This window comes from Panthera leo, chromosome C1, assembly GCF_018350215.1.
Source record: "Panthera leo isolate Ple1 chromosome C1, P.leo_Ple1_pat1.1, whole genome shotgun sequence".
Taxonomy (NCBI): domain Eukaryota; kingdom Metazoa; phylum Chordata; class Mammalia; order Carnivora; family Felidae; genus Panthera; species Panthera leo.
Genome location: NC_056686.1, coordinates 89,036,737 through 89,108,825, shown reverse-complemented (window position 1 = coordinate 89,108,825; position 72,089 = coordinate 89,036,737). Strand labels below are relative to the sequence as shown.

At 33.8% G+C, this 72,089-nt stretch overlaps 1 long non-coding RNA gene across 3 annotated transcripts; it reads left to right on the top strand.

Annotated features, from left to right (window-relative positions):
• The first annotated feature begins 50,064 nt into the window (after positions 1-50,064).
• LOC122227401 lies at positions 50,065-71,275 on the top strand. 3 transcript variants are annotated; one of them, XR_006206006.1, is made up of 3 exons: positions 50,065-50,139; positions 70,647-70,713; positions 71,136-71,275. It is a non-coding gene; the product is annotated as an uncharacterized LOC122227401 (long non-coding RNA). The 3 variants fall into 3 exon arrangements; XR_006206005.1 differs by having other exon boundaries at positions 50,075-50,112; XR_006206007.1 differs by lacking the exon at positions 50,065-50,139 and adding an exon at positions 55,071-55,208.
• Positions 71,276-72,089: the final 814 nt, after the last annotated feature.

Here is a 72,089-nt window from a genome sequence, read left to right as displayed (position 1 = left end):
TGTGATGACATGGGGGAAAAAAAGTCAAGAGCATTGGCTTTCAGCCTACTTTTTTTTTTTTTACTAAACTTTAAACTTTGGATGGCTATTTAAATTGGCTTAGAATAACTTTTTACAATAGTACAACTGGGACATTGGACTCGATAATTTTTATAGTCCCTTTTAGCACTCATAATCAGCGAGACTCATTGTCACAAAGGGCAGATTTAACATGATATCTCCCTCCGGAATCATGATGTGAATCTGTTAAATACAAATGGTAACAACATATGTGCATCTATTTAAGAATCTTGTAACCAGCTGTTGCTGATCCATTGTCCTAGTACTTCCTAACTATGGCCAAATGTATGTTCCCAACTGAAAGTCCAAATCAGCTTTTCTGAAATTGAATCTTACTGCTTAAAAAGTGTAGATATTCTTTAGGCAGGCTCTGGTAAATTTTATGGTGATACTATCTTCTTGATGCTTGCAAATGTTTGTATTCACATGTTTCCTTATTGTTACAACTCCCCTACGATTGTTGTTCACTGTAGAGAGCAAGATGGAGTCACTCATGTCAAGCAGTGACTCATGTGGAGCAGTGATGTACCCAAGCAAGAGTGTTGCAGCTAAGTCCAGATATCGCCAAAAACAACACAGTCTGATAACACCCACAACTGATAGCAAGCAGAATGACAGGAGACCTGCAAAGGTCCAAGAAGGATTAAACCTCTTTAAAAAGGGAGAACTTTTGCAGCAAACTGTCAAAGTCTCCAGACACTGAACCTTTCACATCTGATGGCATCAAAAAGGCAAACGCCACAGAAGGCTCTGCCTGATTGATCTCTGAACAGAACAGAGATCCTCCCCTGCTGAAACATTAAAAAGCAGCATGGGCTGAGAGCTGACCCGGACCAGACTGAGTCTACATCTCAACTAACTCAAGAACTGACTTCACATTGGGTTCATTAACTTCTTACCCTTTGTTGTTTTTTGTTTGTTGTGTGACTGTTTTGTGCTTTGCTTTTGTGGCATGTATGAAGCCAGGTTAAACGCATAGTATAATGTCATTGAGCTTGGACTCCTGAACCTACCTTAACCTTGCTTTATGATTGAATAAAGCTGACACTGTGGAAAGACACAACTTAAGTGTGTGCCTTCATAGCATGCTTGCGGCACTCACTTGGCTTATGATTGCTTGTCTTAGATCTGGCAGTGTCCATTCCCTAAATTTCTCCTGTGGCTTCCTGATGCCAGTTTGTCACGTTAATGTTACCTACTGGTCTCTTGGACACGGATATTGCACTTGCCCTGCTCTTTGCTCGTCATTCCCGTCTTAGATTCTTGTAGTATGCTATGCCTTTTAATCGCATCCCCAGAAAAACTCAGTAAAAAGAAGTCATTTTGCAAAGGACCAACCAACTAAGAGCCACTTGATTTTTAGAAGAGTTGATATAAAATCAAAATGAGACTGTCAGAGACTCCATTTTGCAATTGAAGGAGAACAGATGCATCAGCCAAGGAAAATAGTGATGGAAATAATCAAGAAAATAAATGATCTGGCTTTGAGACACACAAATTAATCAGATTGTATGGTCTGATAGTGACTGAGTTTTGGCAATAATCAAAATTATAAAATTAAGTAAAGCAAGATTAATGAAACTTCATGTTCCTTTAAAGTAAATCATGTTAAATTTATACTGGTTTGTTTCCTTCAATTCATCATTCATCCTATCTACTAAATTTTCTCTTGAAATTATTTTTATGGAATCATACTTTGTTTTAAAGTATTTTCTTTGAGTTTTATCCCCTGCATCATTTGTGCTTCTCCTTTTGTTGGAAAGAATTTAGTTTGTGAATATAATGCTGGCTTGAAACACTCTTTTCAAATCCTAACCTTTCATTACAGCTTTTAATGAATATAATTTCATGCAAAGTTCAGTACATTTTTAGAACTTCTTATTGGTTAAGTTGAATGATTTGAAAAATTCTGCAGATATTTCTTGAAGGAATATTTCAAAAAGATTGGCACTTAGATGGAACACAATGTATTTCTAGAATATATCTTAAATTTGAAAAACACATCATTGTAGAAATCATAAAACTATCATATTTGATAAGCTTCCTATTGTATGTGGCTGTTAATTGTTGCAATATCTCATTACTTCATCTCAAATGGTAAAACAGCAAAGCCTTAGGAGACAATTTTTTTTCTGTATTTCCATATCTTTTAATGTTCGTTATTGTTAAAAGTTAGTAATTCTTTGTGGGATTTTCTCTTCACACTAAAATCTTGAGTTCAATAATCTCCTTTTTTTTTTTTTTTTTAACTACACTGGAATCCAAAAAGTTTATCTGGTATCATCTCCACTCTCCTTTCCACTCAGCATTAGGAGGAGATTCAGAATTTCACACTCAGTAGAAAAACTAAGCAATGTCTATTGGAATGGTGCCACACTTTATTCTTAAGTGTTGCCTGTCATACCGAAAATAAGCGAACAAGGCACTAATCTCCAAAGACATCTAAATATATTCATCATGTCACATTTGAAGATTTATGAATTGTGGTACCAAGTAATAAAAATCCAGGAACCAATCTTGCTAACTGTATGAAAGAAGTTTGACGTATTGATCTGATTTGGAGCTAATAGATATATATTCAAACAGGCTGAGGGTCCAAATAGCAAAATTCTAGATCAACTTGTGATGGAGAGAGGTGAGTGCATCTTTCTGCCACTGTAGGTGCTCAGAGCAAAGCAGCACCTGTGTTTTATTTTATTTGCTTGTTCCTTTTTTTTCTTTTTTTTTTTTTTTTTTTGCTTCCCTTACTAGCAGAGCAATTGGGGCAGCCAGGGCAGCAGATGAAATGGCATCTAGGGGTAGGGAAAAAGAGTTCTGTCATTATCATACTGTGATCAAATCTGTTTTTAAATTATGCTCAGATGCAGCATTTAAGTTTTATTCCACGGGTAACTTTTAGTAAACTGGTTATCATTTTTTCTCCAAATATTATCTTTCCCCAGATGGGCCTGCAGTAATCTTGGGGACTCTCACTTGTCGTGAGCCCTCTCAAACTTAACGATACAGTTGTCTTAGTTATACAGAATGGAAGGCCACACGCAGAGGAAACGCAAGCAATCTGACTACTTTGTGAGCTGTATCCATAGTCACTAAACATGCACACGTAAATTGCTCTACTTCTATTTGCCTTAATTTCCTCAACAGCATGGAGGAGGTAATAATAGTTTCAACTTTATAGAGTTGTTGAATAATTAAATGAACGATTGAGGTAAAGAGCCTAGCAGTGGACACATAGGAAATTACCCATGACTGCTATTTTGTGCTAACGGTTATCATCCTTAGTTATTGTATTAGTCACAATATGGTAATATTGATAGACGCTCAGGATATAACACTGAATAAGAATACTCTTGTCCCTTTGGAAATGCAGTCATGTAGGAGAGTTAGACGCAGTATTTTATGCAAAAGATGCTTATAGAGAAGGTTGAAAGAATGTGAATGAAGAAGTTAATCCTACCCAATGAAAACAAGCATACTTTTGAAAAGAAAGTGATATTTGGTATGTGATTCCAAAGTATGTAAAGCAAAGAGGAAATTAGGAGCAAAGTCTTGAGAGCACTAGAGTGTGTATTATTTGAGGGAATATTGAATAATTTAAAGTTCAGAGTGTAAGTTTTATGGAGTTGAATCTGGGGGTGCTGATTGATTTATAATTGAGCCATAAGGAAGCAATAATCTATTAAACATTCTTAAGTAATCATCAAACTGTTTACACTATTGTTAAAGACATCATGACTGGAATTTGTATGCACACTTTACAAATATTATTTTTAATCCTCAACAACCAAACAACACAACATGAGGTACATTATCTTTAACAATACCATAAATCATCTCTGTATAAAGAAAAGAAGAGAGGGGTGCCTGGATGGCTTAATTAGTTAAGCGTCTGACTCTTTTTTCAGTTCAGGTCATGATCTCACAGTTCGTGAGATCCACCTGGTATTGGATTGGGTTTATGAGCTCAAGACCATAGCTGGGCTCATGCTGACAGCGTGGATGGAGCCTGCTTGGAATTCTCTCTCTCTCTCTCTCTCTCTCTCTCTCTCTCTCTCTCCGCCTCTCCTTCTGTGCGCACTCTTTCAAAAGAAATAAATAAGCTTTAAAAAAAGAAGAAAAGAAAAGAAGAGAGATATTTGTCAGGAATGTAATTTAATTTTTTCCAAATTAAAGTAAAAGAGCTTTGCCGAGAGTGGATGACCCTTAAGGTGTCTTAATTAAGACACAGGATAAGACTATGTGGCAACTGTACATTTTATTATGAAAGGGAGCAGAATTTGCCACCCCAAAATATGCCTTTTTGGCATAAGGATTATCTTGAGCAGATTATTTTTAAGAAACAGATATAGGAAAAGCTCTGAAAACCTGATAGATGTTATCCGTTCCTTAGGAAACATTTACATTTATAAAGGAAATCTCCAATCGCAAGGGTGCCTCCTTCTCTGTACCAGGAAGAGAAGGATGACTAAATCTCCAGAAACTCTTATCAACGGAGAAAGCGCGAGGACTTAAATCTGCATAACAACCATACACTTGTTTACTCTACTTTGCCAGAAAGTCTCTCATAACTGGCACCACCAAACCCAAAATCTTGTCTTTTGCTAGTGATGGTATTTAAGGTGATGGCTTGGGCCATTTCAGAGAGTTACTCAGTTTTCCTGGTTATCTCCCATATATGCAGGAGTTATAAGTGTTGTTAGGTTTCTGTGGGTTTTTTTCCCCCTTCTATTAATGTCATGTATTATAAGAATGTCTCAGCCAAGAACTTAGAAGGGTAGAGAGAAAATTATTTTTCCTGTCCTACACTTACTCTTAAAATAGTATTTGAGACCTATTTTTAAAGTACTTGAAAATAATTATTTTCACTTCATAATACTGATTCTGTTTTTCTCAAGTTCACAAAAAAGTCTGTATCTAAAAAAACTCTAATATTGTGACTATAATTATTTCTATGTACAATGGTAAATGTTGAGTTTTAATTTAGAATTCCAGTTGTAAATGTCTCTTCTGCGACTGACAATGTTTTTTTCACCTAAGATGTTGCACGTGCCTCTCCCATTTATCCCAATTGCTCATGAAACTCTCTGAATCATGCACTGTTCTCATATTTTTTCCACTGACACTTCACCACCTTATTTCCATTCTCCTGTATCATGTTGGACTTACTGTGCCCCACTTAGATGATTTACATCCTCTTTGCTCCTACAAATACATATTTTATCACAGGTTTTTACTTTTTTCCTTTTGTTCTTTAATATTTATATGGTGACATTCATATGTCATTTGTAGTCAGGTTTTCATTTCTGTTCTTGTACAGATAAAAACTCAAATTTACCTGCTAGACTTGCTATTGTAAAGATAGAGTTTTATAGCTCTACAAGGTTCGTTGATACTTATTCGATGCATAAACATTTATTGTAGTTCCATTGACAAAAAATAAGTCACTTGACTATTGGGTATAAGCATGGTAGTGGTGAATTGAAAATTTAAACCATTTATTAACACGTAGTGATAAATAAATCACCTCTTATATCAGACTGTAAAAAGTACTTTATTATGAAATAACATCCAAAAATGCTACACACTTTAGCAGAAAATAACATGGAGACAACAAATAACAAGGACAACATATTTCTTGCCCTTGATATTTTGACAACTCACAAAAAAAATATATATGAATAGATATGTTACCATAAAAGTAAGAGTCCCTGCAAAAAATGACTTCATTGGGGAATAGCAGAGAGTTATAATCCAGGACAAGAATGCTATGGCAAAACTGTAGGCAAGTCTGGAGAACAAAGGACAAAAATGCTCTTTTACAGAGGAAAAGGGGGTTAGTTGGGAGGGTGGTTATACACAAAAAAAGCCATTGGAGTAAAAAGGGAGTTGAAAGTATAGTGGCTTTTCTTTGGATGAGTTATGAGCCTCTCATTCGTTGAGCTATTGGTGGGGGAAGAGGAAAATCATTTTTCTTTCTGCTGGTGTAGTAAAGTAGTATCTAAAGTAGTATAGATTTGCAAGGTGGGTCTCTTCTTTTCGGGGCTGCAGTTGATGACAGCTGGTAGGGCATGAGAGCTCCACCTGCTGGCCTCCGGATTCCATTCTAAATGTGGTTTCCTTTTTTTAGTTTTCACAGATAAATACATATATAAATTTTTATTGTTTAAAATCCTAAAATCTGTTTATACCACGATTATTACTAGTTCTAATGGCAGACACTTAACTCATTTAAATTTAGAGATCAACTTTTTCTACATTTCAGTGTTTTGTTTTTGTTTATTATATTTCAATTTTTTTATTTGTTAATACTTTTTCTCTCATTTCATCTTTTTCACACTGGAGGTTTATTTTAGAGAGTAAGTTTAAATGATACTAATGTAAAAATCTTGTTTAATCTAAGCATACCTTTTTTTCTTTTTGTTAATTTCAAATTTTTGGTTTTACCACTCCGTTGTATTCATAGGGCAATTTTTATGATTGTTAGTTTTCATCTAACTCCTTATTAGACTTGATACTGAAAGATAACAAATCTATGCATACAAATGGGCTCCTGATCTCTATCTCTATTTTTTTAATAATAAAGTATACTTTAAATTAAAAAAAATGTGCACAGACTGACAAATTCCAGATATTTGAGAAATTAATGACCCATAAAAGGAATCTACAAGTCTCAGCAGTAGAGATTAGAGGACAAATCATCAAGATTGAGAATGTTGTCTCACTAACTTTTCCCTTCTAACATTAGAAATAAAAATCTCCATTGGTTTGAGGTAGGAAGTCCAGAGTTTTTGAACCAGGTTGCCTCACTTAACTTATTGGTTGTCTTCATTCATACAATTTTCTTGAGGTCCCCCAGAATTGTTCATCTTTCAGTCTCCACTTAAGGTGTGATGCCACTTCCTGCTAATACCACCTTCTCTGGAATAACTTTAAAAAATTAAATAAAAACACTTTCATACAAGTATGAAATATATTTTATTATAGAGAGTAAATTAAAAGTACTAAAGAAAAATGAAAACAACATGATTAAGATTCAACCAGATTTTTTCCAATATTATTCATTACAGTCATTACAGTCAACTAGAAATATTTTTGGTATTCATCACTTAAGAATTCGTAGAACTATAATTTGAAATGAATATGAGCACAACTGCAGAAGCAAAAAATAGCACGATGTCTCAATTTAAAATATATTCTCTTTATTTCTTAAAATTTTCATGAATGTTTTCTACTAAATATCATTTTTAAAATGCTATAAATACTGGAAAAAAATAACCCATCCTGTTGTCCCTTTGCTAGTATTCTATACCAATACAATATGATCTCCATTATAATAACCTACTTTATGAAGATTAAATGCTTTTGCAATTCAAACATGGTAAAATTGGCTTAAAGCAAAATCAAACACTAGTTTGCTGGTTCAGAATTTGAATAGTGGAATGAGAAATCTCTCTTATATTGCTATTGTGCACTGGTCAGCTAAGAAGTAATTGCTTTTTATAAGGCAAATTTGCTTTTACTTTTCTAAGGTAATGAAATGAACCTGAAACATTTCCTTTGAAATCAAAGTCACTATCCCTGAAATGTCACCAGACAAATTCCATCATATAGTTTCAGCAAACACATAATGAGAAAGTTGGGCCTGGAGTTGATTGACAGAATTCTATTAGAAAGCCTTCTCATTCATTCTTCTATAATTATCTGTGTTGTAAATCAATACTGATTTCATTTCTTCATATTTGTGTGCTGCTGTGATGGAGGAAAACCCAAATCATACGTGTTTCTGGGAGACGTAGCTAACACAGACATGTTCTGATGGGTTAAGATGCCCCCAACTAGAATCCTGCCCTGTCTGTGATATAGTATATAAATGCAAAATGATCCAGTGTGACAAATAGTATTTTAAAAGCCCTTAACAACAACAACAACAACAACAACAACAAAAACAAAGCAAAACAAAAGCATATAATTATTAAATGTATAAGAGAAAAACAATTGTTTAGCAGTATTAATTTATATATAAAGCCAAAAATAGGAGCTTCTTTCTAAATGAAATACGATAGCTCACATTGGTCACATTCTTGACTTTTTAAAGATAAACTGTAATAGATAATACATCCATGTATGTGCTGAATATAAGTGTGTAAATTGCAGTATATTAAAGTGTTTAGTGGGATTAGGATTATCTATAATGTAAATTTAGCCATAACAGATGATGGGTAGGATTGAATAGTTCAAGATCAAATAAAAGATAATAGATCAGAATAGATAAACAAGAAATTTTTGGATATATTCTGTATTAAAATATTCATGTGAAGTGGTACCTAGACAATTCTTCATTTCATTTTCTGAAAAGTATATAGTTTATGATAGTTGTATTACACAGATTTGTTTCAAAAATGTAAACACCATAAGGATGCTTTAATTTATACAGCTTTTCAGCATATGATTTTGAAATAATTTCTTTACCTGAGAAGAAGTTACTACATATAATGATTAAATGGGCTGGTAAGCAATTTTCTCTTAGTTCTTTGTAATGTCTCAACCTTGGTGAACTATTTTGTAAAAGCATGACGTTAGTATCAAACATCTATGTGAATGGAATAGAAAAAGTTAGCATAATTGAAAAGATAGTAAAAAAAACACATAACATCAGGCAGTGCAAATACTTTTTAGCTAATGTCAAATCATTACTCCAGTCACATTTTATACACTTATTGAATTTTCTATTACCTAATGTTACACACAACTAAAGGCATATGGTAATGTAGACATCTCTGAATACTCAGTTAGCTACAAGGATTCAATCTCTATAAATTTCATATAATTTGGCCTGATCCCAGGACCTGTGGTAATGGAATGTTCTACTTTATTGATTTAATTCACACTTTGAGATATGAATTCTTCCTTTTCTTCCAGCTTAAAACTGAGCAAGACATACTTCTATTTCATACTTCCAAACATGATGTTTATAATCACATGATTTATAGCTGTAAACACTTTATATCAATAATTATTTTTAAGTTCTAAATGTATGCAGCCCCGTAGAAATAATCAAAGGATCATTTTCCCTAAGTAACTGCTCACTTATAGAAATTTCCTCAAAATGCATATGTACCTAATATACTATTATCTATAATACCAATTTTTTCTTCAAAGTGTGTATTTACATGGAATAAACACTGTAGTGTAAGGAAAGAGTCCTGGTAGGAAAACTGACATAGGACAGCATGACATTAACTGTGTGATGTAATATACATCTAGTTCATGTAACTTCACTGAATCAGTTTATTTATACTTAAAATATAATAATAAGATTAGCAATAGCCTCAATTCCTTTATTAATCTAAGTTGCCATCACTTTCATTTGATATGTATTCTCAGCTGATATGTTTAGGTGAATTTTTACATTTCCCAAAACAAATTATTCAGTTACCCTGTATCATCTTTCTAGTTACAAGTCTACACTGAAAAACTAATGTATATAATTGGAAAGGTCTGTGGCTACATAATGAAACAAATTAGCAAGGACATGGTTTGTACATGATCTATACAGACATTTTGAAGATCTGACTTCAAAACAACTTTTCAGCTTGAATGAGGCAATCAAACTTAGCCCTAAAAATTAATGAAAACATCCATTGTTCGGCCAATTTCTATTAATTGCTTATATAAAATACACATAAAATAATACCACCTGTCCCAGACTGCAATGTGCCTGAAAGTGTAAAATGCTTGATTTCAAATGTAATCTGAAATTTCATAGATGGGAAAGTGCTTAATATATTCTCGAATAAAATTAGATGCTTTTCTATGAGAAGCAAATTTCTAGACAGCTCAGTCATTTTTTTTCAGGTCAATTGTATTATTTAGCCGCTGATTCCCATTAACAAAAGGGACACTCACTCAGCATGTTGAGTGCTCTCTCTAAAAGGTCATTTTGTGATGACTATAAAAGTATCATCTATATATGCTCAGGTAAATTGTTGAAAGGAATAACACCACTTAAAACACTTGATTCTCAATTTTGTTTTCAAGTGAGATCAGTCGGTAAGATTTTCCAATATGTGATCTGAGCTCTGCTATGCTAAGTTGATATTTAAAAAACAAAGGTAGTTAGACTACCTGCATGGAAGAAAGCTAAAGTAAAAGTCGGTTTATTTCTAATTGCAATCTCTAATCTATTACACCTGCTTTCAGTGTATAAGGGGCTCTGCAAAGATCAATTAATTGCCATGAAGTCCTGATATAGCAGGGCCGGATTGACCCAGGAAAAAAAGCAAACATTAGCCTAAAGACTTTTTTGAGTGAAAAATTAGATTTCTGTAATCTGAGAGCACTTTCCACGGTCTTCATTAGATGTCTTCTCTGTAGAAAAGTTGTGTATTTTGACTCTAAGTCAGGGTGTTCAGGATTTTAATATTTATTTAAGAATCATAATTAGGTATTCAAAAGTATTTTTTAGCCCAATTCAGGTGAATATTCAAATAGTTTTAGAATTTGTACTTTGATTCTTTGCTAAGAGAAAAAATAATTTTTTCATATTAGAAATAGAAAAAAATGATAACTATACTTGCGGACATCTTCTTAATAAAATTTATTCAGAATACATTAAACAGATTTATCTCTCTGTGTATTTATGAATATAATAGATACCACTAGTGTATTTCTAGAGTGTAGTCAGCTTTATAATTGAGGTATCTATTTGAAATAAGATGTGTGAAATAAAATGCATAATAAGTGCTAAACTTGTTTAATTTATAGTTATAATAGTTTTTTTCTTTAGTGATGGATTGAAATTAATTATGCTAAATATGACTTTTGAGAATGATTCAAAACTTACTCCAAATGTAAATAAATTCATTGTGATTCAATATTAAATATATTTGTTGTGGCATTTGAATAAGTCAAATTTTTTTTATCATATTTTTATCACAAAAGATTTTGCAATAGTAAATAATTCAGTAAAAAATATGCATAAAGAATGAGGGCAAAACATTGTTGAGAAATAGATGGTTAAAATAATTTTTTACTTTGTTTATCAAAAAAATTTACCAGGAGCCACTGTTTAATTGGTTTGGATGGTTTGATAGTAGAAAAATTCCTTTTTATTTTACAATTTGTTTCAAAGAATGATTCTGTACATTAGGTATTTTTCCCATTTTTTCCTTTCAGAACAGAGTCTATCAAATAAAAACATTAATATCTGAAATTTTTTAATGCATTTACTGAAATTGTAAATGGCAGTAGTGAGAAAAGTGAGATAATAAAGCAATCACATTATGTGCACTACCCATTGCCCATCTTTAGGCTGCAGGGAACAGCTAGAGCAAAGAGCTCTCACACTGAATCCCTTAATAGTTATTCTGGGAAGTGACTGTTGAGCAGAACCTAGGTGCCAGAGCTGGATGCACTTATAAGCATTACTCCATTCCATGGCCCAGAAAAAGAGATGCTAGCTCCTACAGAGCCCACATGGGAGAGAAATATTGCCTCCATGCTGGAGGATGGTGGAGCCTACCCATGAGGGGATGACTGTAGATAAGTCTACAGATCTGTGAACGCTGAAGGGAGTCTGAGTTAGTATATATAAGTTTTTGAGGGCTACTGTAACAGAAGACCATAAATTTGGAGGCTTAAAACAACAGAAACATATTCACTCACAGTTTTGGAGGCTGGAAATCTGAAATCAAGGTGTGGGCAGGATTGGCTCTTTCTTTGGGGCTCAAAGGAGAATCTGTTTCATGCCTCTCTCCTAGTTGTGTTGGTTGCTAGACAACTTTGGCATTACTTGGTGTTGTGTGTGACTGGACCAGCCCTTGTAGTTCTTACTGTGATTGCAAGCTGCCTTCAGTAATCACCACCAGGAAACTTTGATAAAAAAAAAAATGTATATTACTTACAAGTCCTGGAAATTAAGTGGCACACCAGGGGCCACACAGCCAGGTTGCAGGATGAGACAGAGAGAGTAAGTGAGCACAGGCCTGGAGTTCTACACTTATTGGGGTCAAGGATGGGGTTCTAGGGTTTCATGGACTCACTCTGTATTGGTGAATTTAAAACATAAGAGTGGAAATTTAAAGCACAGGAAGAGAAAACAAATCAAGTGGCCCAAAAGGTGAGTTATCCAAATCAACCAAGAGCTTTAAAACAAAGAAGGCTGGTTGGGAGTGGGGTGGGGAAGGCTGGCTCTTTATCTGGTCCTTTGTTTGGCAATGTGTTTATACAATAGCGATCTCTGAAGTGCATGCCTTGCAATCAAAGTTTGAGTCAGGTACTTGCTTTACAAAAAAGAAAAACAAATCTCAGGGCTTACACTACACTTGATAGTGGCCACAAAACCCCTTGCTCTTCCTCTGTTGTCACATGTTCTCCCTGTGTGTCTGTTTCTGTGTCCAAATTTACCTCCTCTTGTAAAGAAAGTAGTCATTGGATTAGGGTCATCCTTAATCCCTAATGCAATATGACCTCAGTTTAACTTGATCCCATCCACAAAGACCCTATTTCCAAATAAGATCACATTCATGATTCTGGGGATTGGGGCTTCAGCATGTCTTTTGGGGATACAAAATTCAACTCATAATAGTCATCAAGGAGAAGATGGCCAGTGCTCTCCAGGGGCATTACATGAACGAAACAAAGAGCATTGTGTTCATAGCTACAGACTACAACATTAGAAACCAAAAGAGATTTCAGTAATGAGGCAGACAAGAAATGTGGCCTGGACCACACCATTTGAGGACAACAACACAGTCTAAGACCCAGAACAAAATATAGATCCAGGCAGGAGGTCCAATGCTTATTATAGCTAGGGGGTTCTTTTGAAGAAAAATAATACAAGATTGTGATTATAAGATTAGAAATAAATGCAAATATTTATTTAGAAAGAAAATTTCAAAATTACAGTAAATAATTTTCAAAAAGCTGAAAATACTACAAACATCACAGAATCCAGAAAGATAACATAACAGAAAACATACCTCTATAACATTTATCTGCATATTATAGCTTCATACTCCTTGATCTTCTATTAATAATCAATGTAAATATTTTATAGAAAGGATAAGATGGTAAGTTATCTTTTCTGTAGAAGAGGTAATCAAAATTTTACTTTTTATTTGTGATGATTTAGAAAATCATTGTGACAAGAATATTACTGATAATATCATTTCAATATTCAGAACTGCTATCAAATGTGAGAAACATTTCTTTCATATATGTACTATAGGAATTCAGAATATTGTCAAGTTATCTTTTTCTAGTAATTAAGTTTAAACACACTTGCGTTGGTTATAAATATCAGTCATTTTGGTTATTGTCACTATTGGTTACATGTCGCTATTCTATAGGGCGTGGTATAGAGGACACTAGATTTTTCTAGAAGCTTTTCCTACACAGAGATGCCTAACCGTACTTTAACTGCACACAGACTTGACAGAAGAGCAGATATAATTTGCTATATCTAAACAAAATGTATCTTCAATGTAACCTGCTCTTAGTGAATCCTCATTTTCTACAGCCCTTCCCAAAGAGATGTGTGATGTAAAGAAAGTTGGAGAATAAAAATTAAGCAGCCTTAACAAGTTGCAGCTAAAATATCTTACTTTTGAACATTTTATAAAACTGTATGTCCATGTGAATATGAATGCTCTAAGGCATATTGGAGGGCTTTAGAAGTGGTTCACACAGGGAATCTGAGACATAAGTTATATCAGTTCATGGTAAATCTGCCTCTGACAAAAGCTTCTTTTTCAAGATGTTAAATATGACATATGTGGTACACTGTCACATATTTTTAGTCTTAGGAAAGAGAGGACCTTTTAGAGAGTCTGAGCAATTTCAAATGGAACTGTTTAGATTCAGATGTAAGCTTTACAGAAGGTGGAAAAATTTAATACATTTTCTACTCTAGGCAAATCAGCTTTAGACAGTATAATATTACATCTCCTCTAGAAACACACAAAAAGTAACAGTTAAATAAATAAATAAATAAATAAATAAATAAATAAATATCTTATTGAAAAAAAGATCTGTTAATCTTACATAATGCAAAGGATATGATGTAAAAAAATGCTAAATAAAAATAATATAATCCAAGTATATAGTAACCAACCCAAAAAAGAACATGAAGGTAATGAGCTTCAAGAATAATTATTGAATGAGAAATTGAAGTATATTTCAGGTGTACCAAAAATATGGAGGCAAGTGTTCTTTATATCAATAAGAATATATTAAGTCCAGCTGATAATGTAAGAGGAAAAAGAAAACAAGGAAATTACAGCCCAAATATAAAACATAGTAAAAATAATGGGAGAATTAGAACAACTGGTAAATGATTAGAAAGAATCATACATACGGAAATATTATTTCACATACCACAAGAGTTGGGACATGATACTAAAGAAAAAAATAATAATGAAAACATTTAGGCTAGATAGCTAAAATGGTTTACATATTTAATATATATAAGATACTGTTCAATAGCTTACCAATTTTGGATACTGTATAGACAAAGCATAGGAATCTCAGTGTAATAAAAGAAAACAGAGATCACCATATTGAAAAAGCCTAAATAGAGAAGAAAATGTTATGGTGTAGGGAGGGGCAGAGTGACAGAGCATAAGGTAAGATAGTAAATCTTTTTTACTGCAAAGTAAATCATATTCATAAAATATTGACTAAGTTTTATAAAGCAATAACACATGTTTAAATTTATTATTTAAGGACACAAAAGTAACCAGAGAGAAACCAAAAATAAACTTGTGATTATATTTGCAGAAGGGTTTGGGAAAGAATGGTTAATAGGTGAGAGTGGTTGATAGGAAGGAGTAGGGCCCAGGAGATTTACATTTGCATTGTCTTATTTTGCTTTTCTAGAATCTTTATCTACAAGGATGAATGATTTTGGTAAATAAATGTGTATGCTCTCTGTGTGTATAACTTTGAAAACAAACTACAACATTTTGTAAGCATTGTTAACACAAAATGTACAAAATTATTAGAAATCAACTTTACCATTAGTTTCTGAAAGTGTTACAGTATTTAAAAATACAGTTTCAATTTTCAGTAGAATAAAAAAGGTTAATGAGCTTTAAAAATGACTAAGGCATAAAATATAATCTGAATTTTCCTTAAACTTCATTACTTGAAATTTCCCATAGTGATCCATGAATGGGGTGATTACTAGGGTTTTTTTGTTTGTTTTTGTTTTTGTTTTTTTAAATTCAAGTTAGTTAACATATAGTGGAGTATTGGCTTCAGGAGTAAAATTTAGTGATTCATCATTCACATATAACACCCAGTGCTCATCCCAGCGAGTGGCCTCCTTAATGCCCAACACCCATTAGCCCATCTCCCCACCCACCTCCCCTCCAATACCCCTCAGTTTGTTCTCTGTATTAAAGACTGTCTTATGGTTTGCCTTCTCTTCCCTTATACTCATCTATTTTGTGTCTTAAATTACACATATGAGTGAAATCATGATATTTATGAAATCATGATTTTCTCAGACTGATTTATTTCACTTAGCATAATACACTCTAGTTCCATCCACACTGTTGCAAATGGAAAGATTTCATTCTTTTTGATCACTGAGTAATATTCCATTGTTTATAGATACCACATCTTCTTTACCTTTTCATCACTCAGTGGACATTTGGGCTTTTCCAATAATTTGGCTATTGTTGATAGTGCTGCGATAAACATAGGGGTGCATGTGCCCCTTTGAATCACCATTTTTGTATCCTTTGGATAAATTTCAGTAGTGCAATTGCTGGGTCATAGGGTAGTTGATAGGGATTGCATTCAATGTGTAGATTGCTTTGGGCAGTAGAGATATTTTAACAATATTTGTTCTTCCAATCCCTGAGCATGGAGTGTTTTTTCCATTTCTTTGTGTCTTCAATTTCTTTCATACACTTTCTATAGTTTTCAGCACACAGATCTTTTAGCTCTTTGGTTCCTAGGTTTCCTATAGTTTTCAGTGCAATTGTAAATGGGATTGATTCCCTGAGTTCTCTTTCTGCTACTTTATTATTGGTGTATAGAAATGCAACCAGTTTCTGTACGTTGATTTTATATCCTGTGACTTTGCTCAATTCATGTATCAGTTTTAGCAGTTTTTTGGTGGAGACTTTTGGGTTTTCCATGTAGAGTATCATATTGTCTACAAAGAGTGAAAGTTTGACATCTTCTTTGCTCATTTGTATATCCAGGGCTTGGCACATTAGGAGGTGTTTGTGGAGTGTGTTGTGTGCACTCTGCTATTGGTATTTTGGCTGCTCTATCCCACTGGTAAGTCCTCTGCAAAGCTCCTCTTTGCTTATAGTGGTGGAGTGTTTAGACCTTCAACCAGGTGTGCTTTGATTTGTTCACTGAAGTAACTCTGGAAAAAAAAAGGAAAGGTTCAGAATTGGGGAGGCTGATACCATACCAGGAGATAAATGAAAGAGGAGAAAAGACCAAGCAGAGAGTTAAAAGAACTATAAAGCTTAATCCAGAGAAAGAGAAATGACAATAAAGAAGACAAAGATATAGAAAAGATGTAAAAAGTATACACCAAAAATGCCTGATTAAACAAACAAGATAGTAGCAAATTGAATTCAACAGTATATTAAAAAGAATTACTCACCATAATCAAGTGGGATTCATTCCTGGGCTCCAGGGCTGGTTCAATATTTGCAAATCAATCAATGTTATACATCACATTAATAAAAGAAAGAATAAGAACCATATGATCCTGTCAATAGATGTAGAAAAAGCATTTCACAAAATACAGCCTCCATTCTTAATAAAAACTCTCAAAGGGGCGCCTGAATGGCTAAGTCGGTTAACCGTCCGACTTTGGCTCAGGTCATGATCTCGCGGTTTGTGAGTGCGAGCGTCGCATCGGGCTCTGTGCTGACAGCTCAGAGCTTGGAGCCTGCTTTGGATTCTGTGTCTCCCTCTCTCTCTGCCCTTCCACTGCTCATGCTCTGTCTTTCTCTGTCTCAAAAATAAATAAAACATTTAAAATTTTTTTTTAAAAAAACCCTCAAGAAAGTCAGGATAAAAGGAGCATACCTTAACATCATAAAGCCATATTTGAAAGGCCCACAGCTGATATCATCCTTAATGGGGAAAAACAGAGAGCTTTCCTCCTCAGATCAAGAACATGACAGGGATGTCCACTCTCACCACTGTTGTTTAACATAGAGTTGGAAATCCTACCCTCAACAATCAGATATCAAAATGAAATAAAAGGCATCCAAATTGGCAAAGAAGAAGTCAAACTTTCATTCTTCACAGATGACATGATACTCTACATGGAAAACCCAAAGACTCCACCTGTATTTTCTAGAGTGGATACAGGAATTACGTGAAGTCACCGAATATAAAATCAATGTACAGAAATTGGTCGCATTTCTATACACAAATAATGAAGCAACAGAAAGAGATATTAGGGAATTGATCCAATTACAACTGTATCAGAAATTATAAAATGTCTAGGAATAAATCCAATCAAAGATGTAAATATCTGTACCCTGAAAACTATAAAAAGCTTATGAAAGAAATTGAAGAAGACACAAAGAAATGGAAAAACATCCCATGCTCATGGACTGGAAGAACAAATATTGTTAAAGTATCTAAGGGTGCCTTGATGGCTCAGTCAGTTGAGCATCTGATTTTGGCTCAGGTCATGATCTCACGGTTCTTGGATTTGAGCCCTGCATCAGGCTCTGTGCTGACAACTTAGAGCCTGGAGCTTGCTTTGCATTCTGTGTCCGCCCCCCCCCCCCCGCCCCTGCCCAGCTTGTGCTTTCTCTCTCTCTCTCTCTCTCTCAAAAATAAATAAACCTAATTTTTTTTAAATACAAATAAATAAAATGTCAATAGTACCTAAAGCAATCTACACAGTCAGTGCAATCCCAATTAAAATAGCACCAGCATTCTTCACAGAACTAGAGCAAACAATCCTAAAATTTGTATGGAACCACAAAAGACCCTGAATAACCAATGTAATGTTGAAAAAGAAAACGAAAGCTGGAGCCATCACAAACCCAGACTTTAACCTGTATTACAAAGCTATAATCATCAAGTAAGTATTGTTTTGGCACAAAAACAGACACATAGATCAATGGAAAGGAATAGGGAGCACAGAAATGGACCCACAAATATATGGCCAACTAATTTTGACAGAGCAGCAAAAAGTATCCAATGGAAAAAAGACAGTCTCTTTAGCAAATCGTGCTGAAAGAACTGGACAGAAACATGCAAAAGAATGAAACTGGACCACTTTCTTACACCATACACAGAAATAAATTCAAAATGGTTAAAAGATCTAAATGTGAGACAGGAAACCATCAAAACCCTAGAGGAGAAAACAGGTGGTAACCTCTTTGACCTTGGTCACAGCAACTTCTTACTTGACATATCTCTGAAGTAAAGGGAAATAAAATAAAAAATGAACTATTTGGACCTTATCAAGATAAAGTCTTCTGCAAAGCAAAGGAAACAATCAACCAAACTAAAAGGCAACCAGCAGAATGGGGGGAAATATTTACAAATGACAAATCAGATAAAGGGTTAGTATCCATAATCTATAAAGAACTTACCAAATTCAACACCCGTACAACAAAAAATCCAGTAAAGAAAATCTATGGGCAGAAGACATGAATAGACACTTTTCCAAAGAAGACATCCAAATGGCCAACAGACACATGAAAAGATGATCAACATCGCTCACTTAATTGAGATATAATTGACATAATAGTTTCAGTTGTAAAACATAATTGATATATGGATATTTGCAGAATGATCACTACAATAAATCTAGTTAATATCCATGTAGTTATTTTTAAGTTATTAATTTACACTGTGGCCAGAGAATATACCTTTAATTCTTTCAATCATGTCATAATAGCTGAGGTTTGATTTATGAAGAATAAAGTTATATATATTATATTCATATTGTATACCATAAATATATATGATATAATAATATATAGTTATTCCTTGTGTACTTGATAGATGAGGCTTCTGTTAGTTTATATATTTTAATCATGTCATGTATTATTCACATTTTTATATACCTACTGATTTTCCTGTTTTTAGAATAATTAAGAGACATTTTAATTTCTTTTCTATGATTATGGACTTATGTAGCTTCATTTTTTTAATTTTGGCAATTTTGCTTCATATCTGTTGATACCTAATTTTTGTATGCATATGAGTTCAATTTGTATATTCCTGTTGCATTGGACCTTCATTGTACTAACACATTTTCCAGGTTTTGTCTAGCCATGCTAGCCTCTAAATCTACTTTGTCTAACATGACTCTAGCTACAGCAGCTTTCTTTTGGATACTACTAGCATGCTTAATATTTTTCTGTATTTCTACAGTCTTTCTCTTACCTTAATTTTCAGTTAAGCCCCTTGAGAACAGCATACATTAGGTTTTATGTACTTAGCTTTTTAGTTACATTTTAAAATTTTATATATTTAAAAAAATTTAATGTTTATTTTTTTATTTTTGAGAGAGAGAGAGAGCGACAGAGACAAAGTGTGAGCAAGGGAGGGGCAGAGAGAGAGAGAGAGAGACAAAGCAGGCTCCAGGCTCTGAGCTGTCAGCACAGAGCCTGAAGTGGGACTTGAACCTATGGACAGCAAGCGAGATCATGACCTGAGCTGAAGTCAGATGCTTAACTGACTGAGCCACCCAGGTGCCTCCAAATTTTATATATATATAATTATCATTACTGATTTGAGTTGACAAGTTTCCTTTTTTTTTGTTTTCTATTTCACACCTTCTACCTTAATATCACTTTTTCTTTCCTTTTTAAGCTTCTTTTGAATTAGTTGAATAATTATCTATATATTCCTTTATCAACTTACTATGTGTACATGTTTTTACTTTCTTTTTGGTATTTATTCTACAAATCATAAGAAGGATGCTTAATTTTTTTGGGGGGGTCAGGAATAGAATTTAGTGATTCATCACTTACATATAACACGCCATGCTCTTCCCAGCAAGTGTCCTCCTTAATGTCCATCACCCATTTAGCCCATCCCCCCACCCAATACCCCACCAGCAACCCTCTGTTTGTTGTCTGTATTTAAGAGTCTCTTATGGTTTGTCTCCCTCTCTGTTTTTATATTATTTTTGCTTCCCTTCCCTTATGTTCATCTGTTTTGTATCTTAAATTCCACATATGAGTGAAATCATGTGATATTTGTCTTTCTCTGACTGACGTATTTCACTTAATATAATACACCCTAGTTCCAGTCACATTGTTTCAAATGACAAGATTTCATTCTTTTTGATCACCAAGTAATATTACAGTGTGTGTGTTTATATATATATATATATATATATATATATATATATATATATATCACATCTTCTTTATCCATTCATCAGTCGATCGACATATTTGGGCTTTTTCCATACTCTGGCTATTGTTGATAGTATTGTTGGGGTACATGTGCCCCTTTGAAACAGCACACCTGTATCCCTTGGATAAATACCTAGTAGTGCAATTGCTGGGTCATAAGCCAGTTCTATTTTTAATTTTTTGAGGAAACTCCATACTGTTTTCCAGAGTGGCTGCACCACTTTGCATTCCCACCAGCAGTGCAAAAAAGATCCTCTTTCTCTACATCCTAGTCAACATCTGTTGTTGCCTGAGTTGTTAATGTTAGCCATTCTGACAGGTGTGAGGTGGTATTTATTGTGGTTTTGATTTGTATTTCCCTGATGATGAGTGATGTTGAGCATTTTCTTATGTGTCTGTTAGCCATCTGGATGTCTTCTTTGGAGAAGTGTCTCTTCATGTCTTTGGCCAATTTCTTCACTGGATTATTTGTTTTTTGGGTGTTGAGTTTGATAAGTTCTTCATAGATTTTGGATACTAACCCTTCATCTGATATATGTCATTTGCAATCTTCTCCCATTCTGCCCGTTGCCTTTTAGCTTTGCCAGTATCCTTTTAGTTTTCCTTCGCTGTGAAGAAGCTTTTTATCTTGATGAGGTCCCAAAAGTTCATTTTTGTTTTTGTTTCCCTTGCCTCTGGAGACATGTCAAGTAAGAAGTCGCTCTGGCCGAGGTCAAAGAAGTTCTTGCCTGTTTCCTCCTCTAGGATTTTGATGGCTTCCTGTTTTAAATTCAGGTCTTTCATCCATTTTGAATTTATATTTGTGTATAGTGTAAAAAATGGCCCAGTTTCATTCTTCTGCATGTTGCTGTCCAGTTTTCCCAATACCATTTGCTGAAAAGACTTTTTTCCATTGGATATTCTTAAGAAGCATTCTTAATTTATAACATCTACTATATATTATAACTTCAACATTTCTAACACCTAAACATAGCCTAATAATCTGCTTAGGAAACAAAGTAAAAAGATCTTCTAAGAAACCAGAGAAAAAAAACACCTGCCAGGAGCAAAAATAAGGATGATAATTAATTTTTAGCAAATATTAAGTAAGCCAGAGGAAGCAATAAGATTTATTTAAGTGCTGAAAGAAAAGCTAAAATATCAATCTAGAATTTTATGCCATGTCAAAGTATTCTTAAAAATTTGAGACAAAATAAATGCAAGAGAAAAAATACTAAGGAAAACTGATAGCAACTGTGTCACACACATAAAAAAACAAAATTAAAAGAAAATTGGAAAGAAAAAAATTCTTAAAGCAGAGGAATGTAAAAAGTAATTAGAAGCATTACAAAGAGTAAATAAGTTTGAGTAACTGTTAAGTAGACAAAAACCAGTAATGTCTAATGTAATTTAAAACATGCAGGTTCAAAATCATGAGAGAAATTTAAACATCTGAAAGGACATTAATTCAATTCGATTCTACTAACATCCTAGTATTGTTTTAGAAGTGGTAAAAGTAGTAATTTAAGTAAGAATGTAGTAACTCAAGGATGTATACTGTAATTTCCAGGGTAACCACTAAGAGTATGGGTGCATGTGTACACACTCCCACACACACCCCACACATGCACACAATGAAAGTTAAGACAAGGGAAAATAGAATAATAAAAATATTTGTTTAATCCATAAGGAGACAACAAAGAATACTAGAGAACCTAAAGAGGGAAATAGCAAAACTATACTACAAATTGAGAAATGTTAGTTAAAATGTACTGAAGTAATAATATCACGAACAACAAGTAGGATATATACATAGTTCTTAGAGATATTGAAAATCACAATAGGAAGATATGTTAAGGGGCACCCAGGTGGCTCAGTAGGCTAAGTGTCCAACTTCGGCTCAGGTCATGATCTCATGATTCGTGGGTTTGAGCCCCGCGTTGGGCTCCGTGCTGTCAGGTCAGAGCCTGGAGCCTGCTTTGGATTCTATGTCTGCCTCTCTCTGTCTGTGCCTCCCCATCTCGTGCTCTCTCGCTCTCTCTCTCTCTCTCTGTCTCTCTCTCAAAAATAAAATAAAACATTAAAAAAAAGAAAAAAAGATCTTGAAAATCCTTATGGCAATATATTTATTATTAAATAATCAGATACATTTCCAGGAAAAAAAAACATTATAGGTGATATGAATATTTAGTTCTATTAGAGAATTTAAGTCTGCATATAAAAGCAGGTTGTCAAAGAAATCTCCAGGCCTAAATGGTCTCATTGTAATTTTTCCCCAAACACTGAAGAAAGAAACTATACATAAATTCTATGGGAAAATAGGAAATGTGAGAAAAGTTAACTCATTCTATTAGACCATTATCACACTGGCAACAACAGTTTTACAAGGACATTAAGAGAAAGAAATACAAGCCAATCTTTATCTTAAATTTAGAGGAGGTCAAAGTACTAAGTGAACTGTTATAAGCAAATCTCATATTGTAAAGGAATTAACATTGTGCCTTGACCAAATGGGTTGTTTCAGGTTCACATGGTTGCTTTAACATTAGAATATCAAGCAATGTATTTCACCATATTGACAGTTTTAAGGGAAGAAACCATTTTAGTAGATGCAAAAAAGCGTTTGACAAAAAAGAAAAACATATTAAAACAACTTTTTTCTCAGCAAACCAGGAAGAATAGGGAACATCCTTAATCTGATAAAGAGGTTCTGCAAAGCAAAACAAAAAAGTAAACAAACAAAACCTTACAGAAATTACATGCTGGTTACATATGTGTGTTCATTTGTGAAAATTTCATACATTTAGTTTTTGATTGATCGTGTTGTTGTGAAAGATAAGGGGCAATTTTACAATGACATAGCTGAACATACTTTCTATTCCTTCTTTAAAAATTTTGTATACCAGAGGCACCTAAAGGTAGGCTACTCCATAAATACTGAGGTCCTAGGCAGCCTGTTATTGTGACAGCATATTTTATAAAAAACCATAAATAACACTGCCGGCAGCATATCAGAGACAATTATCCTGCACCATCGGCCCCATTGTTTTGATTTAGTGGGGTCTTATAAGCAAAAGCAATACTTACTTGTCACATCTAACTGCAGGAGTCTAATATGTTTGAAATTTTTCTCAGGGTTCATTATGTTTGGTTTTCTTTCTATTATTTTAATGCTTGTTTTGTGTTTTGAAGGTGTACACAGAAAGTCTTAGGAATTTTCTGCCTTTCATGAATATAAGAAAGGTGTGGAAGGTGCTAACTAGTATATATAATCTGATCTTTCTGATCTTTTTTTGGAGGAGAGTGGAGTCTGGGAAGATGTAAGAGTTTCATATACATCTTATATGTATATGTATTCATGTACATTTGTATATATTGTATCCATGATTTAATATCTCTAAAAAAGTTTGCATTTTAAATATCCAGCCCTACCCCCAAATTTTGCTTATAGATAAAGGACAATTTTTCAACCCAATTCCATGCTCACCATTTATATTTGTTCAATTCCTTCTCTTCAGCCCCTAATATGTTGTATGTGTTAAAGCAACACAAGTTTCTAATCTGTGTTTGCCAAGTTCACGATACATACTTTTTTTATGATGAGGGAATAAGAAAGAGTTTAAAAATCAAATGATAGAAATAAAATAAAGTTTTATATACAGAATTTAAACATATATTTTCCTCACATTATACTTTGACTATTGTTTACTGGAAGTCCCTAAACACACGCCATGCTGCATGGAAGCATATGGTTCAATGCAAGTTCCTGAGCTCTTTCTGGATCTAGATGGTCAAAGTTTAAAGAAAAAAAGGCTTATTTTCTGGGAGAGAATGAATTTTTCTTATTTATAATTTAAGTGATTCCTTTGTTCCTACTTCTAAAATAAAACTTATGTCATACTTAAGTTTTATTATGTAGCTTCTACATGAATTATGCAACTAAATTTCAAATATGTCAAAAAAACTAGTAATTGTTATTTTTACATGAGTGCCATAATGCCTGCAAGTGCCAATATGAGCCTACATTCCTAAAATAGTCTTCAGATAGAAATTTTAATATATGTCTGTAATCTTTAGCACTAAAACTAAAGCTATTATCTTTCCTGGTGGTCATTTTCTTTCTACATTCCTTCCTTTTTCCCCTCTTTCCCTTTCTCCTCCCTCCCTTCTTCCTCTCCTTCATACTGGTAAATGAAGAACATGCTTGCAAGTTAGGTTAGAAAATCTTTGTTCATTGATCTATATTGTACTCCATTCAATACACACTCTGTATTAGGCCTTGAAATGGGTGCAAAGGTAAATCAGGTTCTCTGCCTCACGAAACCTATGATCTATAAAGGCCGTAGTAATCTGCAAGTTCAGTGGAAGGTAATAGATTCAATGGGCCATAAAACAGAATAAAGGCTGTTCAAAGAGGAAAAGGTTTCTTCTAAAGAGGACATCAGAAAAGTTTCAATGAAAGTGGTATTGGAGCTGAGCCTTAAATAATTGATATGGAAAGGGATAACGGTTTTAGGTACATAAGAAAAAATAGTGTATTAGTGCATATAAAATCATTGAGAGATATCTGTAAATGTACAAGTTATGAATAAAAGGTCACCATGAAGTGCTAAATTTGTTTTAAAAATTATTTAGTTTTGTAAAAATTGAATACTTTTTATGGTTTCACAGGTGTATACATATGTCAAAACTTAACAGATTCTACCTTTTAAATACTTGCAGTTTATGTCAAGTGTGCCTCTACAAGCTGGAAATTTGTAAAGCATAAAATGTCCTTCCACCTCAAAATTTTAATATTTAAAGACGACAAGTTTAATGTGGGCTTATTCTATTGCACTCCACAGAGAATCAAAAGCAAAAACCTGATTTTTTTTGTTTATGAATATAAAAGTTGACTATATCTTAGCCTTAGGTACTGTGTTTCAGTTTACTGAACTGATAGATATAATAATACAGGATATTTTTAACTGTTGGTATTTATTAATAAACGGTTTATTCCTTACTGTCTTTCCATTTTGCATTTGCTGTACACACTTCAAGTGACATATTTCAATAACATAAGATTTTCCCAGAGGAATTTTCTTCCACATTCAGTGTGTTGATGACATCAGTGACTCTTCTAAGTGATTTCTATGTTATATTCATTGTGATTTCTCTGTAAACAAAATTGAAGCACTTACTCATAGGATGAATTTGAAGATTTTCAAGCCTCCACTTTATTGATATTTTCCTTTTGGTGGTGACATTTATATTCTAGGAGTTAGAAGGAAAAGATGCTGAGAAATGCTTATTCTAGGCAACTTGTAAATTGAGATATATCTCACCTCCATGATCAAGAGGTTTTTCCTCTGTCACTAACTTCAAGTCTATGATACTCTTGCCTCCTTTGCCAGACCCTGAGTTCTGAATTAATCCGCTTGTCCAGTGATCAGAATTCCCTCAAACTTCACTCTGCTACCTCAAAGGGTCATTGTGAGGGGGAATGAATTTCATTTATGGTGATGACAGTCAGCTATTATAAGCATCTTTTCCTACATTGCCCATCCTTACAAGCATCATGTGTGGTCATTACTTTAATGAGCCTTATTTTATTTTATTTTATTTTATTTTATTTTATTTTATTTTACTTTACTTTACTTTATTTTATTTTATTTTATTTTATTTTATTTTATTTTTTATTAAAGTTTATTTGTTTTGAGAGAGAGAAACAGAGCACATGAGCAGGGAAGGGGCAGAGAAGGAAAGAGAGAGAATCCTAAGCAGGCTCCACACTGCTAGCACAGAGTCTGATGTGGGGCTTAAATTCACAAACCATGAGATCATGATCTGAACCAAAGTCAAGAGCCAGATGCTCAACCGACTGAGCCACCCAGGCACCCCAACTGTCATTTTATAAGTAAGGAAATTAAGGCACCCAGAGAACTTAGGTAAGTTTCCCAAGGTCACAAAACACATAAAATGCAGAAGTGAGATTCAAAAAGTCTAGTCTTATACTTGATCATGGTTTATACTATCTTTCAGTAAATTTGAAAAATATAAATCAATATATGAGTTAACTAATATAGTCTCCTACACATATTATAATGCTTTAACACCCAGATAAATCTAAAATTTTCCAGAAGTTTAATTAGTAGCCCTGTTAATTAGAACTTTTAAATATTATGGCAATAACAATGGAGAAAATTGTTTTGTTATGTTACATCTTTGGTTTTGGGACATGATTCTGTTGACCACATAAATCTAAAACAGCCTACTCAGCTGACAATCGGCTTACCTATAACTCTGATACACTTCTTCCACTTTTCTTCTTAAAAATAGTTATGAAAAGAAAATCATTTACTTACTATATAATACATTTTAATCAAACAGGAAATAAATATTGTGATAATAATTGCTATTATTATTATCAAGAATACATCATCACCAGCCTCTCATGACATTACTCCACCTCTAATACCAATTTGTACAGAGTCTCTACTTCCTGTAAAACATCATGAAATGCTCATTACAAACCAAACATCCTAGCATTTATCTTTGGCATTAATATCTATCTCAATGTAAACAGATAAGGAATTTGAAGCTTATACCTTTTAAGGAAATTTTAATATCACACAAGGTATTTGGGTTCATTAGAAGAAAATAACTGGCCATTGAAAAATTAAAAATTTCAGCACTTTTCAGGGCAGCTGGGTGGCTCAGTCAGTTAAGCGTGTGACTTCGGCTCAAGTCATGATCTCGGGTCCGTGAGTTCAAGCCCCATGTCAGGCTGTGTGCTTATAGCTCAGAGCCTGGAGCTGCTTTGGATTCTGTGTCTTCCTTTCTGCCCCTTCTGCACTCATGCTCTCTTTCTCTTTCTCTCTCAAAAATAAATAAACATTAAAAAATTTAAAGAAAAATTTCATCACTTTTCATGTGCCTGTTGGCCATTTATATGTCTTCTTTGGAGAAATGTATATTTAGTTCATTTGCCCATTTTGTAATCAAATTATTTACCTTTTGTCTATTAAGTCATCACACTTACTACCAGGGAAATGCAAATCAAAACCACAATGAGATGTCATTTCATACCTGTTAGGATGGCTATCACCAAAATATTTCGTGATGATGTGGAGAAAAAGGAATCCAAATCCTGATGGTGGGAATGTAAATCGATAAAACCACTATAGAAAACAGTATGAAAATTCTTCAAAAAATTAAAAATACAACTCCCATTTGATCCAGCAACTCCACTTCTGGGTATACAGCCAAATGAATTCAAATCAGGATCTTGAAGAGATATCTTCACTCCCATATTCATTACAGCATTATGCACAATAGATAAGACACAGAAGGAACCTAAATGTCCATTTATGGATGAATGGATGAATAAAATGTGGAATACACATACAATGGAATATTACACAGTCTTTCAAAAGAAGGAAAGCCTGCCATTTGTGATAACATGAATGAACCTGGAAGACAGTATGTTAGTGAAATAAACCAATCACAGAAGGACAAGTAATACATGACACCCCTTTTATGAGGAATCTAAAATAGTAAAATTCCTAGTGGCAGAAAGTAGAATGGTGATTTCCAGGGGCTAGGAGAAGGGTGAAATGACAAAGTATTAGTCATAGGATTCAAAGTTTCAGTTATGCAAGATGAAGTCCTAGAGATCTACTATACAGCATAGTGCCTTCAGTTAACAATATTGTATTGCATACTTAAAAATTTGCTGAAAGATAGGGGCACCTGTACCCCAATGTTTATAGCGGCACTCTCAACAATAGCCAAATTATGGAAAGAGCCTAAATGTCCATCAACTGATGAATGGATAAAGAAATTGTGGTTTATATACACAATGGAATACTACGTGGCAATGAGAAAAAATGAAATATGGCCTTTTGTAGCAACATGGATGGAACTGGAGAGTGTGATGCTAAGTGAAATAAGCCATACAGAGAAAGACAGATACCATATGGTTTCACTCTTATGTGGATCCTGAGAAACATAACAGAAACCCATGGGGGAGGGGAAGGAAAAAAAAAAAAAAAAAAAAAAGAGGTTAGAGTGGGAGAGAGCCAAAGCATAAGAGACTGTTAAAAACTGAGAACAAACTGAGGGTTGATGGGGGGTGGGAGGGAGGGCAGGGTGGGTGATGGGTATTGAGGAGGGCACCTTTTGGGATGAGCACTGGGTGTTGTATGGAAACCAATTTGCAGTAAATTTCATATATTAAAAAAAAAAAAAAAATTTGCTGAAAGAGTAGATCTCATGTTAAGTGTTCTTATCCTATAATAATTGTAATAGTATTATTAATATATTATTATATAACATTATTATATTAATATATAATTATTATTATAAATAAAAAGGATTGGAAGAAAATTTTGGTGATGATGGATCTGTTCATGTTACAGATTGTAGTGATGTGTTCATATCATTTTGAACATACGTTTGTTTATATAAACAAAATCTATTTGTTATTGTTATTTATTTGTTATTTTAATTTAATAAATACATACATTTGTTTATGTAAATAAAAAGAGTCCTCATGGTTATGGATTTAGGAATTTAACATCTAACACATATATTGTCACAATGTGTAAATATATAGAAGTAGTTATATAAAGAAACTGGAAACTAAATTATTAATACATAATTTTCATATAGAATGAGAGCACTTACTTATCAATAAGCCACAGTTAAGTGGCACATTATTTGTCATTTCCTTATATTTCAAATACCAATTGTTAATAGTAAGATGAATCAACACTTTGATCTCAGTTACACATTATTTTAAAAACTGCTTTTCACCTGAAGCCAAGACTGGTTACACAGTATTTGGAAAAAGAGACTAGAAAATCATACTTTGCTTTTTTAAAAAAAAGTGACAACCTGTGGTACAGAACTGTAACATTTCTATAGTAGCAAACTCTATTAGGTGGTTTATATGCTTCTCAAGTACGGTAGGTAAAAGTATGGTCCTTTGCCTGTTGCTGAATTTGGCCTTTTTGGGAAGTTTTCTGCTACTGATAATTAATGTTTCTAATAAAATCAATGTTTTGCTAACTGTAGTTTGGTGACAACATCAGGACCTTGAAGGGATAAGAAGGAAAAGAAACGAGGAGGAATATAACAAAGAGGTAGAAGTGGAAGGGGAGGAGAAGGAGGCACTTGTTAGAGGAAGAAGAGGAAGCAAAGAGGAGGAAAAAGATGTAGAAAGTAAATGATGTAATACTAAAAGTTGACTAGGACAAATAGCAAAGTGACTCATGTGCAAGTACCAAAGTAATACTGGGCAATGCACTTTCAGAATGAAAGTAAATGATAATCTGTAAAATGTATTGAATTGTGATGTAAAATTTAACTTTAGCTACCTGAATATCTGATATCTACCTAATAAATTTTATTTATATAAGATAAAATAAATAATATAATAATGAAATTTATGACATGATCCTTCTCTAAGAGAGATCCAATGTCAAATTGGGGAACCAGAAACACACAAAAAATAATAATGTTATAACTGACTTCCCTTAATCATATACATTGGTTCATAACCTCTTTGTGAGCTTCCTGGATATAATCTGAAAGCAGTCCCCATTCATGGAGGATAAGGAGAGAGGGAAGAAAGAAGCAGATCACTCCAGATTTGTAGGTGGCAGTTTTATTGAACAAGGGAACTTATTTACCAGGCTTATCTTTGCAAGCTGCCAAATGAGTAGTTTTCTACACCAGCCCACCAAATCTTAAAAGTGGATTTAGTCACAAATACTGTCCAGATCTTCTCAACATCACATTGTTCTCTCAAGTCTGCATCCTTGAAAGTGGCTCCCACTGTAGGAATGGTGGGCACCATACATTCCAAGAACAGAGGTTGGAGTAAGGAGCCTTGATTGCTCGGGTCCAACTCGAGAGTCAACTTGTGGTCATGTCTTCTTGATGACCTCCTCCAATAATACACAACAGCAAATCCTGTCAGTGAAGTGCAGTCCATTTGCAACCATGCTATTCCATTTCACCACTGACATCTCATTTCAGATTCATTACTATTTGCTGGAATGTCAAAGCTAAGAGTGATCTCCCTGCTTCCGCACTTGTCTATTCAGTCTTTTCACTGTGTTGCAACTGGAATAGAACTGTCCTGTCATTGCTTTGAATCCCCTTCTCTGCAAAACTCCAAAGTCTTTACCATGTCCTCTAAGCAGTGATCTGAACTACTTCTCAACTTTGTAGCCTTCCTCTTTCATGTGCTCCAGTCTCAGAAACCTTTTGTTCCTTTAATAACCCAGGCATGTCTTTACCTCACAGTCTTTGCACCTATTTTTTCCTCTACCTAAAATATTCTTTTTTTTTTTTAATTTTTTTTCAACGTTTTTTATTTATTTTTGGGACAGACAGAGAGAGACAGAGCATGAACAGGGGAGGGGCAGAGAGAGAGGGAGACACAGAATCGGAAGCAGGCTCCAGGCTCCGAGCCATCAGCCCAGAGCCTGACGCGGGGCTCGAACTCACGGACCGCGAGATCGTGACCTGGCTGAAGTCGGACGCTTAACCGACTGCGCCACCCAGGCGCCCCTAAAATATTCTTAATTTTTTTTTAATTTTTATTTATTTTTGAGACAGAGAGTGAGACAGAGCATGAGCAGGGAGAAGGGCAGAGACAAAGGAAGACACAGAATCTGAAGCAGGCTCCAGGCTCTGAGCTGTCACCACAGAGCCCAATGCGGGGTCGAACCACGAACCGTGAGAACATGACCTGAGCCAGTCGGACACTTAACTGACTGAGCCACCCAGGTGCCCCATAAAATATTCTTAGTGCAGCTATCTACAAGAGTCTCTCCTTCATGCCACTTGGTTCTCTATTTCTACATTTACAGTTGAGGGAAACAGATCAAGTAACATACCAAATGACAAAAAGTATGTATGACAATGTGTGACACAAGTTATATGAAAACTTAACTTTCCCAGACAAGTAAATAATCCAGTATAACAACTTGCATCATAATATGTTAATTGATATTTATTTCAAGGTCATTTTGTAGTTTGAATTTACATAGAAGTTTATTTTATGGTCTCATTTCTGTAATTGTTGCATATCAGCTTAATTTTGATTCTACAGATAATAATATTTAATGAATGGACAAAATCATAGAGATTAGACCAATTTATTCCAAATTTTAAAATCCACTCTAAATCAATTCCTATAAATACCATAGAGTTCACGAAAGCCATCAATGATGGGAAAATCACTACTTCATGAAGCGTTTTTTTTTTTTTTTGTCTTTTGCAGTCTTTTTGTTGAAACCCTGATGCAAAATTCTTCCTTATATTGAAGTGAAATCTAAATTCCTGAATTTTCTTCTTTCTTGTTTTTGTTGTGGAAGTGTAACTTTCCTTGCTTTCAATTAAAGCAGTGTGTGTATTTTGCAAATTTTGTTTAAAACCTAATTTTACTAATAATTTTTACATAACTAAAGATCAACACGGCTGTTATGGCCAATTTCTGTAATGACTATAAGATTAATTTCAGATCTATTTATTAGTTCTCCCTTTCAGATATTGCTCACACATAATATCAAATTATATTATGAATTCTCTAATCTCTAAAGTTTTGCCCCTCTGCAAATCTTCTGGAAGGTGAGATGCCGTAGGCAACAAGTTGTCTATGCTCAAGACATTCAAGAGCAACCCAATCAGCCTTCAGCTGACCTCAAGTCATTCCAAGTCAGTCTATCCCTAGATTATTGTGACTGGGAGTAAATTTATTCTTGTATGCCACTGAGGATTTGCGATTAATTAAACAGCACTGTGTGCAATATATACCTAATACAAATAGTTAAAAAGTTTAATTGGTAAATAAATTTTCACATGATGTACTCTAAAATATGATGTTAAAACTAGAATAGAACACAGGTAACATTTATGTAGAGGAATTATTTCAAAGCCTTTCATGCTTTAATTTATTCAATGGATATTTATTACCAGACAGTAGAGATGCCAAGATGTTGCCAACATATGTGTGCCAGAACAAGCCATGGGAAATAGATTTAATCATTTCTTCATCAAAAAAAATTATCAAATTTGTTTTGCCTAAGCATCAAAATGGGTGCTTATTAAAAATTGGGAATATAATAACCAATTTTCAGACTCAAATTTTTGTGTGCAGTTTAAAAACTTCTCTGGCAAAGTGTACTCCAGCTGATTCTAGTATATTTTGTTTTCAGATTACACTTTGAGAAACACAGATTATAAAATGTACAAATGGACCTAAAAGTTAAAAAAGATCAATGGTGGAGCTCTGAGGAAGACAAATACTTAAAATATAGGAAGAAAAATAGGCCAAAAAAATTGAAGAGGACTAGTCTTAACATTATTGTTCAAATGTTACCTTTCAATTAGGCCTTCCCTGGCACTTTATCAAAAATTTCAACCATCAAGTCTCTCTCTGAGACACTTTCTAGCCCTCATTTCTACCTTATTTAAAAAATTTGGTTGTCATAAATTTCTGATATATTATTTAGTTCAAATAGTATATTTAACAATATATTTTTCTTGGGTTATTACTGTGTTCTGTGAGAGCAGGTATTTTCTCTACTCAGTGCATTATCTCCAGTACCCAGAACAGAATCTGGCACAAATTAGACTCTCATTATTTAATTGTTGAGTAATTATGAGTTAGAAGGAAAAGCAGTGTTTTGTCTAGAAGATCTTTGTCATTCCACAGCTAATAGCCTTTGCACCCAATTGTCATCAAAGCAAACCTTCATATAGATGGGCGTTTTCTCAAAAAGAAGCTAAAGAATAAAGAGAAAAGAAATAACAAGAAATAATGAGTTACACACCTAGATGGTTTGCTGCCTGTTAAATTGGTGTATCTGGAGAGCAAATTCATGAATGTTTTTGGACATTTTAAATATAGGTATTTTGGAAGGCTGAATTCCAAAATGGACTAACTTTCATCCCTTAATCCCTGGAATGTGGCTATAATAAGATGTCATATTTGTAATATTTCCAATGTAATTAAAATTAATAATCATTTGACTTTGAGTAACTAAACATGGAGATTCTTCAGATGAGTCTAGTCTAATTACATGAGATCTTAAGTCAGACAGGTTTTTCCTTTTGGTTGCAGAATAGGAAGTCAGAGAAAACTGAAGCATGGTAAGAATTTGACACCGCACTGTTATTTTGAAGATTCGGGAATCCATGTGAGAAGACATGACCCTAAAGAATTATACAGCAATGAGAACATGTGGATACTTTTTTTTAAATTACATTTTTAAAATACAACAAAACTCTTGGAAAAAGTAAAAGAGAGCTAAAAATCCATAAATCCAAGAAATTGAGACACTTCCCAAAGTAAGTTGACAATATTTAGTCATTTTTCACTGGAGACATTTTCAAATTGTGGACAAGCATAGAGAATCTGGATTGCAAATATCAAAGAAGAAACAAAACTTTTTAGGAGTTTGATAAAGCTGATAATCTAGAAATTGAGGGGACACAAAGAAATGGCTGGCTTCACAGGAGACTGAGAAAGTAGAAAACAAATCTTCAAAAAGGCAGAGTGAAATCACATCCAGTCTTGTGATACTTATGAACCCAAGACTTGACAGAGTGGGCACTTATTTTAAAAACATTGTCAGCAAGACATGTGCACAGTTGTGAAGCCACAGGACCAAGGGAAGACTGTAGAATAGGGGATAATCTTTCAATGAGAATTGAATCTCTTGTAATCTTTTGGGGTAAAGGATATTCACTTGGAAAGCTCTCAATCAAAAGCTTGTGAGAGGCATTTTTACAAAAAAAGACAAACCAGAGTTATACAAAGTCTTATCAAGACTACAACAAAGGCCAACTCATCCTAATTTCTGATTGGGTTTAGGTGATTAGCTACTCAGGTATTTGTCTTAAGGAGGAAAGGTAAACTTTATTAAGTGTAATATAGTATTATCTAGAACCTCTAGAATTATGTCATTGCACTGACTGGTAGAAAAAACTTCTAAACAAGGTATGAATAAGAGAAAATATGACTAACAATCAAGGAAAAGGGCAGAGAACATTGTAGTCACACCAAAGATCCATATAGTAGAATTAAAAAATAAGTACTTAAAAATTACTGTGATAATATGTTAAAGAACCTAGTGAAAACATAGATGAAAAGTTCATGAAATTTACTAAAGTATTAGAACCTCTCAAAAATAAAAAAGAATCAGTTGACACTGCAAAAAGAAAACAAAGTCTGATATCTGAAATTATGAATAGTGGATAGTTTTAAATGGACACATTAGAATAAAGTGTCAGTTACCTAGGAGAAGGTCCACAAAATACACAAACTGAAGCAGTAAGAAAAAAAAAAGTAAAATAGAACAGAGCATAAGAGATATTTTGGACACTCTTCAAAGGTCTACTATAATTACAATCAAAGTCTTGGAAGAAGAGGAGAGAAATATTGGGTTAAAAGAAGTATTCAAAAGAATAATGGCTAAGAAGTTTTTTAAATGGTAAGACTCACAGGTACAAGAAATCTAATTACACCTTAAGCAGTATATACAAAAAGAAAGTTTAACGAGGCACTTCACAGTAAATCTGCTGCAAAGCAAAGAATAAAAAAGTAAATCCTAAAAGTCAGACAGAGGAAGAAAGATACCTTCCCTTCAAAGAACAATGAGCCATAAGAATGACAGCTGTCTTCTCACCACTAATGATGGAAGTCAGAAAGCAGTGGAATGACATCTTTGTATTTCCAAAGAAAAAGTACTGTCAACCTAGAATTCTATAACAAGTGAATATATTCTTATCCTTCAAAAATAGAAGTGAAATAAAGATGTTTGCAGACAAAGACTTAGGGAAGCTGTCAATAATAGGGATATAGTTAAAAATAAAAGTTTAAATTAAAGCCAGTTCTTCAGGCAGGAAAAAAACCGATCTAAAATGTGAACATAGAAATAGAGAATGGAATTAAAATACACCAATAAAAAGGTAAATAAATGAGTGAATAAAAATTGTAAGCACCCATAATGTAATATATATAAACCTATAAAAATATTTATGCACAAATTACAAATTAGTCAAGTGAATGATGGAATAGTAAAAAACTTTTCAAACCAAAAAATTTTGAAATAAAACAAAAAGAGAGCACTATTATAGATACAATGGGATAAGAAGAAAACAAAGAGCTGGATGATATACTTAACACAACTTCACAATAATTGCATTAAATGTAATAAATATTCTAATTATAATATTAAAAATGAGATATTGTCTCACAGAAATTACAAAAGAAAAAACAAGACATAAATATATGCCATGTGGAAGTATGTCAATAAGACATAGATGGGTTAGAAGTAAAAGATTAAAAACAAATATGCTATGCAATTTCTTATTATAAAAGAATTGTTTTAATGTTTATTTGAGAGAGAGAGAGAGAGACAGAGACATAGTGTGAGTGGGGGAGGGGCAGAGAGAGGAAGACACAGAATCTGAAGCAGGTTCCAGGCTCCACACTGTCAGCACAGAGCCGGATGCAGAGCTCGAACTCAGGAACTGACAGATCATGACCTGACCTGAAGTTGGCGCTTAACCGACTGAGCCACCCAGGCACCCCACAATTTCTTATTATAGAAAGCTAGAGTATCTGTATTATTACCTACATATTTAGGAAAAGAATGGCAACAGATGAAAATATTTTATGATGATAAAAGTCAACCAGAATATTTAACAACCAAAAACAGTATGCATATATATATAACTAATTATAAAACTTCAAAATATATTATATATAAATACATATATATTATGTATATACTTACTGTATAGATATCATTATACATAATATCTCCAAAAATATTATGTGTATTATGTGTGTGTGTGTGTGTGTGTGTGTGTATATACACATATATATATCCAAAATGATTTGGGGCGCCTGGGTGGCTCAGTCAGTTAAGCATCCGACTTCAGCTCAGGTCATGATCTCGCGGTCTGTGAGTTCCAGCCCGGCGTCGGGCTCTGTGCTGACCGCTCAGAGCCTGGAGCCTGTTTCAGATTCTGTGTCTCCCTCTCTCTGACCCTACCCCCGTTCATGCTCTGTCTCTCTCTGTCTCAAAAATAAGTAAACGTTAAAAAAAAAAAAAAATTAAAATAAAACAAAAAAAAAAACAAAAATGATCTGAGATATAAGTAAAAGCTAAAATTTGAAACTTACACACATGGAATCAAATCATTACAATCTTTGGAAGATCATTTTAGGACTCAAAAATAATTAACCAAATATGAAAAAGAATAAAAATTAAACTTTATCTAAGTTTTCTGCTTTTCAGAAGGCATCATTAAGAAAATACAAAGGCTAAAGTCAGGCTGGGAGAAAATTAGCAATCCATTTATTTAACAGACAAATAATACGTATCTAGAGTATCTAAAAAACTCTTAAAACTTAATAGCAAGAAGATAAACAACCCAAAAAAATGGGTAAAAATTTTGAACAAAGCATTTATAAAAAGAAATTATATACATGTCAATAAATACATAAAAAGATATTTGACATAATTAGGAACATGTTATTTAAACGAAACTGAGATTCTACTCCATTCAAATATGGTTGAATTAAAAATAAATAAATAAAGCTACATATACCAATTGTTGGTGGGGACATGAAACAATAAAATGTCTCATAAAATGTGGATGGGGATGCAAAATTTTAACAACCTCTGAGTAAATTGGTAGTCATTTTTGAAGTTAAATGTAAAGTTACTATATGCACCATTATTCTACTCTTAGATAATTCCCCAAAAGAAATGCTAATGTGTTCATACACAAAATACTTGTGTAAAAAAGTTCATATTAACTCTACTGGATAATCATTAAAACAAAAAGGTGAATGAATAAGCAAATTGTGGTATATCCATACAATAGGATTCTACTCTGAGTTAAGAAATAACAAACTACATATAGTTTCACTCTTATGTGGATCCTGAGAAACTTAACAGAAACCCATGGAGGAGGGGAAAGAAAAAAAAAAAAAAAAAGAGGTTAGAGTGGGAGAGAGCCAAAGCATAAGAGACTCTTAAAAACTGAGAACAAACTGAGGGTTGATGGGGGCTGGGAGGGAGGGGAGGGTGGGGGGTGGGTATTGAGGAGGGCACCTTTTGGGATGAGCACTGGGTGTTGTATGGAAACCAATTAGACAATAAATTTCATATATTGAAAAAAAAGAAATAACAAACTAATTTACATAACAATACAACTGCATCTCAAAACCGTTATGCTTTGTAAAAGAAGCCAGACACAAAATAATTGAAGCTGCAAGTTTCTATTTATCTGACAATCAAGAAAAGACCAAACAAAGTTATAGTAACATGAAGTAGATTATTTCCTAGTGCCAGAGGTTATAAGAAGTTGATTGCAAAAAGGCACGATGGTACTTTCTTGGGATGAAGAAAGTGTTTTACATCTTAATTTGGTGATAGTCCTGAGTGTATACATTTTTTAGAACTCATGAGACCTATATTGAAAATGAATGCATTTTAAAATGTAAATTATACCTCAATAAAGCAGATTTTTTACAAAAGACAACAGATGTGTTAAATAGGAAATAATAAACTGGCAGCGAAATGAAATATCAATTATTTAATAAATGGGATGGATTTAATACAAGTAAAAGGTTAAAATATTTATTTGTATTTTGCTTATTAAACATAGACTTTAAATAGACAGTAATATGACAAAAAGAACCTCAACATATTTAAAATAATTTAAATCATGCAGACTTAAAGACACTTTACAAAGGAGTATATTCACATGGCCAGTAAACATATGAAAATGTTCTCAGTGTCATTAATCACTAGGGTAATACAAATTAAAAACTATAATAGATAACATCCCACATTCACCAGAATAAAAATACAAAAAAGAAAATAGTAAGTTTAGGTGAGGATGAGAGGAAACTGGAACTTTCACACACATCTGGCTGAACTGTGATTTGAACAACCATTTTAATCATATGCTGAGAGGTATACATATAAAGGCTAAACATGAGACTCCTCAATCATCCAGTGTATTCGTTTTTATTGCTTCTATAAAATACTGCCACAAATTTAGTGGCTTTAAATAACACAAATATATTATCTTACAATTCTGTAGGTTAGAATCCATGTCAGATCTCAATCAAGTTGTTGGCAGTGCACAGTACCTTTCTGGAGGATCTAGAGGAGAATCATTTCCTTGTGCTTTTCAGTTTCTACAAACTGTCCTCATTTGTTGGCTTTTGGATTCCTATATTCATCTTCAACGTCAGCGAGTTTACATTCCACTTTACGGTTCTTCTGTAATCACATTTCTCTTTCACTTGGAACTCAGCCAAGAAAAGTTCTCATATCTTAGCAATTCTTGTGAATAAATTGGGCACATCTGGATAATCCAGGATAATCTCCCCATATTAAGATCCTTAATTTAATCATATTTGCAAAATTATTTGCTATTTAAGGTAACATATAGTTCCAAGGTAACAAAGGTTCCAAGGATTAAGATGTGGACATCTTTAGGGGGGCGTTATTCTAACACATCCATTAACAAATCCAATGCTAGTTAGGTTTAGCGTTGGATCGAAGACTAGCAAAAATCATACATGTGTTAATTGAAAGACCTAAGTACTCGAATGTTGAGAATGACACTGTGTAATACCTAAATAACAAACTACTCAAATGCCTATCAGAAAACAATATATCAAAAATTGTATTATATTCAATGGAATATAATGTAGAGTAGAATATTATGCTGGAATAATATAGAACAATAATAGAAAACATCCATAACTATGCACAAACATATGGATGAGTTTGAGAGACATAATGTTGAGCCAAAGAAGTTAGACACAAAAGAGAATCTAGGCATCATTTAACTTAAAGTACAAAAACAGATAAATATAATTTATACTCTGAGTGGGCAGAATAGGAATTATCTAAGAAGTGATACAGTATAAATGAGGGTCTGTGCTGTTAATAATATTGTTTCTTGCTATGGATGTGGATTTAACAGGTATGTGCAATTTGTGAAGTTTCAGAGAGTTGTTCACTACTTTGTACGGTATATTATAGTTAAAGAAAATGTTTACAGTTTTTTTTTTTTAAATCACATATTGTTTAGATCAGTTTTCAGCACAAATAATAATCTATGTCATTTATTAGGCTCTTATATGAACTGCTATAGTAAGTACTTCTATTTCTCAAACCAACTGTGCAATTTTGGTGTTACTGTTATTTTTCTGTGAGTTTAAGTAACATGACCAATGTAAAATAGACAGTGGTTGAGGTCAATTAAAAACCTTACAAATTTGGTTTCCAAAGTCAATGGGTAGGTAGATAGATCTTGAATGTATTTATTTAAATATTGTAATTACTATAAATCTAAAATTTTCATAGATTATATAGATATAAGTATCTATATCTGTCTCTATCTATCTATCTATATATCTATATGTATTCATATATCAGAATGGCTAGAAATGTGAAAGTTCTCTAAGGTCAATTACTCTTACAAAGTATGATAACAGAATAATCACCCTGAAAGATGTCCATGCTCTAATCCCCAGAGCCTCTAATATGTTTTGTTACATGACAAGGTGGGGGAGAGATTAATGTTGCAAATGAAATTAAGATTGCTAATCAACTGACATTAAAATAAAAAGATTATCCTGGAATACTTGTGTGGGCCCAATGTAATCACAAAGTCCTTTAATGTGGAAGAAGAAGGCAGAAGGGAATAACAGGGTCAGATGTAAGGATGCTACATTGCTCTCTTAAAGAGGGGGCCAGTAGTTGGAAAGGGTAAGGAAACAGAATCTCCCCTACAGCTTCCAGGAAGAACACAGCTCTGTCTATACCTTGATTAGCCCAGCAAGACCCATTTCAGACTTTGGATGGCCATATATGTAAGATTATGAATTAATGTTGTTTTAAGCCATGAAATGTGTAATAATGTGTTATAGTAGCAATAAGAAACTACTGCACTAAGTTCATACTGTAATTTGAAGTGGATGCTTTACTGCCATTACCCTAGTTCTCTGCCTGCTTCCATCCAGTTACCCTAATTACCTGCATGCTTCCATATGGCTGTTCTCTCTGGAAAGGAAAGTTCACAATTCATAGAATTTTGGAGAATCCCTCAATTAAATATTTGAAACAATGTCAACAATAGTGATTTTCTGTGGCATGTGACTTACTGAAGAAGGCAGTCAATTGTCTCTAATATTAGACACAATTAGTTCTGTTGGAGCTTGGGCTGCATGAAAAGAAGAACCCTACGTTGTGAAAAAGATTTAAAATTGCAGAAAGTGGAGTTGGTAATCAATTGACTGAAACAAGTGCCATAGAACACTTATAGCAACAGAAGAAAATTCAAAGAAATATTTCTATAAATAGGGTATAATATTCAGTAAATGTTCTGTACTCTGAATAGCAGAACCCTCAAATTATTTCCAATCTAAAGTTGTAAACTTGTTAAATATACAGTATAATGCAAACTTTGCACACTTGGATAATATAGCTAAATGATTCATAGATGAATAAGTATAGTCAAAATGTTCGGCTGTCCATTAAACATTAAAAGTTTTTTTTTTGTCTTTGTTTTTGTTTTGTTTTTTAGACTAGAGAATTGGTCAAATTGGAACAAGAAAGTGTAGACATTACCCGTAGGAAACAGCTCCACTCCAGGTGTAGCAACTCTGAGAAGCATTGGCAATATTGGAAGTAGGTACAAAAACATTGAGCAGTCAACATTTAACTATTGCTGTAATCAACCTAAACAAGAAGTCAGCCATGGAAAAGGGACTGAAATTGTAGATTCTGGAAAACCCACATGAATAATATAGCTTGATATTATGGTCTGGAAAAAAAGTGAAAGGTAATGTTTCAAACTGAAATATCCTACTATAGAATGCATAATTTCAGAGGGGAAGAAGAATTATTAATATGTAGAGCAGTCATAAAATATATCGGGAAGAAAATGGCTTATTTAGCTCTATGCTATGATACTATTTAGATTCCCAGTGGTAGGTGAAGAAGTGCAATCTGTCTGAAAGTTACCATGTCCAGATGTGACCTTCACAAATTTAATTTCTTTTATTCTTCTGAGGAACTGTCTTAAATTTTTAACTGCCCTACTTGTCAGCACCACCTGCCTGTACATTGTTAGCCCCCAGAAGGTTCATTTCACTGATCACTTCAGAAACATAGAGTCTTTTTCATTGAAAGGGAACATACTTTTTCCCCAAAGGGACAATGGTAGTCATATCTCATCATTTATCTGAATAGTAGGTAAAGCTTAACCAATTCTAACACTGGGCTGCATCAGTTTAATATAAATAAAGAAAGATTTAAACATGTACTCCACAGAAAAAAAATTAATAAGAAACATATATGAAGACTCGGATTGCAAAGCTAGGATATTCAAATTAATAGAAACACCTTATAAATTGAACAAAAATGGCAGAACCGAGGAAGAATATAATGTTCAAATTACAATTTATGTGAAGCAGAAACATAATTCTTGAGCTGATAAGGTTAATTAGGACTTTATTATTATATCCTCTACCTATATTACCTATATCTATCTATAGTCTGAATTAAACTGAAGTGAAATGATCATATCTAGTTATGGGAATATCATTATTGAAGTAATTTATTACTTCTATGTTGTTACTGAGTCAAGCATATATTAAACCCCTCTTTCACTTATTTATGAAAATGAATAAACATAATGTTTTAGTATGTCTTCAATGGTAATGCTTCTATTTTTCAGTTTTCACAACTCATAAGGAAACTGAGGGGAGGAATACCACAGAGGATGAGGCTGAAGGAAATTTTTTTCCATAGCAATATTTCTTTTCAATTTGAGAACAAAATAAAGTAGAAAACTATCCTCTTTTGAAGAAGTAATTTATGTAAGGATTTAAAAGGGTAATCAATGAAAATGTTGTTGGGTGAACCAAGGAGACCTTGGGCCCTAAGGCCTCAATCCAGCCCCTTCAGAGATGTTGCCAGAGGTTCTTGGTCTTGCCAGAAGAAAGAATTCAAGGGCAGACATGACACAGTTGATAAGCAGTACAACCAGGAAAATTTATTAAAGTAAAAGTACACTCTGGAGATGTGAGAGTGGGTGAGCTCAAAGGGGAACGGAGCCCACTGGGGTTTGGGCTTCTATTTTTTTATTGACAGTTGTTGACAAAGGGGTGAAATTTTCATTTCTTGAGGCAACAATTTCTTGGAAGCAGGGTGTGTCTTCCAGGAATGTGGGTTATGCGCTTTTCCTTCCTTATTTGGTGAGGGTTTTCCTGTCATGGCACCTTCAGGGAGGAGATTTTTGTATGTTAATATAGTATAATGAAGGAATAATATGAACTTTGGCCTACTGTATCAGCCATCTTGGGCCTGTCTCCTTTGATGGTGTTTCTTGTGGTTTTGTTCGGAGTGTTGCCAGGACAGGCCCCTGACTTCCTTACAGCTGGCCATGATTTCCTTTTTTGCTGGAGTCCAGGCATCTTGTTAGAACCTAACTGCCAGAACTTTAACAAAAATATGGATTTTCTAACAGATTCTTATATTTTGCTCTATGAGATGAAAAAGATTCATTCTTGATATCTAAATATCTCTATATAGATAGAGATATATTTCTGTTAATTACTAGAGGAAGTTTAAGTATCAATGTCTCAAATGCTAAAGCAACAATTGCAATTAGAACCTATCAGTATCAACTACCTCAATGTAAAATAAAGAAGCAGATAAATCCAACACCAAAGACATATGGACAAGGTTGCATTCATGGAACATTGAACATGGAAAATCTAAATTTTAATTGAATGCTGAATAAGCTACCCTTTCTGCAACCGAGGAAGAAATAAGAAAATTTTGAGAAATGTTCTGAATTAGAATGTGAGATCAGAGTAGAGGCTTTATCCTGGGGCAGGAAGCAGGCTGTAAAAGCTATGATAAGAAAGAAATTGGTGGAGTTTGCTTCACTTCTTTCCATCCATTGCGGTGGGAAAATGAGTTACATCCCATATTAGCAGTAACTCAAGTCTCCAGTGCTAGTGTATTCCAGAGTAAAATCAGGGCTGTAGGAAAGCCCTGGAAACATGAAAAGCTGATAAAAACATTGGGGCTGGCTAGATGAAGATATGTGATTCTCTTCCCTCTCCAAACCTCAGAGCCTTGTGAATTACAACTTATGAAGTGTTTCCCCCTAAACTGTGTATCCTTTGAAAACAAAGATCTGATTTGAGGAGTTATTTTCCAGAATTCCAAGTGGTAAACTATTCTGATTTCAGGATGGGGGTTGGGATGGGGGGGTGGATCTCCATTCAAGCGTTCATATATAGTGTCCTACGTCTTGAGTTTTTCAAGCTGACCCGGACTGCAGTCTGGCCTATCCCCAGTACTCAAAAATCTCATCAACATAATCCATGCTTTCCCTTAAACTTCTTGTAAAGCTGTAAAGCTGCTAAGGCCAACACATTATGTTCTTAGAAGGTCTATTGTTTAAGAGAAGCGATTTGTAGGACATATCCTTGAGATCCTGAGGGGAACATTTATCTAACAGAATAGTTCCCTGAGGAACCATCTTATGCCTTTCTGACATTTTATAAAGTCCCATTCTGCACTTCACCTTTCCTCTAAAGCCTTTTCTTAATTTGAAAACATGGGAAGACCTGGAAATGTGAAACTTAATTTTATTTTTGAACTCTATAAATACTGTTTTTCTATTTCTTATAAATTTTACTTAAAAATGGAATAATTAAATTTCAGCTCATCTCTCTCATCTATCATTTTATCATAGCCAGTGAAAAATTTCAAGTAGTGATTTAAACATTCTACCTTGAAATATTTGCTGAATCATTAGTCATATTTTCTATTTTTCAGGTGATACGGTTTATTTTTCTATAGTTCCTAACAATTCCCTATTAGCATGCTCTTCATATTCTTTTAAGCTTCTATTGATCTCTTCTTTAAAAAAAAAATGTTTATTTTTTTAGTTTTGAGAGACAGAGAGAGAACGAGTGGAGGAGAGGCAGAGAGAAGGAGACACAGAATCTGAAGCAGGCTCCAGGCTCTGAGCTGTCAGCACAGAGCCCAGTGCAGGGCTCCAACTCACAAGCTGTGAGACCATGACCTGAGCTGAAGTGGGACTGAGCCACCCAGGCACCCCCCCCTACTGATCTCTTCTTTACTAACACCAAGCTTCTGCTAAATGACTTCCTGAGGCTCTTTTCACTTTTGCTAGCGCTCTCCAAATATTGCTTGTTTCACCCAACCACCTGGTCCTTAAAAAACTTCCACATCCAGGTACAACAAAAACCACTCTCAAACTCAGAGGCACACATTTTTTTGTCTCCTAAATATGTATTTTGGCAGGGCTTAGCAAAGAATATTTCATTTCCACTAAACTCATCACAAGATGACAAATTAAATATATGATTATAATTGTAGATCATTGTGCAAAATGTTTTCCCCTTGCTTATCTATCAGTTTTGCTTCATGTATCGTAAAGCTCCTTGTTATATGTTTGACCATTTAGGATTGTTACGTCCCTCTAGATGAATTGATCCCCTTATCATTAGGATAGGACTTCCTTTATCTCAGGTAAATAAATGTCTCTTCTCTGAAATCTGCTTGAATATTAACATACTAACTCCAACTTTACCTTTGAAGTAGGTAGGTCTTTATATTTAAATCTTCCTTTTTTATTTAATTGGGGTGCTTAGACTGCTTCCATTTAATGTGATTACTGACATGGTTAGGTACAAATCTATCATTTGCTGAAATCTCTTCTTTGTTCCACTTTTTCTTTTTTTCTGCCTTCTTTGGAAATAATTTAGTATTTTTATGATTCCATTTAGTTTTTTTTTGTGGCATATTAGTTATAATCCTTTTTTTTTAAATGTTGTAGTTTCTCTAGAGATTATAGCATTCATCATTGAGCTAACAGTTCAGTTCTAACCAATAGGATACCATTTTAAGATAGTATCAATAGTGAACTTTGCAAGTGTATGTTTTGATTTCTCACTTCCTGATATTTATGGGGTTTTTTGGGAGGGGGGTTATTAACTTTATATGTAAATATTGCCTAAACTCCACAGTGAATTGTTATTTTTATGTATTATTTTATTTTGAATAATATATTGCCTAAAATAGATTTAAGTAATAAAAAAAATTATACATTTACCAAAGTAGATAGTATTTCTGATGCTCTGCTTTTTTTTTTGTGCAAAACCATTTTTGCATCTGGTGATATTTTCTTTCTTCCTACTGGATTTCCTATACTTTCTTTTATAATGTGAGTATTCCAGGAATGAATCTTTTACTTTTTGTATGTTACAAAACACCTTCTTAAAATTATTTAGTTTTGAAATATATTTTCACTGGGAATAGATTTAGGCTGGCAAAAATTTTTTTTCCTTACAGATATTTAAAGTTGTTGATTTGCTCTCTTCTCATTTGCATCATTTTTGATGAGAAAGCTGTTGTCATCCTTATCTTTATTCCTTTGTATGTAATGTGTCTTTTGCTCTGGCTGCTTTAATATTTTCTACCTATCACTGGATTTGAGTGATAGATATGATGGTGTTTTCTTCATGCTTCTTGTGTTTAGGGATCATTGTAGTTCTTAGATTTGTGTTTGTCATTTTCATCAGTTTTGGGAAATATTTTCCTGTTATATTTGCAAAGGTTAGACCCTGTCACATGTCAGGGACTTGAATTACATGTTTTAGGCCACTTGAAATTGCCCCACAGCTCAGTGATGCTTTTTATTTTTTTACTCATTTTTAAATCTCCATTTATCATTTTGGATAACCTCTATTGGTATGTATTTAAATGCACTAATCTTTTATCCTGTAATGTCTAAGCTGCCATTAAGCCCATCAAGTTCATGTTTCATGTCAGATTAGGTAGCTTCATATCCAGAAATTTGATTTGAATCTTTTTTTATATCTTTCTTGTCTTAACATATTCGATCATTTCTCTAACATTTTGTACACATAAATATAGTTATACTTAGTGTTTTAAAATGTTCGACTGCTAGTTCTATTATCTGCGTTATTTCTGAGTCAGTTTACCCTAATGACGTTTATCTTCATTCTGGCTTTGTAATGCTTTTTTGGGAAGCAAGCTATTTTTTATTGGATTCCATACATTGTGATTTTTACCTTGATGAATGCTGGGTATATTTGTATTCATATAAATGTTCTTGAGCAGTAATTCAGTATTATTGTAAATGTTGTTGGATACAGTTAGTTTGATCCTTTTGGGTCCGGCTTTAAAAAACAACTATAAGTAAAACTAGACTAATTACTCTCCACTAGTGATGTGAAGCCTTTATGAGGACTACATTTACTCTTGACTCCATGAATTATGAAATATTCCAGCCTGACTGTTAGAAATAGTCACCATGCTCAACCCCATGTGAGTGCTGAGCTCTGTTTCCTCTAATCCTCTCATTTGGTTCTTTCACTGGATTTGGGCAATTTCTTCATACATATGCATAGATCAACACTCTGCTGAATGATCAGAGGGAATGGTCCAGTCCACAGATCTCTGGAGTTCTCTGTGCAGGTCTCTCCTCCCTGGCACTCTGCCCTGAAAATAGTAGCTGCCTGGCTTTCCTCAGACTCTCCACCTCTTCAACTCAGACAGTTTGCTGGGTTTTGCCTGAGTTCCTTTTCCCTGTGCATTTCCTGGAAATTCTCTTCAGGTAGGAACCCAAGGCAATAATAGATCTGGAATTTTTGTCTTGTGTTTCTCAGGAATCACTGCCCTTTGTTGCCTGATGTTCAGTGTTTTGCAGACCATCATTTTATATATATTATCTGCTTTCCTCTTGTTTCAGGTGGGAGAATAAACCTGTCCCCTTTTACTCCCTTTTGGTTGATTAACCTCAAGTCTTCTCTCAAAAATAACTCAAGATAAAACAGAAAAGCAAAGAGCTGGTCTCAAACCTATAAACCTGGTCTATTTCAGTAACTACTATATCTCTGTTTCTCTCAAATTCTTGGATTCTTCAGTCATTTTCACTGCTTTTTCACTTTCTTCATATCCATGGCCATCACTCCATTGACTTCATTATTTCCAAGGTCATCAGAGATACCATTATTGCTAAACAAAATTAAACATAAACATTAATCTGACCTCACCTCACTTGAGCTCTTTGCAATAACTGAAACAATTGGCCAGTTCTTTTTTTTTTTAATTTTTTTTAATGTTTATTTATGTTGAGACACAGAAAGAGCATGAGCAAAGGAGGGGCAGAGAGAGAGGGAGACACAGAATCCAAAGCAGGCTCCAGGCTCTGAGCTGTCAGCACAGAGCCCGATGCATGGCTCAAAATCATGAACTGTGATATCATGACCTGAGCTGAAGTCAGCCACTTAACTGACTGAGCCACCCAGGTGTCCCTTGCCAAGTCTTTAAAATATCATATCCCTTGACACTCTTTCTACTTCCTTGAACATTCCATGGTAACTTTTGTGAATCTTTATGAACTTATCTGTCTTTACTGAAATGTTGGCAGTCTTCAGGTTCTTCATTAGATCTTCATTTTCCCTCACACTTTACAGTGAACACTGGAATTCATCCACTTACCTTAAAATGATGATTTTCAAATTTGTTTATCTGCCATCCTTGTTTCTAATTTGTTGCTTCTGCTATAACAACTACAAATCTGAGAAATAGCAATTATTCTTACCTTCTTCTTTTTCTACCCATTTATAGAAAATAACCAAGTCTGAAAATCTGTCAAATTAGTCCATGAATCCCATGTAGCTTCTAAAATCCACTATTATTTCTTAAATTGCTTGAGAGAGATCTTCCTAATTAATTTCCTTGCCTCCAGTTTTATATTTCTTAAACTTATCCTCTACATTGTAGTCAGAGTTATCTTTCTTTAACAGCTGTTTGATCATTTCACTACCCTGCTGAAAACCATTCAATGTGTCCCTGTTGCTTTTAGATAAATACCCAAATCATTATATCTGGCCTAAAAATTTTTTACATGGTATGAACATTCCTCATGTTTTCATCATATCTCATCAGTGACCTCTCTTTTCAATCTATATTCACCAAATTTAGTGACTTCAGACATGCTTTATCTCATTTTCATTCTCATGCACTTATTTTTGATGTGCCTGAAATACTTTCCACTGCCTCATCCTGTCATCTTTCATCTTGCAAATATCCATTCATTTTTCATGTTGCATATTTCTCCTCGAGGCAATCCTCACGGATGCCCAAAAAACAATTAGCTGACTTTCCATATATTCATGTAATATATTTGGCCTCATATATCATATTTTGTATCATTTGATTAATTGCCTTTTCTTCCCTGTTTTGCTTCAGTAAAGATAGACACTCTACTTATTTTATTTGCTCCTTTAAATATACCACATGATACAGTACCTACCACAAAGATAACCCTCAATAAATGTTTTTGTTTATCAAAAAGTGTTGAGCATCTACTGTAAGTCAAATATTTGTTGTAAGCACTTATATTACTTCGAAGACAAAAATCGCTGCTTTTATGGAATTCATATTCTATCTGGCTACACAGACGATGAAAAAGAAGCATAATAAATGGATACTGTTATATTAGGCCATAATATTATAAACATTACAATGGAAAAATAAAACAAACCAAAATTTAGAGCATGGAATGATCAGGGAAAGACAATGGGTGAGGGAAGGAGCAATTCCACAGAATTCTCACTGAAAAGGTGAAAATCAACAAATAATTGAAGGAGATAAGGTATTTATCTACATATTGTACCAGGGAGAAAATATAAGTAGAAAACAAACCCTTAAATAAAGTGTGACTGCTGTATTTGAAAAATAGGAAGGGACTCATAGTGGTTGGATGAGAGATAGCAAGAGAGGAAATCAGAAAAGTAAGAGATCACATAATTTAAGGACTTTAACTTTTACTCTGAGTGAAATGGGAAACAATGGCAGAATTCTCAACTGAGAAGCTTACTTATACATAGCTTAGACATGATCTTACTTATGTGTAAAAAGAACTCCTCTGACATTTGTGTTGAACAGGAACTTCAGGGCAGGCTGAGTGGCTCAGCTGATTAAGCACCTGACTCTTGATTTTGACTCAGGTCATGATCTCACATTTCATGAGATCAAGTCCTGAATCAGGCTCTGCGCTAAAAGTGAGCCTGCTTGGGTTTCTCTCTCTCCCTCTCTCTCTGCCTCTCCCCCACCACCCTCAAAATAAATAAATAAACTTAAAAAAAAAAAAGAACATGAACTTCATAGATATAAAAGTAAATATATGTTTTCATCTTTGAAGGTATATTAAGTTTCTATTGTAACAAATTAATACAAACAGTGTCTTAAAACAACACAAATTTATTCTGTTACAGTTCTGGAGGTTAAAAATTCTAGATCAGTTTCACTGGGCTAAGATCAATGTATTATAAGGACTGCATTCTTTCTGAAGGCTCTAGGGGAGAATCTATTTCTTATCTTTTCCAGCTTCTAGAGTCTGGCTATATTTCTTGGTTTGTAGCCCCTTTACAAGCAACGGCATCACTCTGACCTCTGCTTCCATTATTACATCTCTTTCTGTGACCCTGACCCTCCTATTCCCTCTTATAACCCTTGTGATTACATTGGACTTCCCCACATAATCCAGGATGATCTCTCCATCTCAAGATCCTTAATTTAATAAGGTATTCAAAGTCTTTTCTGCCATGAAGGTAACAAAAGAACAGATTTGGGGGATTAGGAAGTTGATGTCTTTGGGGAGGGGTATTATTTTCCCTACCACAGAAGGCTAGCATAGTTATCTAGGAAAGAGTTTGCTAATAGGACCAGAGCTGGAGAAATAGATGCAGTAGAAAGACGGATGCCTAGGTGTAGAAATAGAAATAGAAATATAGTGTTTATTCAAGTATAGCAAACATCTGGTAAAGTAGGTCATCTTAAGTATATATTTGATGAATTTTAATACATATAAACATCTACTTAACACCTCTTAGATTGTGTTGTAAAACATTTCCAGAATTTCACAAAGCCCTTTCATTCCTTCTTCCAGTAAACCACTCCCCTCAAAACAATCACGACACTATTTTGTCATCTATTGACACAGATTAATTTTCCCTATTTCGATATGTATGTAGGCTAAACCATACAGTTTATATTATTTTGTGTCATTTTTATTTATTTACTTATTTATTTATTTATTTTTATTTTATTTTTAATATAATTTATTGTCAAATTGGCTTACATACAACACCCAGTGTTCATCCCAGCATTTTGTGTCATTTTTAAATTTTAAAATTATATCTGGAAGGTTCATCCATGTCATTGCTAAATAATATTACACTGCATAAATATATGATCATTTCTTAATTTATTAATGATATTCAGACTTGGGCTTTTATGACTAATTATGGTATGAACATTCCTGCATGGATCTTGTGGTGAATAGAAACTGAAAACATTTCCCACACCATAAAAATCAATTCCACATGGATTATAGACCTAAAAAGAATAAATATTCTACAAGTAAACAGGGGAATATCATTACCACATATAGAAAGGTTTTTAAGCAAGAAACAAAAATTAATAATCATAAACAAAAGACTGGATAAATTGGTTATATTTCATAATTAAAGTCAACAAGATTTCATGACAAAGGGAACATGGATTGTGAAAGAGAGAATCAGATTTGTTCCTAGGTTAGGTTTGAGTAACCGGAAGGCAGATTCAGACAGACAATTTGAACTAAGGTTTTGGAGATGGGAAGCCACTTAATTTTGGACATATTGAATTAGATAATCTATTAGATACACAAGTGGAGATATCAGATAGACAACTTGACATCTGACTATGGGGTTTATAAGAGTTGTCTCAACTATAGACCTAACTTTGGACAAGAGAATGTGCAAAATCACCAAGATGGTGTGTAGAGATAGACAGGAGGAAAAAAAAAAAATCAAGGGACTTACTTAAATCCAAGATATTCCAATGTAAAAAGGCCTAAGGGGGAAGGAGGAGACAAAATCAAAAAAGATCAGTAAAATAAGACCAACTAGTCCTCCAAGGTAAGAGAAGAAATTTAACATTGTTGAAGGAGTGATAAAATGTTGTTTTGTGCTCAAAAAGCTAAAACTGACAGTGTGTGGATTGTGGTTATGCTTATAAAAATAGTTGCAGTGGAGAGGTGGCAGCAAAATCCTGTTAGGGAATCTTGATTGGAAAATGAGACTAAAAGAATTAAAGACATTAGTATAATCGGTGGAAGTAATGAAATGGGGTGTTATTTGGTGGCAAAAGTGTGCTCAGAGAAGTTTTGTCTTTGTTTTAGCTGGGGGTTAACTGGAATTAACTAGTGTTATGATTTTGCCAGAGAACTACAACAAAAGTGAAAGGTGGCCACGTTGTCAAAAGTGCATGGAAGGGAATTATTTTAATTACTGAACACAGAATTTAAACTAGGTAAGTAAGGGGGTGAGGATGTCAAAGGATATGGCATAACGAAAAGAAGACAGGGCTTTGGATAACAGAACTAGTGTGGTGGGAGAAATGTTAGGTTTGTGAAGTGGGTGAATTGTAAAGATAGGAGACGGTTATCAGGAGTGAGATGTAGATTATGAAATGATTGAGATCTTTGGAAAGAAAAGGCCTAGCTTTATGAGCATAGAACTATAAGGCTGATGTAGAGTACTGGATCATTGGAGGAGGGGGGTGTAAGAAACAAGAATCTAGGATATGGAAGCTTTATCTACACTGTGCCTTTGGAAAGTACCCAGCACTTTTATGAGAGTAGTGTTGGAGAGAGTGACAATGAGGACCTAAAAATCCCTGAATAATAAGGACAAATGATCCAAGTGTTAGTTAGTTAGTAAGAACAGTTAGGCATAGTTACTTATATCATCTAATGATATGAGATTCAAAACTGGATAATTTAGAAATAAAGAAAGAACAACATTCAGAAAGCAAAAATGAGCTAACAGGACACTTACTATACCTGATGCCCACTGTAACAAGTGATACAGGAAGAGGAAACAGCCATATCTTCAGGGGGCTTCAGGGGACAAAACATCCTGATAGAAGATACAGATAGAGGGGGGCAGGTTTTTAACAGACCTGGCAAATTAAGGGGGAATTCAGAGAAGAAATCACTAATTAGCATAGAGAGCAAGATTAAAGTTTGAGTGTGCAGTGAATGCAGGGGACAGAATCAGGATGTACTGGGCTTCAAAGGGATAGGATGGGAGCACGAGAAGCAAAAGATGACCTGGGATTCAGGGACTTGCTACATTCATTGTTAAAATCAAGGAATAAGATCATGATGATCTTAGTCCTGATGGATTCAAGGAAAATAGCAGTGAAGATACTGACTGAAGATACTTAGCTTTGGAATTGGTGGTGGCAGTAGGAACATGAAGACTCATGCACATTGTCACCTGTACTCCTCTCTCACTGTTACTCTTCAGCCCTAATCATGGGTGGGGGAAAATGAATGACTTAGTTGCTAAGAAAATTTATCTTTAAAAAGGAAAACCTACACAATATTTCAAAATCAGATGGAATGTAATTTCATACAGGGGAAGTTGGATATTCTAAAAGACCAGTGGCTTTTAGGCTATTGCAGCATGGATATTATTACCTCCCTTTTAATGTAAGAAAAGGTTTGTACTAGTGTATCCTTGGAAACCTCTGTGAACAGGCATTTCAGGGATGGCAGTCAGCTTAACAAGCCACAGTGGTACACAGGCAATTCTTAAGAGAAAAGATTTCTAGTTGAGAGAGGTCAGCTCTGTTTCCTACGGGCACATACTTCTTGATTCCTAGTGGGGAATATAATCTCTCCTTCTCTGAATCCATAATACAACTGTCTAGGGTGAAGGAGAAACAATGCTGTAATACCTTAAGACCAACCAGGAACATAACCAATGAAGAAGTGATGGATGAACTGCAGAATTCTTTCTAAATGATGCTTTGGAGATGAGCTTTTCTGTCACATTTTACAAGCTATTATTTAAAAGAGAACATGTAAATATGTGATTTTTTGTTATAGTAATATAAAGAATAAATAAAATGAGAATGTGGTGATGGAAGAAATGTCACCATGATTTTGAAGACTGGAAAGTGACAAACCTCATCACAGATTAAATCACAAAGAAACAGAAACTAGAAGAAAGGTAACTGAGATGAAATGATTGGCCACAAGCAGTGTTAGTCAAGGAAACAAAGAAAAAAGAATGTCTATATATGAAACTGTCAGACTGAATGGAAACATTATTATTGGTTTCCAACTTTTGTGTAAGCGTGGAGCAAAATGCCAAAGTCAAAGCAACCAGCCAATTATGGAGTTAGTGAACTTGAAAGGGGAAACAATTTTGAAAAAGTTTTTTCTAAGGAGGATCTTGAAAAGTTATCATTTACCAGCATAAAAATATCTTCAGGGCAATTATCAAGAGAGTGGGTAGATATCATTACAAAAAGGAAAAGGTTAGAGAGTTGAGATAAACTTGTTATCTTTGTGTTATTACTCTTTGTTATTTGTAAGAGTGTTACATCCCTGGAGCAGAAAAAACAATTTAAATATTAACAAGTAGAACATTCATCAAAAAATTCTGGTAATGGAAGAAATAACCCCAAACTAAGACACAGCAAGGGCAATTGAAACTATATTATACATTTGTAAGAAACCTTTATGTTTTTTCCAGTCAAAATAATGATACATGTTATGGTAAATTTTGGGAAAAAATAAATGAATATTATATCTTAAGTATACTAATTTAGGAAATTAGAGATTTTGGAATCACATGAGAATACTGATGTTTATCACAGGACAGCTTACACAGCACTCAGAGATTATTTTTAAACAGTAAAGAATATGCATTAACTGTTTTGCTACTGGAACTGTTTAAGGTTCTCTAAGAATATAAATATTACTAAAAATGTATTATTACTATCATAAAAGACATGTGCAGCTCCAAACTAAGCTATGCTAAATCTTAGAAAATGAGTACAGTTATTGAAAAATTAAATTAAGGGTGCCTGAGTGGCTTAGTAAGGTAGGCATCCGACTCTTGATTTCCGCTCAAGTGACGATCCCATGGTTTGTGAGATCAAGCCCTGCCTTGGCTGTGGGGCAGCGTGGGGCCTGCTTGGGACTCTCTCTCTCTCTCTCTCTCTCTCTCTGCCCCTCCCCTGCTTGCCTGTGCATACACTCTCCCTCTCAAAATAAATAAACATTAAAAACAAAATAAAGCTTAAATTAAAATTTTGTGGGGGGCACGTGGATGGCTCAGTCAGTTAAGCATCCAGCTCGGGCTCAGGTCAAGATCTCACCATTTGTGAGTTGGAGCCCTGTGTTGGGCTCTGTGCTGACAGCCTGGAGCCTGGAATCTACTTCTGGTTCTGTGCCTCCCTCTCTCTCTCTGCCCCTCCCCAGCTCATGCTCTGTCTCTCTCTGTCTCTCAAAAATAAAAAGAAAATTAAAAAAACATTAAATTAAAATTTTGTGCATAAAATGAAAGTTAACTGGGAGATCTTCACATGAACAAGCCTGGGGCAATGGCTTACACGGCATAGGCAACATAACAGGGAGAGGCCCAGAAAGAAAAAAAAAAAAAAAAAAGTATATTGTGGGAATTGTTGTGTGGTTCAATACTTAGAGTACATAGCATAAAAGAAGCACTTTGGAATAAAGTGCACTGTATTTTTACTTCAATCCTAATTATTCTCTTTTTTTCAGAGTCATTATACTGCTGTGTGTTCTTCAGAAAACCATTCACTGCATTCATCAAATGTATTTACCTATTTGAAATAATCAAATATACATTGACCTATTTAATATCTAAGAATGATATAGTAATTAATTGAGGTAAAGTTCTCACATGTAATAAATTAATTGTATGTATAGAGTAGAATATTATACTGCAGTGAAAATGTATAATGATATCTCTATGTGTTAATATGAGTAATTGTCAGGAATATAATCCCATGGAAATAAAAAACATGTGGCAAAAGGATAGATTCACAATAGACCCTTCGGTATGAAAAACACAAAATAATAATGTATGGATTACAAAGACATATGTAAATAAAACTATAATAAAGAGGAAAAACATAAAAACAAAATTCAGGGTAGTGGTTGTCTCTGTAGAGGGGGAAGAAGATGATAGGATCAAGAAAGACAAAAAGGGATATAAATTTATTATAATGCTCCATTTCTTGAGCTGGATATTGCATAAATAAATATGTGTTAATTTCATTGTAATTATGTATGTCTTACACAAATTTTGTGAATGTGATTTTGTATGCACTTACATGTAATAAAAGTAATTTAAAATTAGGTGAATGACTTCATAAATACTGATAGAATAAATAAAATAAACAGTTCACAAAATTATTGTATGAAAATATCCAGTATAAAATATAGGGATGGAATGTTTTCAAAGACTGAACGGCAGATCTGGAGCAATAGGATAGTAGATTAAACTTAGATTTTTGTAAGGTTAAATATCAGTAGGAACCTACTTTCTATTAAGTGTTACTATTCTTTTTTTTTTTTTTTCTTTTTGGTAAAGCTTGATTCTTCTTGTATATACTATGTTTGGTAGTATTATCCCAGACCACTTAAAAACTTGTAGCTTTAAGAGAAGCTTAGAACTAATTACAGGACTTTTGTAAATCATCTGTCTAGAAATAACTAAAACTTGTCATTAGATGTAGAAGGATTATCTGATGCTACTGTCATAAACTTTAGTGCTAGCTCTATTTCAGACACTATAAACAGAATCTTGAGGAAGTCAATCTCTCTTAATTTTTTAAAATATTCCATTCAATATTCAATGAGTTTATTACAGAAGATCTCATCAAAGCTTTTCTCTAGCTTAAAGATCCTATGTATTTCTGACCTTCTAGGGTATTAAGGATTGAAACTGTCTCTTTGGGGACCACCTTAATTTTTAATTACTGTACTGATACTACTCTGAGACAGAATGCTGTTATGCTTTTATCTGCATCACTCACTGAGAAAATGCAGTGTTAAATAATGATGCACGTTTTAATAACTCATTGAATAATGGCGCTAGTAACTCAGGAAGTTGTATAAATGAGAGAAACAGTAACAAGTCTCTGTAATACAAGGGCCAAAATGAGGTATCTTTGATAATTCATTGTCCTGCTATATTCATATTCAGTTTAGAATTATGGTCTCACACCATTATATATGCATCTATAATTTATTATTAAGAAAATATGATGGGTAAGGTTAATAAATGTCCATAAGAATGTTGGAAATGCAATTAAATTATCTTCATTTTGTATATTTAGTCTGTTTTAGACTTGAAATGTATTGTCTATATCTTCTGTTTACAGCTTTTTTCTTGGAAAATGCAGATTAACATGTAAATGAAATTTATTATACAAAGCAAAAAAAAAATCATAGCTTCATTACTCTAAGAGAAAACAAAATTAAGCTACATAATTTTAGACTTTTATAATATGCATCCACAATTACACGAGAGAAAACCCAGAAACCTACAGGTATTAGAATAAATAAAAATACTACTTGGTTTATACTTATATCTATAATTTCTCCAGTTGTAGGTAAATGTTAGGTAAAGTATATGTTCTTTTAATGTTTATTATTGTTCCATTAGTTTTTTTAATTGAAATTTTCTATATTTCAAAAGAAAAATGATTCAAATTTCCAAAATGAGCCTATATTAGCAGAAATAAATATTTAATTTAATTTAAAAATGTTGTCATTATTAGGGGCACCTGGGTGGCTCAGTCGATTGAGTGTCCAACTTCGGCTCAGGTCATGATCTCACGGTTTGTGGGTTCGAGCCCCACACTGGGCTCTGTGCTGACAGCTCGGAGCCTGGAGCCTGCTTCTGTTTCTGTGTCTCTCTCTCTCTCTGCCCCTCCCCTACTCGTGCTGTCTCTCCCTGTCTCTCAAAAATAAATAAGTAAAGTTGAAAAAAAAAAAAAAAGGAATCACTGGATCACTGGGACATCTCTCAGGGATTCCCATGTCTGTTCTCAACTGTGAATGGGAAATTACAGCAACCACAGTCTGAGAAGGGCACATGATTCTATGAGTCAGTCCCCAGGCAAAGCACTTTGTACTAGTGAAAGTAAGGATTGATGTACAAAGTAGAGGTATTAGTGAAGATGGGAAGTAATCTAGGAAAAGTGGTAGAGGAGGGAGGTATTGAATATCAGTTTTAGCCTTGAGGACTACTACAGCAAACTGTAGTACAGCTTTTCTCTCCAACCTCCTTTTGACATTTTACAAAATGTATTTTGAAGAGCCCTCTGGAAAAATTTGTGACAGGTTGGAGCAAATGGAAGGTGAGATGAGAGTGGACTGTAATAAATATCAGTGTTCTCCCAAATCCTCTCACTGAAGCTGCTCTTGTGTCACAATCCACCCCATCCCTCCTGCCTTTCATTTCCATTGGGAGCAATTGCAGCTCTTTGTTGGAGCACTGTCTTCGGGCTGCTGGAAACTGCTTCCCTTGCACCTAGGAAAGACACAAAAGTACCTAGGGCTTTGCAAACACCTGGGCATTCCTAGACGAATTCCTGACAGATGGGCGAGTATGAAGACTCCAGTCCCTTTGCCTCAGGTCAGGACAACTCTGAGTTCTTGTTCTGGGCTACACTCCTTGTGATAAAGGCTGAAGTTTCCATCTGTGAGACTTTGCTGAAGAGAAACCCCATTCTTTGATTCATCCATTTTACTGAGGTGTTCCCCTCTTCCCCTAAAGGTTTCCGTAGAGGATATTTCTATTAGAAAGCATGTGCCTATGAGATCTTTTCTTGAGATTCCCTTAGATTACTCCAGTGAGCCAGAAGTAAGGCATTAATCTGCCCAAGCCCAAATGTAAATAGTTTCTTCCTCTTTCTAACCAACAACGATCTGAAGCCCGTTAAAACTAATTGCCCCTCCAGATTAATGCGGATGCTATAACATATCTAGTGTGATATTTTAATTCATAATAAGAAATATATATTAGGTCTTCATCTCTTTTTCTGGTACAGAGCTCCTAAAACCCCAGTAATTTCCTGAAAGGAGACCAACAAAAGTGTCTTTTGTTATGTTAATGAGGTGACCTTTGACCTCACCGAGGATGGAGGACTGGTTGCCAGGAGAATCAATCATTTGATCAGAGGGTTAGAACTTTCAGTCCCACCCTTCTGACCTCTGAGGAGGGGAGAGTTTGGAGGTTGAATCAAGTGCCAATGGCCAATGGTTTAATCCATCGTGACTCTGTAATGAAGTCTCCCTAAAAACCTCAAAGAAGGGTTTCAGAGAGCTTCTGGGCTGTGAACACAAGGACATTCCAGGAGAGTGACACACCTGGGAGAGGTCAAGAAAGCTCTGCATCCTCTTCTCTTGCCTTGCCCTTTGCATCTCTTCCATCTGGCTGCTCCTAAGTTACACCCTTTATAAACCAGTGGCCTAGGAAGTAAAATGTTTCTCTTGAGTTCTGTGAGCTGTCTTAGCAAAATGATCAGTCAGTAAGAGAGGGCCATGGAAACCTCTGATTCATAGCCAGTCAGAAGTACAGATAACAACCTAAACTTGTGAGTGACTAGCTTTGAAGTTCAAAGAGGGGATTGTTGGAACTTCTAATCTACAGATGATTGGGCTTGTGGCTGATGTCCAAAGTGGCAAGGGGGTGCGGTGAGGGCAGTCTTGTAGAACTGAATCCTTAACCTCTGGAATCTGATGCTATTTCAGGGTGTCAGACAGAGTCAGAAATGACTTGAATTCTGGGACGCCTAGCTGGTACCAGGACCATTGTTTGTTGGTCCCTTCCACAAACTGGAATCTTGATACTTTATCTACATTTAATCTTTTTTTTTTTTTTTTTTTTTTTGAGAAACACAGAGTCTGAGTCAGGGAGGGGGAGAGAGAGAGAGAGAGAGAGAGAGGGAGAGACCCAAGCCGACTCTGAACTGTTTGGAACCAAGTGGGGCTTGATCCCATGAACCATGAGATCATGACTTGAACTGAAATGAAGAGTCATATGCTCAACTGACTGAGCCACCCAGACGCTACAATTTAATCTTATTTTAACCTATAAATGCATTATTAACCTTGGATCTTAGTCAATATTGTTTTTTAAATAATTTATACACATTTACTGTTATATGCTGCATTCTGGATAATTTATTAAAACATAATTTCCAGTTACTTATATGCTTTCTGACTTTGTTGTTATAGCTGCTAACTAATTAGAGTATAACTTACATTAGAAAAAGTAAACAAAACAAAACAAAAAACCCTAAGCATGCAGCTCAATAAATTATTACAAAGTGAATAAAAAGACACAACTAACAACTAGGTTGAAACACGTAACTTTGCCTCACTAAGAAGTCCTTTTCCTTCCCCTTCCCATATACTCACCTTCTTCCTCCCCATCTTTAATACTATTTCAAAATGACTATTTTGAAGTTGTATAAAAAAAAAAATTGAATCTTACAAAATATTTTTGTATCAGGCTTTTTTCAGTGAAAATATTTATGAGATTTATCCACATTTTAGCTTGTATCTGTGGTTTATTATTTTTATTGCTATATAATATTTCCCATGTGTAAGTATACCCTCATTTACCTGTCCTACAACACATTTTACTATTGATGGGATTTATTTTCAGAATTTCTGTATTATAGATAAGCATTGTACCCATCTTTTGCTGCAAGGGGTAGACATTTCTTTTGAGCAAAGATCTAAGAGCAAAGGTTTGCTGGGTCCAAAAGCAGATATTGACAAATAATTTTCTGAAGTCATTGTGTTAGGTAGACACTAGACCTGAGCAGTGGAAGGAATGCTGGAGGCAGAGTCCCAAGTCCTTGAAGGGGAATTATAGAGACATGAGCTGGAGGCAAAGACAGTGATAGATAAGCTGTACATTAAAAACCCCTGGGCACAACATCCCAACCTTAAGGCTTCCAAGACCTTGGGGCTGACAGATCCAGAGCCATAACTATGGAGCTTGTCTTCTCCTCCTCCACCTCTGCCCGAGGGCAAACCCTATACTCATTACATTATAATACGTTTGCATTGCAGTTATAGCCCCCTTCCCCCACCAGAGAGAAAGGCTGCCTTGATGGTTCCAGTACAAACTTTATAGGTTTGTGGGAGTAGTTCACCCAAATGATTGGAAGCAACCTCCATTAGAGACCACCCCAGTGTACTTCCCAGCTCTTCCCATCCCAGAGAAACCCATTAATATCGAATTCCAAAACAATCTAGGGGCCGGTTCCACCTCTGGGAACCTACCCATTCTCCAACCTTGAGAGTGTACTTTAACAAACTGCTTTGTGCTTGCTACTTTCCTTCTGACTGTCTTTATTCCAGCATGGATCCCCATGGAAATCTTATAAATCATCTCCTGGGGAATCCAAGGACTGAGAACTCCACTGGTAACAACTGTACCGATTTATACCCTTTGCTAGTGGTTATTGAGCATTCTTTTGTCTTTCAGATACTTGAGAACACTGGCATTGTCAGTCAGCCTTTTGAATGTTTGTCATCTAGTCTCATTTGTAATAGTGTCCCATGTGGTTATAGTTTGCATTTCCCCAATGATGACACTAAGTCACATTTTTGTATGTTTACTAGCTATTTGGACATCCTCTGCAAAAGGTCTATTTAGTTTTCTTGACATTTTCCATTGCATTATCTGTCCTTTTGTTTTGTTTTCTTTTACTGAAGCCTCTTGTCATTTATAATATTACAAATATGTTCTCACATTCTTTGGCTTCCCTTTTTGCACTGTAATTGATGCCTTTTAAGCAAGAATTCTTAATTTTAACTCTAGAAGGTTTATTGGTTTTATCTCTAATGTTTATATCTGTAATCAACCTGGAACATTGTAAAACATGAGTATGCAACTAACCCCTCATCATGTTTTGAGGAGATCATTTTTCCTCCAGTTTGCAATGATATATTTTCCTTAAGCCTAGAGATTAGATATGTGTCATTCTGTTTTTGTATACTCCACTTCATCCACTGGTCTATACTTCTACCTTTAGCCCTATAATCACAATAACTTACACACTGTATATCTGTACTCTTGGTAACTGTTGAATAACTCCAACTTAGTTTACTTTTCAAGAGCATTGTGACTATCATTGATTCTTTGTATTTCCTTATACATTTCAGCTTGTTAAGTTACCTGTTGTAATTTTTATGTCAGTGAATCAATAAGTTAATTTGCAGAGAAATAACACTTTAAAAATTGAGTCCCCAAATCTAGGGGAATGATATATACTTCCATTTGTATTTCTTCTCCAATATTATTCAATATATATTTTTTCCATATAGAGGTCTTATACATTTATCATAATATTTACTCCTAGATATTTAATAATTTTGATATTATTATAAATAACATCATGTATATGGCTTCATTTTTAAAATGTGTATTGCTGATTCCATTTAGTTTTTGTTTAAAAATATATATACAAACAATTTCCAGGTTATTTCCAAATTTATTTGGTAGTTTATTATCTCCTGTTTGCAAACTCACTTTCTAGTTTTAAACATGACAACATATTTATTCAATATTTTGTGGCAGACTATTTCAAGACCTAACGACTTTTCCTGATGTGTTCTGTTGATTGTCACAGACAGTGCCTTATTTATGTGTGAGGTGTGTTTTTTGTTTTGTTTTTTTTTGTTTTTGTTTTTGTTTTTGTTTTTTTAATTTAAAATTGTGATCTCATTTTTTCCAGGAACTTTATCTGTGGGGACACTTTGAAATCCAGGTTGAACCTTGGTTCTTTCAGAAAGTATTTGCTTATGCTTTGTTTCAATCACCTGCAAGCACTATAATAAATTTAAAACAAATTTTGCAGTTTGGTGTCTTTGAAACACTCATTCACATATAGGATAACTTCATTAATTTTCTAACATGACTCAAAATTTTATGTTTTTCTTAGGTATTTACTAATATACTATTTATTAAAATGTGCATTTTCTGCATGAACAGCTTTGATAATTCTTTTTCATGATTTCTAGATTAATTAGATCAAAGATAGTTCATATTGTCAATTCTATTACATGGATACTAGCAGTTCACGGAAATGTGATTTTTATAAACTGCTAATTTAATGCGTTAAATGCTTTATTTAGCATTGTAATCTTACATTTCCTTAATTAATAAGATGGTTAAAAGTTTCCCATATGTTCATTTGCTCAGTGTACTTCCTCTTTGGTGGATTTTGTATTGCCTTTAACATTATATTTATTGTGCCCTTTTAAGAGCTGCTTTTGTAAATTAAGATGTCATTATAGAGTGGCTTTTTCACAGGTTGCTGTAGCAATAAATGACTACCACTGCACTATGATATCAGACTTTCCCTTGAAAGCCTAAGCTAACTTTTATTTTAAATTACTTTTTCATCTTTTAATATTTTATTGAACTTTTAAATCTTGAATATTAAATGTCAAGCCTTAAAAATTTAGGAACAATATGTATTTCACTTTTCAAAGTTGAGCCTATTTTTAAAGGATTTTTTAAGGTAAAAAGATGTTTTGTGGCTACAAACTGATCTTAAGAGTCCAAAAAAATAATCTGACTGTGAATTTTAACTCTATCATTTAACAGCTTTTAAAATTATAAGTTGTGCAAGAGAAACAAAAGCAAAAAAAAAAAAAAAAGGCAAAATTTTGTGAGACTACACTAAAATAAAAAGCTTTTGGATAGCAAAGGAAACCATCAACAAAACAAAAAAGCAACTGGCTGAAAAGGAGAATATAACTTCAAATGATATATCTGATAATGGATTAATATACAAAGTATATAAAGAACTTACACAACTCAACACCCAAAATACAAATAATCCAATTACAGTCAGAGGACCATAATACACAATTTTCCAAAGAAGACATACAGATGGCCAACAGACACTTGAAAAATGCTCAACACACTAATCATCAGGGAAATTCCTATCAAACTCAAAAGGAGATATCACCTCACACCTGTCAGAATGGCTAGAATAACAAAGATAATAAATAACAAGTATTGGCAAGATATGGGAGGACAAATACCTCATACACTGATGTTGGGAATGTAACTGGTTAATTGGTGTAACCACTATGGAAAACAGTATATAGACTCCTCAAAAAATTAAAAATAGAAATACCATATCATCCAGTAATTCTTCTACTGAGAATTTACCCAAGGGAAATGAAAATACTAATTTGAAAGAAATAATGCATCCTTATTTTTATTATAGCATTATTTACAATAGCCAAGATATGGAAGTAGCCAAAATGCTCATAAATAGATGAATGGATAAAGAAGATGTGATATATATATATATATATATATATATATATATATACACACTGTATATTCCATTATAATGGAATACATATATATATACTATATATATACATTATATATATATACTATATATAGTATACTATACTATATAGTATATATATATAGTATACTAGTATAGTATAGTATACTATATATAGTATATATACTATAGTGTATATATATATAGTACTATAGTATACTATATATATATATATATATATATAGTATACTATAGTACTATATAGTATATAGTGTACTATAGTATACTATATATATATATAGTATACTATATATACTATACTATATACTATATACTATACTATACTATACTATATACTATATAGTATATACTATACTATACTATATACTATATAGTATATACTATACTATAGTATACTATATATATATAATGGAATATTAATCAGCTTAAAAAAGAACGAGTTCTTGCCATTTGTGACAACATGGAGGATCTAGAGGGTATTATGCTAAGTGAAATAAGTCACACAGAGAAAGATAATCCCATATGATTCCACTTACATGTGCAATCTAAGAAATAAAACAAATCAACAACAAAGAAAAAAAAAGAAACAGACTTATAAATACAGAGAATAACCTGCTGGTTTCCAGATTGGTGACTGGTAGGGAGATGGAAACAATAGATAAAGAGAATTAAAAGGTAGAAACTTTGAGCTATAAAATAAATAAATCATGGAGATGATAAGTCCAGCATAGGGAATATAGTCAGTAATAAGTTTAATAACCTGGTATGGTGACCAATGGTAATGAACACTGGGTAATGTATAGAATTGCTGAATCAGTATGTTGTACACCTGAAACTAATATAATTTTTAGTGTCAATTACACTTTAATACTAAAGAATAAACAAAGCAGAGGGAAGTAAGATTAATAGATTCAAAAATTATAGGTCACTCTAACCTTTAGTTTCTATTTTTACAACAGTGTAATAATGTGTTCAAGCATCTGTTTAACAAATTTTTACTGAGTAGTGGCTATGTGCCAAGCACTGTACACAAAAATGTATGTAATTTATATTTATGTTTTATTTATTTAACATTTTATTTGTATTATATTTATAATATAGAATTTATATTAGCCCTAAAAAGTAAATTAACAGATTATGATGCAATATGTAAATAATAACAATGTTGTGAAGAAAAACAATGCAGAGAAAATAAAAAGAAAGTTATGGAAGCTACTTTTTTGGTTGGACAATCAGAAAAAGCCTCTCTGAGGAAGTGATGCTTGAGCAGCTCTCTAAACAAAGTGGACACTGAGCTGTACATACAGCCATTAGAAAATTAGTTTAGTGGAGGAGAAAGGGAAACAGCAAGTGTAAATTCCCTGAGGTGGAACTATGATTATCATGTACGAGAAAAAGCAAGAAAACTAGCAGTTGACAAAAGTGATTAAGGATGGTAAGCATGCTTAGAGCTGAGAAAGGGCAGACCCTGGTTTAATGAGGCCTAACAATTAAATAATTTGGGGCAGTTCTCTTAAGAATTGCAAAAAAAAATTATAAGAACAAATTACATAAGAAAGTGAATATTGGGACACCTGGGTGGCTCAATTGGTTGAGCATTCAATCTTGATTTCGGCTCAGGTCATGATCTGAGGGTTGTGGGATTGAGCTCTTCATCACTGCACTGAGCATGGAACCTGCTTGGGATGCATCCTCTGTCTCTCTCTCTCTCTCTCTCTCCCTCCCTCGGCATCCTTCCTCTACTGGCACTCTCAAAAACAAACAAACAAATAAACAAACAAATTTAAAAGCAAAGTAAATATTTAATTAGATTGAAAAATACTCTAGATTTAAAAACTCGTAATACCACAAATGTTTTTCCATATAGCACAAATAAACATAGCTTTGTGCTCTGTGGCATCCTCAAGATGTTTTAGGATTTTTCATATATTTATCCAGTCTGTAAGCCCATCAAATGTAAGTAATATCTTTCTTGTTGAAAAAAATTGCCATCCAAACAATATATTCAAACCGTGGTTTTGAAAAAATGCTAGTGAAGAGCTGATATCTTTGACTATTATTATTAAAAATCATGCATTTGGGGCGCCTGGCTGACTCAGTCAGTTGGGCTTCCAAATTTGGCTCAAGTCATGATCTTGCAGTTCATGAGTTCAAGCCTAGCGTTGGGCTCTGTGCTGACAGCTCAGAGCCTGGAGCCTGCTTCGGATTCTGTGTCTCCCTCTCTCTGCCCCTCCCCCACTCATATTCACTCTCTCTCTTTCTCTCTCTCAAAAATAAATGAAACATTAAAAAAACAAAAAAATTAAAATCATGCGTTTAAACATAGCTGTTTGGTTTGGCTCTCTGTAAATATAAGTGGGATAATATGTTAAAAATACTGGCTTTCCATGAAATCATTGCTTTTTTAAATAGTCATGATAAAAGAATTGTTATACACCTCAAAGGATACATAGAATTAAGTTCTTCACCTTCACATGTACTCTTGATCAGCCAGTTAATATCTGTCTTTATATTAATTTTGATCTTCAGTCTGCTTATAATTTTCCAGTTTGGGTGCATCCTGATCATTTGCTTTTCTGCTGTTCATTATCATTTCATTATCTGTAGTTTCTTGACTATCATGATGTTTTCCCTTACCTTTGTAATTTTGAACATGAGATTTTTTTAGTTCCATTGCTTTATAAAAAGAGACACTTTTGATATTTAGAAGTTTTTGATAACTTTTTTTGCCTGTTTATGCTTTTAGTTTCTATTTGGATAATTCCTTCCATTCACATTCAAATTTTGGTATAAATGATAATTATGAAACATACAAAAATTTATATTAAGACATGATCAAGAGCATTTAAAATTTTGACTACATAATGTTGAATTGTGTGACCAAATTCCTATTACACTATATACTTGACTTAATTGATAGTTATTGGAGTTTTATCACTTGTACACTTGTTTCTCAGTCAGTTTCCTCATATTAGCAAGGTAGCATGCCATATTATTGGAACGGCCAAATTTTATCGAGAGAATTGGTGAGTCAAATATTCCAAAAATTCCAAAAATTCCCATGGCCATTCCATCACTACCAGCAGGGAAAATTGTTTGGAGGGAAAGTCAGAGAAGAAAAGACGGTAGTCCTAACTTTCTACTCTTAAAATATCTCTCTTTTGCCAAATTATTTTTTAAAAGACATTAAAATGTTAAAATGCACTGCTGGAGACCCACACGACACTGGCAGGAGGTTGTACAAGTGAGGAAACCCATAGCTTACGCTTCAGTAACTTCCCAGAAAATTGGCATATAGCAATAATTCGAAGACAAACTCAGTGGTCAAGTTATATTAGGTCAGGTAGGAAATGTTAAGAGTCTGGGGTTGTTTTTAAGATTAAATTATGCAACACTCGGAATGTTTAGAGAAATTTCAAGCAAGTGCTTAACACATGAAAACAGTCAAATGATTACCATAATCATTATTATTAGACCACAAATAAACTAATATAACTATTTTAACATGCTTTCTAGAATATACTCACACACATACACACTTATGAACATCTATATAATTACATATTCAGTTATATAAAGTTTAAAGTGTCTTTTATTTCTCTCTCTCATATATATGTGTGCACACACACACACACACAATATGTAACATGCCCATCTGTGCATACTGCCAACTTCTCCTATCTTCACAGGGCAGAAAGAGGTAAGAATCAAGCTCTCTAGTAACTTTTATAAGGGCACTAATCTCATTTACTAGGGCTCTACTCTTATAACTTCATCTAATCCTAATTACCACCATAAGGCCCCACCTGTTAATATCATCACAGTGGTGGTAGGATTTTGACATGAACTTTGGGGAGATGCATTTAGTCCAGACAGGTAACTTGCCCTCTCAGCATGCTGTAGCTTAACTCCAAATAATCATTTCTTTTTTCACATATTTATATTTCTAACATATCTGTATTGTCTTAGAATTGAGAAAATGCTTAAAGAAGGGGCAGGGATCTGAGAAAAGCCTTCTCATAGCACAAAGAATTCTTCAACCTGACTTACGTGATGAGTTGATAATATACACATAATTCTCTTAGTGTCGTAAGTGTAAATTGATGCCCATATAGCATATAATCACATTTTGTGCCTTTCCACATTTGGATTTTTGGAAACAATGAAATTTTAATATTCTTAGAAGAAAGATTAGACTATAAATCAAAGTCAAAATGATTTTCTGGTTTATGTCCTGTTGTGTGGGAGGGAACTGAAAGCTATTTAGAAACTGTCTAGGTCTCTAATTACATTGTTTTTGCACAATTTTTAAATTAATCAAATTTTCCACTTGGATAGAGTTTGAATAGAATTTTTTTTTTATTAACATCTAACAAAAACAGAAAAATAACATAACAAAAGGGAGATACGGACTTTGGAAAACAAATGTTGAAAACAATTTAAGCCTAATTGTGAAATGAAGAAAGCCAATTTTCCTATAAATGACTATTTTCTCTATATTTCTACTTTATAACTACTGTGTTATAAGAATAAATATGTTATTTCAGAGGAAATACAAGTCTGAAAGCAAGTTTGGGTTTTAGTGTCCATGTAGGGAAAGATAACATATTTCAAGCTCACATGAACTGAGACTAATAAATTCAGAATCCTTGGTGAAAGGATGCCTGAAAAACTTGGCCTATTATCTCCAATAGGAGATATGTAAGATTGTCACAGTCAAAGCTCTGAATAGGAAAAAATATCTCATAGGAAATCAGGACTTCAAACTTAATCCTAATATAATTCTGAAGTAAAAAAAAATGTCATGATCTCTGAAACGGAGGATACCCAAATTCCTCCATAATAACATATAACAAGTGATTTTTATAGTGATTTTTCTGGAGCTCAGATCAGATAAAAAACATAAACAAAAATTTCAAAATTAAGTTTTTTATAATTAAGAACCCATGATAGGCACTCTTTCATACACATTAGCATAGAAACAGAAACATAGATATAACAAAATCTGAGTAAAGTGATTTATTATATGCTATTAAATTTAAAATGTTTAAGTTAGATATGCAATTGAATTTTACTTGAACTTCCTGGAAGCTATTGCAAAAGTTCAGGGTGAGGAAAAAAAATGGCCAATAAACTAAAATTACATGATCATCATAGAAGCACAACTGGTATAGGATTTTTAAATAATATATTTGGTATATGTCTATTATATTTGATAAATTATATTTGATATATGATAATGTCACAGGTATTACAAAAGACAAGACTAGAATTTATACAAATGATCAATTATTCAAAATAGCTTCAATAATAAGACTATAACTGTGTTTCTATTATGGTCTTATTGATTCAAAATAATTTTGGATTTTATATTTTTCCAATAAGTTTGTAAACCATTTTATTTGTTATAGTTAAAGTCTTTATTTTACCATTGTCAAATACTTTTTAATGTTCATTCCTTTCTTATATTTCTGTCTGCAAAATAAAAGCATTTTGTTTGACTGCAAGTTTAATATAAATAATATTTATATGCCTTTTTCTAGGAGCTGCTTTACTTTTTGTATGCTCCAAAGATTTCTTGAGATTAAAAATGAGTGAAATTGATTTAGAAGAACATACATTCAAAATAAATGAAAAGTCATACATCAAAGAGTGATTCGTTAACATTCTTCTTATAGCTTTAGGCATTAAATCATCATCTTCATGTCCAGTTACCTTATATTAACAACTAAATTTGAAGGAAATGCAGGTGCTTCTTCAGAAAAATATTGTCCTAAGATTTTCATTTGGATATGGACATCATCTTCATGATGTGGGTGGTAAAGTCCAAAAATACGTTGAGTTAGCTATATGTTCATCAAACCTTTCTTGGAAAACTGTAGTAAAAGGTTTTAGTCTCCTATGTGTACTCTCTTTAGGCAGAATGGCTCAGCCTCTATTTTGCATACGTAATTTGCATACCCAACTTACAGTTTCCTACCTTTTCCACTTATCATGGCAACTGGCTGTTTGGTGATTTTGTGCACATTAACAAAACCACAAATGGCTAGCACATCAAGTTCTCGGGCATGAACTCACATGATGCCTCTCAAACCATGAACTCCCACAGTGAGCTGATACTAGGCACTAATGGCCAATTACAGTGTATTATAGCTTATTTTACTGTGCGCCTCACTGAAAGGGAGGTGTTAATTAGTTCTAAGCATCTGAAAAGTGCTCAGAAAAGAGATAATCATAAATTATTGTGAGTTGTCTATCATATTTAGCCATATGTAAAAGATCATTTTTTTCATTATGTAAATATCTCATGACAGAAGCTGAAAACATAAAAAGGAAATTTAAAAAAACCATTTCATTCTACTGTTCTTTTTCTCCAGTTTTAAGCAATTTTATTATAGTATGTGTCTTTATTCAGTTGCCTTCATGTTTCATGTTTTTATTCCTTGGTATTGTTTGACCTTAGAGCTGTGGGTTTGTAGTTTTCATGAATTTGGGGAAAATTTTGACCATATTTCCTCAAATATTTCCTGCTCTTCCCCTCTTTGGGACCCACATTATATGTATCTTTAAAGTTGTCTTACATTTAACTGATGCTCTCTTCTTTCTCTTTCCAGTCTTTTCTACCCCTCTGTTTCATTTTATGTACTTTCTACTTCTATGTCTTCAATTTCATTAATTTTCCATCTATTTTTTAATCCTCACTTGTTTCTCTATAGTCTATCTTTCATCTCAGTCACTAATTTCCATATCCAGAAGTTTCATGTGTCTAATATTTAATTTTTTATTTAATACATGTAGTCTTTCCTGTACCTTGTTGAATACAAGGAATAGAGTTGTAATAGCTAATTGAATGCCATTTTTTCTAATACTATCATATATGTTATTTCAGAGTCACTTTCCACCAATTGACGTTTCTCTTCATAATGGATCACATTTTATGCTACTTTGCATTGCAGGTAATTTTTTGATCAGTTGTCACTCAATAAGAATATGTTGGTGATGGTTCTTTTGTATCCATATTTACTTTATGCATATTTTTATCGGTAATTTGTCTATGTATATTATTGAGATTTGTTATTGGATGAAGTTAATTCATAACAGCTTGATAATTCTGATTTTGCTTCAGGTTTTGTTTAAAGGAACTAGAGAAGCATTTATTTTAGATCTAATTGTGCCCATTCTTGAAACAACAGAATCAGGACCATGAACAGATATAAACTTTGGAGATCCTTCTTATTCATTTAGGTCCCAGACCCACCTTTCCCTATTAGCCCTTAGAAGTTCCCTCATAGGCATGGGTTGACCAGTATTCAGTTGAAGACTTGACCAGGATCCTCTGCATATCTTCAGAGCTTTCTCTTTGTGCATCTCTCTCTAGACTGCTACACTGCCCTGCAAAACTTAGCCACTTCAGACTTCCTGGACTTCCAGCTCCATACTCTCAACTCAACAGTCTCCAAGTTCCGCTCAGCTTCTCCCTTTATTCTCAGTGGCCTGAAAACTCTCTGAAGGTAATAAACAGACAATTATACATTTTGCTACATTTGATTCCCATCTGTCTGGGAACACTATTCTTCATGTGACAACAATGTTAAATAACTTGAAACTATTGTTTCACATGTTTAGTCTGTTTTTAAAAAATATTTCAACCATAAGCACAAATTCAGATTCTGTTATTTCATCTTGGCTAGAAGCGACAGCTTTTCCCATCATATTATAAGATAAGTAGTAATAATAAATAAAAATATAGGAGTGCCTGGACAGATCAGTCAGTTGAGCAGATGACTCTTAATTTTGGCTCAAGTCATGGTCTCAGGGTGGTGGGATTGAGCCCCACATTGGGCTTCACGCTAGAAGTAGAGCTTGCATGGGATTCTCTCTCTTTCTCTCTCTCTTCCTCTTCCCCTCCTCTGCTCTCTATTTCTCTCTCTCTCTCTCTCTCTCTCTGTAAAATAAAATAAAATAAAAATAAAATAAAATAAAATAAAATAAAATAAAATAAAATAAAATAATAAAGAGTTCTCACCCAGATGGCAATGTAGGAGCCTCCTGAACCTACCTTCTCACATAGACACACTGAATCAATAGCTACATATAATCATTGCTCCTTGTGAAAGAAATCCAGAAAATCAAGGAATCATTTCCAGAAAATCAAGGAAAATGAAGAAACAGAGGAACATATTCTGAATGAAACAATAAGAAATAAAAAATAACTTAATAAAACAGAACTAAGCGATTTATCTATTAAAGAGTTCAAAATAATGATCATAAAGATGCTCACTGAGATTGGGAGAAATGAATGAGCAAAGTGAGAATTTCAACAAAGATAGAA